Raw genomic sequence first — 72,089 nt, 5'->3', positions numbered from 1 at the left:
GACAGTTCCTCAGAGATGAGATAGGGACCTCACTGTGTGTCTTTTGAACATTTAAGACAAATGCAGTTTGAAGGTACTTTGGGCCTTAAGAATTCAAGTTAGTTTTGCTTGTATGTTCTGCTAAATTAAAGCATGGGTGAATTTGATGAGTTTTCCTCAGCATTTAAAACAAAAGGCTTGAAGCAAACTCTGGGCAGGCAGTAAGAATCAGGACATATCTGTGATCTTCATTTAGCCATATATCTATATCAGTAGAAAGTGTTTAAAATGGAAATTCTCTTCAGAGACAAATGAGCTCGCTTAAAGAGTCACCATGAGACAACTGCCCAAGGGGGAAAAAAAAAACAGCATTTTATCCTTTTTATCCTTATGTCTCTTAGTTCCAAACCCATGAGATAGCTGCTTCGAACCTTCCAGTGGAGTCACTAAAGGGGTGCCGTATTGATTGTCACTTAGTATGTCGCTTTTCTAAATGCTTAAAAACCTTCTGGAAAACTGAGAAGATGTTGTGTTATTAAAATGTGTTTTAAAAAGTAAGACAAAAGGGGCTGGAGAGATGGCTCAGAGGTTAAGAGCACTGGCTGCTCTTGCAGAGGTCCTGCGTTCAATTCCCAGCAACTACATGGTAGCTCACAATCATCTAACATGAGATCTGGTCCCCTTCCCTGGCCTGCAGGCATACATGAAGGCAGAACCATATATATATCTTTTCTAAAAAAGTAGGACAAAAAATGAAAATCAATACTAAAGCATGTTACCCAAATGGTGACCTACCACTGCAAGCATCATTCACCTCACCAGCCTGGTCCCATATGACTACACAAGCCCTATCGATAGTAAAATAGTACCCACCCCTATTGTTGTTTATTAGCAGCATGGATTGGACTAAAGTACATACATTCACACTTAATGGGATGGTCTTAGAAATGATGGACTCTGTCAGTTATGAGATCCCTCTGGTATTAATGAAGCCATACATACTATATGGTATACAAGATGGCCTTGTATAAGAAAAGTTGAAAATCACCATAAAATAACTCTGATTCATTAAAAATTAATTTAATGCATATAAAATAATTACTGTAGGCAAAGCAGTTAACTTTAATTCTTCACAACTATAATCAACTTTGTCATCATCAGTAGTTTGGAAGTGCGAAAATTTCAAATTGGAGAAGTTTAGATTCTACAAGGTCACAAAGCAAGTGGCAGGAAAATCAAGAGTCAAACTAGAACTTATTTAACTATTAAGTACTGGCTCTTACTGTCATCTCCCCTTACCTCAACTGATACATTAACTACAAAAACCAAACCTTGCCAGTCATTGTATCAAGTGTAAAGTATCTAAAAATAAATGTACAAATTGCTTCTCCAAATTTCACATCCATTTTAAATTACAGAGAGGGATCCTGGATAGTGTAACACAGCAGAATGTGGGTATTACAAACAGCTGAAAACAATAAAAATTTTTCTGTATGCACAACAAGCAATTCAAAATCATACACATACTCAATCTGATGGAGCTAGTCCAGCTTGTCCCAAGCCACTTCACTGTAGTCTTGTTTCTGAACACACATGGGCAATTTGTAATACACAGGATATCATTTCACACAATGTCACTAAACTCTGCCTGAGTACCCCAGCTCAGACTCAAGACTAGTGTATGTTATGAATTCCTGTAATTTCACTGTGTGTACAAGATTTTCTATTCTCAAAAAAGCACAATGTCTTAAAATTATGGAAAAGATACTTTTAATACTTTCCTACTATCACTCTTCAGCATGCAACAAATTAATATATCTTTTGGTTGATTATATTCAAATGCTTGATTTCTGAAGTTGCTATTTGATTTGCCTTGAGTTTCCAAAAGTATCATTCAATAAATGTGATTTTCGTAGGGCAGAATTTATCATAATTTCTAAAACAACCTTAAACACACTTCTGACATTTCATGTATTTGAATATTTAAAGAAGCATTCTCAGCATTAATGATTACAAAATCAAATTATTGATAAACATAGAAGATGACTTATTCTTCCAATATCAAATATTCAGCTAAAATTTAATTCTTTATAGAAAAATAAGCAAAACTATCTATCTAATTAATATGCAAATTTGTTTCCCTCCTTAATGATGACAAAAGCATATGCATATTAAATAATTGTTTAATAATAAATTCCTTTATAATTTTTTACCAGTATATATTTGATTTATATACCCATTGTCTCAGTTACTTTCCTGTTGTGACAACATACTTTAACTAAAACAACCTTAAAAAGGAAAGGTTTAGCCTGGTGGTGGTGGTGCACACCTTTAATCCCTTAATCCCAGCACTCCTGAGGCACAGGCAGAGGGAGTAGATTCTGTGGATTCGAGGGCAGCCTGGTCTACAAAGCTACAAAGAGAAACCCTGTCATGAAAAACAAAAACAAAACAAAACAAAAAATTGCAGGGTTTGTTTTATGTCACAGTTCAAGGGACAATCTATAGTCATGACAAGTTAATCAAACCACTTCGCAGAAGCTTGCAGCGGTTGCTCACATTGTGTATACAGTCATGAAAATGGAGCAATGCGCTGGGCGTTGGTGGCACATGACTTTAATCCCAGCACTCAGGAGGCAAAGCCAGGCAGATCTCTGTGAGTTCAAGGCCAGCCTGTTCTCCAGAGCATGTGCCAGGATAGGCTCCAAAGCTACACAGAGAAACCCTGTCTCGAAAAACCAAAAAAAAAAAAAAAGAGGAGCAATGGCTGTTCTTGCTCAGGCTCACTCTTCCTTTATATGCAGTTCAGACCCAAACTCAGGGAATGGTACTGCTGCCTTTACAGTGGGTCTCCCCACCTCAACCTAATCGAGACAATCCCTCAGGAACTAATCTAAGCAAGTCCTCAAAGGTGTGCCATATCGCAGGCATGTCTTCTCCATGGTGATTCTGGGTCTTACCTAGCTGATAATCAGTACTGAACACTGTACCTTAAAACCTTTTTTAGCAAAACAGTGTTACAAAAAGAAAAAGTTTAAGAAGTCCTGTCCTAGCTGATAAAATGAGCGCACGTGATACGAACAATACTGGAGGTATATGAAGTATTCACTACAGCCCAGGGCTGAGTCTGGTTAACTCTATTTGGACAGAATATATAAAAGTCTATCAAGTATAATGTGAAACACAAATATGTGAATAGCCAAGGGGCAGAGGCAAGCCAAGACAGATTTGTGAGTGAAGTGATGAGATATAAGAAAGTGCTATATATTCAATGAATTAAAGATTCATCAATAGATTACATTACCAGAACTGTAAATATCAAGAAAATCAATTATAAATGGAGACTGAAAAGACTGGAGAATCAAAGACCAGATAATCTTTCATGAGGAATTGCATTTTATTTAGTGGGTAATGAAAAACCATTGATAAATTGTAAAGAAAAGCAACGCCTAGCAATACTTGGAGAATGTCCTGGGAGATCATTTGGAGGGAAAGAAACCAAAGAAAGAGACAGGAAGGTCAATTGTCAGAATCAGTTTTGACAATCAGTTTTGACTTAATTTGAACAAAAAGGAAACTATAAGATTGTCTACAACTCACTTTTTCATATAAAGGAAGGCATGATAAGAAATAAAAAGCATATAGTTTAAAAGGATAACTTTTCAACTTTAAAAATCAGTGCCCTTCTCTCACAAACCTCAGCAATTGGTGGGCTTCTGAAAACCTCAGCTAGCATGGAAGCTGCGTAGCTCAGTTCAGATGGAACTCAAAATCAGACAAAAGAGAACCAACCACAAGGACAGATAAGACTGTGTGCTCTGATCGCCAGACTCTCCAAAATAGTAGAAGCTGTAGCCTTACCAAGGACTTTCCATGTGATTTCAGCAGTGCACACATGCTGGCCACTCTACTTGGAGTTCTTTCGTTCTAATGAAGGTATTATTTCATTTATGCCATTCTAACAGCAGTGCACACATGTTGGCCACTCTACAACACTTGGAGTTCTTTCGTTCTAATGAAGGTATTATTTCATTTATGCCATTCTAACAGTAAGATTGTGGCTACTGGGCTGTCATTATTCATTGTGTGGAGAAGTACAAATTACTTATTGATTAATTTGTGTCACAGTTTGCTTGCTGTTGCTGTGGTAAGACTTGAACAAAAACAACCAGAGGAAGAAATGATACGTTTGCTTACAGAATATAGTCCATTATCTAGAGACCCCAAGCCAGTAACTCAACACATGAGCTTGAAGCAGAACCCATGGAAGAAGGCTGCTTGCTAATGTGCTTCCTCCCTCTTGCTCAACTGACCACCTTTTACAGCTCTGGCCCACCAGCTTAGGGATGGTGCCACTCAAAGTGGGCTGGGCCCTCTTACAGCAATATAAACAATCAGAAAAATGTTCCCCAAATGTACACGCAGCCTATTCTCCTCACCTGAGGTTCTGTTCTTCCTTACTCCATCAAGTTGATACCAAAGCTTAGCAGTCATAATCAGTAATTGATTGAACAAAAAAGAGCCACAACTCAATAAAAAAAGATACATATAGTGTCCTGACATGCATCAGTTTCTCAGGATAAAAGACATAATCAATAACTTCATAGATTTGTGTCCTTGAGGGAAAGGATATTCTTTTAATGTGGGTGTATGTATGTGTAGGAAAGAGTTCATGGACATGGGAGTGCTCATAGAGGAAGAGATAAGAGAAGTATTTATTTATTATCTAGTCCATATTTATCTTTTAAATGATTTAACAGTGGTGAGATCAAATTACCCTTCGTTTCTCTGTGAAATCAGATAGTAACCAGCATACTTTAAACAGAAGTGATAGAGGCAAGCTGTTTGACTTTCTTCCCACATAACAGAACTCAAATGAGGTACTGTTGAGTAAGGCTCAATCTTGTGACTGAAAATTGTAGGAACCTGTTAAGAAACGAATGTGGTGAAAGAGCTAGTAGCTTCTGTGGGTTTGCAAGAATTTTAGATTTTTAAAGAATATTTTGAACTGACTGTTAAATGCAAGTATTATTTTAAAGTTAGTCATGTAGATAAATTACATTTTGAGGTAACAAAAGCTTGAGAATCATAATTTTCTTTTTTACCACTTCTAAATCCTCTCTATGTTCATGTTTCTTGTCTCTATGTGGTGAAAATACTATGGTTTCCAATTCACTGCTCAATGTGGGATGCTGAGAAGATCTTGACATGCCCAGTATGTAATATCCCCACTAGAAAAAGCAGCAAACTCTATAAATCAAAGTTCAGCCAGTCTTCCAATTATCTAGAGCTAAAATAGTAATGAATAAAATGTATAAATTATAGGCTAAATGTTACAATGTAGGCTAAATAATAAGCTATGTTGTGTTTGTGACCTTCCCATTTTGAACACCACAGATAACTAAGAATGTAAGCTACCAGAATTGCAATAGTATCTCATTAAGTGAAATTCATCAGTGACTGATGGTTTGATGTTTGGTATATATTTATTTATACATTTATTTATACATTCATTGGAACGTAATTATTCCATGCAGTATGAATTTCAAAAGACAGTTTCTTTTATATATGTGATATACTTGGATCATATTCTTACCCTCCTCTTTCTTTCTTTTTTTTTTTGCAGAGTTTTTATTTGAATTAGAAACAAGATTGTTTTACATATCAATCGTAGTTCCCTCTCCCTCTCCTCCTCCCCTATCACCCTCCCAACTAAAACCCTACCTATCACATATCCTTTCTGCTTCCCAGGGAGGGTGAGGACTTACATAGGGGTCATCAGAGTCTATCATATCCTTTGGGATAGGGCATAGGTCCACCCCCATGTGTCTTTGCTCAGGGAGTATCCCTCTGTGTGGAATGGGCTCCCAAAGTCCACACCTGTGCTCGGGATAAATACTGATCTATTACAGGAGGCCCCACAGATTTCCAAGGTCTCCTCATTGACACCCACATTCTTGGGGTCTGGATCAGTCCCATGCTGGTTTCCCAGCTATCAGTCTGGGCACCAAGAGCTCCCAGTTGTTCATGTCAGCTGTTTCTGTGTGATTCACCAGCCTGATCTGGACTCCTTTGCTCATCACTCTCCTCCTCTGCAACTGGATTCCAGTTCAGTTCAGTGATTAGTTGTGCGGGTCTGCTTCTACTTCCACCAGCTGCTGGATGAAGATTATAGGGTGGCATATAAGTGAGTCATCAATCTCATTATCACAGTAGGGCATTTAAGGTAGCCTCTCATCTGTTGCTAAGATTGTTAGGACATGTCATCTTTGTAGATCTCCAGACATTTGCCTAGTGCCTGATTTCTCTTTAAACCTAAAATGTCTCCCTCTACTATGGTATGTCCTTTCTTGTTTTCTTCTATTCTTCCCCCAACTCAACCTTTCTGCTCCCTCATGTCCTCCTCACCCCTCCCCTTCTCCCCTTCTCATTCTCCTAACTCCCTTCCCCCACCTTCCATGCTCCCAATTTTCTCAGGAAATCATGTCCCTTTCCCCTTCTCTGGAGGACCATATATGTCTCTGTTAGGGTCCTCCTTGTTTACTAACTTCTCTGGCAGTGTAGATTGTAGGTTGGTAATCCTTTACTTTATGTCTAAAAGCAACATAGGAGTGAGTACATACCATGTTTGTCTTTTTTGTGACTGGATTACCTCTCTCAGAATGGTTTCTCTAGTTCCATCCATTTTCCTGTAAATTTCAAGATTCCATTGTTTTTTTTTCCTGCTGAGTAGTACTCCATTGTGTAAATGTACAACATTTGCTCTATCCATTCTTCCATTGAGGGACATCTAGGATGATTCCACGTTCTGGCTACTTCAAATAGTGCTGCTATGAACATCGTTGAGTAGATGTTCTTGTTATATGCAAGTACTTCTTCCTCTTCATATCCCGAGTGTCCCTCTTTCTGTTAGTCTCTCTTTACCTTCATCCAACATGGAGTGCTTGTCATAATTTCATCCCTTTTTATTGTTTAATAAAACTCCATTGTGTATATATACAGCAGTTTGTTTAACTGTTCATTTGTCATTTTTTGGTAAGGCTCTTTTTAAAAAATATATAATAAATTTAATGCTGCTAATATAAGGAAATAGAATTCATCCATATGTTAAATTAGAGTTGGAAATCTGTCTGTCAAACATTTTTTTGATTCCGACCTTCAGGAATGGGGACGCAAAAACCTATGAACAGGGTAAGAGGATGAACAAGTGAAGCAGAGCCTCCTAGTGGTTATAATTGGAATAACAGAAATGTAAAAATAAACTACTGACTATGAGGACCCTTGCATCTACTAGGAAGCAGTTTGCAGAGACACACATAGACCTTCAGCACACAGGGGAATTTGGGGACATAGGGATAAATTCACAACACTACCTCCTTCAAGGATTAGCAGCCAGGGATCAAATTTATCTGCAGTGTCTTTTGAGGATATTCTGTCTCCAGTACACAGCTCACTCATATCCCATGTTCCCTTGAAATGTGTCGTCTTAGATTTGCTTTAGGTCCAACACAATGCACTTGAATTCACCTTACTTGACAGAGTTCTTGATGGTTGTTTATTTTTTTATTTTTTTGTGAAGCTAAACTAAATTTTTAACTGAAAATTACCAACCAAAATAACACTGATCATCCTACAGCAAAAGATACCAAGACCAAGACATTTTTTATTATTGTCCATATTGAGATAATGATGCCAATTCCCCCTTATATCTGTTAATGTAGCATATTGCAATCATAGGTTTTTTTTTTTAATTGGAACATGGCCCTCACTTGGTCATGAACAACATTAGATTTTAGATTTAGCATTAGTGTTTAGTATAGAACTGTCAAAGCTTCAGAGTTTTCTAAAACCTCATTTCTATTGAAAGTAATTATATTTACTCCAGTACATTTTTCTTTATATTTTTACAATATACATTCCTATCCCCTGACTTGATGTTGATGTAAATGAAAAACACATTTTGAAGTCCAATGAATGCAAGGTTCCCTGTGATGTGTAGCAGGGCACAGTCAATATACAGGGACCTTGAAAGTCAGAAAGTGGGTGGTAAGGCTGACAGAGGTTACATGAGTTTCTAGAAATACCATAGCAAAATGCCACAAACTGAGTGGTTTAAAATAACAGAAAGTCAAGGAGTTACCAGGTCTAAGGTATTTCTGAGACTCTAGATAAAATACTTTTTAAGATCTTCTAGCATCTAATGTTTACAACAATCCTTAAAGATTTTTTGGAATATAGAGATAAACTTCCACTGCATGATTATTTTTTCTCCAAGTATGCTCTTACTGTATTCTCTCTATGCCCCAGTCACCTCTTGTGAAAGAGACTCTATATATTGGATTAAAGATGCCTGGATATTCTTCTTATCATTTTGTTCAACCTCCAAAGACATTTTCCCAATTACTAGAATAGTAGGATCGTATGATATCTTCTGTGGCACTGTATGTCCCATTCTGGTGGTTCTATAATGCCCAATCTTAAGATTTTGTTTCGCATCAGCAAAAACATGAAGTAAGGGAAACATGTTCTTAGATTATACCATATATCAAAAATGTTTTTAAATTCTACTCACTTTTCAGAGAAGGTCTGGTACCCTTGTCTCTCCATCACAGTAGCTACCCAGAATCCATCATCCGTATATGTTGATTATGACTTATAAATGTGTGTGTGTGTGTGTGTGTGTCTGTGTGTGTGTGTGTGTGTGTGTGTTGTGGGCTATTTGTACACTGTGAAGTTGTATTTCAGTGATAGGTATAATAAAAAGCTGAGTGACCAATACTTAGGGATGAGTGGCAGACAGGACTTTTGGGCTGAGAGAGAATGCTTGGAAGAAGAATCACCAGCCAGACACAGAGGAAGCAGGATGAACAGTACAGAGTAAAGGTAACCAACCCAGGTAAAAGAATGTAGATTTGGAGATATGGGCTAATTTAAGTTATAAGAACTCCTGAAGAACAAGCCTATGCTAAGGCTGGGCTTTCATAATGAATAATAAATCTCCATGTCATTATTTGCAGTCTGGGGTCCCTAGAAAAAGAACTACTACATATGGTATCCACTGTGGGGTATGTATTTTCACATAGGACTCATGAAAGCGTAAAAATAAAAAGTTCTAAACATACAAACACAGAGTCAAATATGGCTTCCTAGTCCCTAGTTTCTCAGGGAGGCCACTGGTCATAGAGATGCAGCTCCTGATTGCTGCTTGTTGGCTTGAGCCAGCCAACTACATGTGCTGAGATAAGAACTGTGTTTAAGGCTTGGCTCATGTGGTCAGAGAAAGCAAAAGGTAGGCAGTAAAGCAGTCCAGACCAAGAAAACCTTTAAACAAATACAGTAAAAGATGGGTATAGACAGTCACAGAAAGAAAACAAATAGTTTAAAAATAATAGTCTTTAAGAGAAAATAAAGTAAAATAAAGAAAAGCCCTATAAAGATGGTAAATACACAGGTCATCTGGATCCTGTATGGTGCTTTGTTGAATTTGAATGTTTTGAATGCTGATGACCAAAGAGCAGCTGCTGAGAGAAATTGAATTATGAAAGGGATTGATGATTTAAACCACCCTATGTACTTTAGACATGTCTTGGTTTCAGAATGGATGTAATAAATTATGATGCATTAGGGAAGTGGTTATGCCTTTGTTTCCACAGGAAACAAAAAGTTATAGTTTTCTTCAAAATTAATGAAGATCAAATTTGATTGGTGAGACCTCCTGATATGAGTGAGGAAGCCAGGAAAAAGTACAGGACAAATGACATATATGCTGATCTTTTACATGGAAGAAGTTCTAATACTGAGACAGACATGATCAATCTTGTTGGCTACAGAATCCTCATGACTTACTATTATATGCCATCCTTTCAAATAGCATGGATAGAGATTTATATTAGAGTCTGGTTATGCAGTCTAGACTGACTTATAAAGTTGACAGGTGCCTATTATCTGCTCAAACAAAAAAACAGAAAATCATCTTTAGATGATTTATGCACAATGCACATTCCATACTTGTGTTAATGCAGATATATGTAGCATTAATAATAAAAACCCAGAGACAGATATTGGGGTTCAAGCTGAAGTTCAGAAAAGGAAAGCAGCCAACCACTAAAGGACTCTTATTTCTACCAAGGGGCAATTGTGTCCTCAGGATGACTTCAGACTGAATACACTGCACTCCTGTCTCCACCTGCCTTATATTCCTCTCTAGTGATGGGATTAAAGGAGTGCATCACCACTGCCCAGCTTCTACGGAAAACGAGTGTGGCTATTAGGATTAAAGGTGTCTGCCATCACTGCATGGCCTCTATGGCTGACTAGTGTGGTTAGCTTTGCACTCTGATTTTCACACAAGCTTTATTTGTGAGATCATAAACAAAATATCACCACAGATGCATGTGTTACCTTTAGAATTTTGTGTATTTTGAGAAAACAAGGACCACACAACAATAAAGACAAGCAGCCCAGGTTACCAGCCTCTTAAAATGCCTCTGTTACAGTTTCCTCAAAATTCTGCAACCAGAACAATGTCAAAGATGCTAACTGAGATGGTCCAGCCTCACAGACTATCCAGCCAAGATTTCAGATAAGCTCTATACTTTCCACTCACACAGAGGCTAAGCAAAAATAACACAACTAGTTCTCCCATGACTTGACCATCATCCCAGTTTTCTCATGGTCTCCTAAAGAAGCCATTATATCCCACATATCAGGACATATACAGAACAAGATGCCCACATTCTGAAGAGCTGAGGTGGATGGTTTTTAGTCATTCTGTAGTTTATGGATATTTGTCATCATTTAGGGGAATTAGTTACAAGTTGTTATTGGTAATGGTGAGGAAAACAGCTGAACAGAGAGATTAGATTCAGGGATCTCTTTCTTAGGGTAAAAAGGGTTATAGTATAGAGATGATAGGATGAAAGGGTGGATTGTTTCCATCTACTTTTGAACAATCTCTAGTCTCAAATATTTTATATTAGTATAGACTTTTGTATATTGATACAAATGTAGGGTTATTTTTATTATACTGTTTGTGTGTATCTATTCTTGTTTACACTATTGTACCTATGAAGCTCATCTAAAAATGTAATGTAAAGGTTTAGTTCTTGAAAACTGTTTAAGATAATAAAGACAGGTTAGTAGTTAGTCATCTATAATAATCAAATATATACCCATGTTATAAATGTTTCCAAGGTCAAACAGAGATATGTTTTAAATTGATAGATGATCTTCAAACACTTCAGAGATCTAAAGAATATGGCATTTAAAGTATTTAAGTAACACAAGGCTTTTCATGACAATGAGACACATCTGCTCCTGTCAGCACCAATTTACTTCAAAAGAGGATGACAGTCATCGAAGTACATCCATATTGAGTTTACTTTCATTTGTGGCAAAGTTAGCCACTGAGCAAAGAAATTGCCCTGGATTTGAGTGCTGACAGAATGCTACCCAAATTAGACAAGCAGGACACAAAAGAAGGCAACTGCCAAACTTTGCCAAAGCAAGATAGAATAGTCCTTCAAAATCCCTGCTTCACAAAAAAGTCTGTCAGACTGAGATGGATGTCCCAATGTTGTTGATGAAACTTGGGGTGACTGTCCTGGCATCCAGATAGCTCTGTTGTTTCTTAGTTTTGGAAGTTGATTGCTCTGCACTTCCTGTTTAAATGGATAATATTGCATCCTCCTTGGGTATCTGACAGGGTTAAAAATTATATATAGTTACAGTTTTCTATAGTTTTGATAAAAAGTGAAACAGATACAAAACATTGCACTCAATGATAGAATAGATAACAGATTATTTTCTCTGAATTTACCAAATACTAATGGACTGAACATTGCAAATGTATTGCTTACTTGATAATTGTTCTCATTGTATATAACTTTACTCTGTTAGAGTTAAAACCTTCCCATTTTATTTATACACAAAAGGAAATATTGTGTGATAGTTGTACATTGTGAAGATGTATTTCTGTGATAGGTATAACAAAATGCTGAATGTCCATTAGTCAGGAGAGATGGGGGGACTTCTGGGCAGAGAGAGAATGCTGAGAAGAAGAAAGCAGAGTCACCAGCAGACATTGAGGAAGCAGGATGGGCAGCATAGAGTGAAGGTAACCAAGCCCCCTAAAAGAATATAGCTTGAAAGATTTGGATTAATATAAGTTATACAAACAGTTAGCAACAAGCTTAAGCTAAGGCTGAGCTTTGGTAATTAATAATAAATCTCTGTGTCATTATTGTTGGTCTGGCAGTCCTGACAAGAAAGAACTACAACTACTATTACTGCTACTACACACACACACACACAGAGAGAGAGAGAGAGAGAGAGAGAGAGAGAAAGAGAGAGAGAAAGAGAGAGAGAGGTAGTCTCTTTTCTTCTCTCATTTATAGACAAACTCATAAAAATATTTTATGCATATAGGAAAATGTAAATTAAAAAGGAAACTTTAGAAGAGAGAAAGAATTGATCTCTACAATTAAGTAGCTTCAACTCATGTGAATATTCTCCCCAACACAAAGAAATTTGTTCAGAAAATTCACACTAATCTAAGGTATAAATGTTATTTTCATGCTACCGTGAAAGCAGAGTGAAAGGAATTGATCTATTTTATAGTTACAAAGCACATCTGGAGGAAAAATCATTATATCTGAATATTACAGTATAACCTGCAACCATTTTCCTTCTCAAGTGCATTGTCTCAAATGTAAAATCCCCATTGTATTCTTAACTAGCTACAGAGACTTGGCTGTGAAGAAACTCAGGTAAATGACTCTTGCTTGACTCTCTACCTCTTTAATTGTACTGTAGACTTCTATCAAATGCTGTTGAGGACATGTACCTAATTGATTAGTAATCTTGCTTAATCTTGAACAAACTTTAAAATGAAAATATTCTTTCACATATTATTTACCAAGCATATACCCTACTATTAATAAAGTATGGAAGATAATGTGCATTCTTTACAGCCCCTTTCAAAATCTTTTATTCCTTATTTTATTGAATATAAATATTAACAGAATAGATTCAACTTAAGATACAGTCATGTTAAGTTAGTATGTCAATATATTTCCCTTAAATATAACAACTATTGTAATATTCTTCTCTGTTTCAGATAACTATTAATTTGGATCCTTTCTTTTCCTTTTATTGAAAATATATTTTCTCACATATATATCCTGATTACAATTTCCCCTCTTTCTCCTCCCAGGTCCTACCTATCTCCCCTCCATCCATATCTATACCTTTTCTGTTTCCAATTAGAAAACAAGAAGGCTTCTAAGGGATAATGATAAGATAAAATAAAATATAGTAAGATAAAACAAAAACTAATATATCTGAATAGGGACAAAAGAAAAGAAAATGAGACCAAGAAAAGGCCAAGAAACAGATGAAGATAGACAGAACTACCAGTTCCCACATTCAGGAATCCATGAAAATACTAAACTGGAAGCCATAATATATACTCAAAGGACTGTAGTAAAATGGAGAGAAAAAAATTTAAATATACAAATAAGATTAAAAAAAAAAAAAACAAACAACTCTGACGCTGTAGGAAAAACTGTGGCCAGCCTACCCAAGCATCAGTCACCCTGCCCAGGTGCAGCCGAGGCCAGCCCTCATGAGCATGCACAGCTGGAACTTCCTCCCTGAACCAAGCCTTCCCCTGTGCCCACAGACTGATGACTAAGAAACACCTGACCCAGAGACACCAATGAGGAAAGGACAACACAGCAGAGTCAGCTTCCTGACCCAATGGGACCTTGGGAGGGGGGTATAAAGGAAGGTGTAATTTCCTTAATAAACAACTATGCAGCACGCTCTGTTACTCACTGACTCCCTGTGTCTGAGTACTGAGGCATTGGTGCTGCATCTTCTCACCCACTCCCCCAAGGGGTGTCTGAGCAGGATCACCGGCAACACTGACACAACATAATAAGTCAAGGACCCTCCAAAGGTAATAGTAAGTTTATTTTCTGTTGTCTACCTACTGCTGGGCATGTAGTAGTTTGTTTCCCCAGTGAGACTCCATTGGCAGAAACTAAATTTCCATTTTCATGTGTTTACTAATTACAGGTAGCTTTGGGTTAGGGATTGGGGACTGTGTCTATTTCTCCTTTCATCTCTAGGACCCCATGCTGCCTTAGAATCTGTAAGTTAATATGTGCTGTATTTAGAAGGCCTTCTTTTCTTGGTGTCTTCCATCCCCTCTGGCTCCTACACTCTTTCAGAATTCTTTTCCTTTGTGTTCACTGAACCAAGAAGGGAGAGATTTGAGGGAGACATCCTGTTTAAGGTTGAGTATCCCTGGATTTTAACTCTCTGCACAATGTCTGGCTGTGTGTCACTATATCTGTTTCCACCTGCTGTAGGAGGAAACTTTGATGATGTTGAACAAGGCACTGACCTATGATTACAGGATAATTTCATTAGGCATCATGTTATTGCTACATTCTTTTAGTATAACAGTAGTATTTTTTTTTACCCTAGTTCTCTGGGTTATCTAGTTTCACGTCCTTGGTCAATCAAACCGGGGTATGGATTCCATCTCATGGAGTGGACCTTAAATCAAATCAGATCTTGGCTGGCTAGTCCCACAAGTTTGTGCCACCATTACACTAGTATATCTTGCAGGAAGGAAACCATTGTAGACCAAAGGGTTAGTGACTGGGTTGGTGTTTCCATTTCTCCTTTGATAGTTTCAGAGTACTTGTGTTTGAAAGACACTAGCCAGTAAGGGTGAAAGCTCTATGTAAGCACCAGCTAGATGTCTCCATATTTAATGAGGGGTATATATATATATATATATATATATATATATATATTTGAGTATTAGTCCTTTATTCTAGTAAAATTATTTCCCCATTCTGCAGGGTACTGTTTTGTTCAAATATTTTAATGAGTCTGTCTCATTTATGGGTCTTTAATATGGTTGACATAAATCTAAATACTTAGCATTCTAATATCTTACCAGCTTAGCATTATTAAATATCAGATGCATAAATAACCATCATGCATAAACATAATGTTCAAAATAACTTTAAATTTTTACTGTTCCTTCTCTTGTCCTACTAAATTTCAAATCCAGCCTGTAGATTCTGTAGATTGAAATTAATTTTTATATTGGCCACTCAAAATTCATTTTTTCCTAAGAAGCTTAACTTCACTATATATATATATATATATATATATATATATATATATATATTATAAGTCTTTAATAACTTTAAATCAGAATTATTTGGTAGTACTAATGTACCATTTCTACATATTGAGTGATAAGATGTTAACAATCTATCCTTAACTATACAGCTAAATAGTCAAGACTATTACTCTGGCCAAATATGATTTAAAAACAGAGAGAGAATGATGAGCAACAGAATAATCATGTTAAGTCAAAATCACTGAAAATTGACATAATTTCTATCATGAATATAAGAAAAATCTGAATTATTCATTGGTTAAAAAACCATGTATTTTATGAATTCTCAACTACAAGGAACTAAAACCTCTGAGACTACAATAGAAATTTAAACATGAGAGACTGGCTGGTTTCTGTCAATAGAATATTTGTTGGGAAATGTTTGGTTTCAAATAATAGGAGGGTAATAAATCTGTAACGTCAGCGGTCTGTGAGGGCACTGCTATTAGAAGCCAAAAGAGGAGTAGACAGTTCATATGAATACTTAAGAAGAGAAGCAGAAGTAAAGCCAGAATTTAAGAGGAAACTACATTTAAGGATCAAAGGGAAATGTTTATGGGACATTCGAAGTTTTAAAACAGGGAGAGAGAAAGCATCATATAAAATGTTAACCGGAGTGAAAGGATGACAAGGACACTTAGCAAATAGGGAAATATAAAGAAATAGAGATCACTTAGCAGCATACCCCTTATTGTTTATACAATATCATTATTAGCAAAATGGAATTTCAGTGAACTGTAAAATGCCATGGGGTAGCAATTGGTTTATACCTCCTAAGGAGAACAAAATACCTGGATAGAGCAGAAGTGGAACAATAAAGAAGCTTCTAGATCAAGGGAGTCTGACGCATTGGTGAGATTTAATAAGTGCCAGTTGAGAAAAGGTTATTGAATTTTAGGAAGGCAGGTGGTGATATTAACAGAATGATTTCAGTAGCAGGGGGCGTTCACAAGCTGGATTTGCAAGGGATTAAAATGGAATTGAGTAGAAGCTGTGTCCCAGGTATAGGTCACATATTTCAGGGGTAGATAGGCAATAAGAAGACACAGGAAATACAATTGTCCCCAATACAGAACTTAAGGAGAAATCCAAAAGGCAAGAGTGGTCCTGGATAACAAATTGTTGGACATAACTTGAAAATGTGATCTCGAATGACAGCCACATATTTTATTGAGTAGCTTTGGTCTCCAGAATGTAGTTTCTGCACTCGAGCTGTGTAAAATCTATTTAGCGAAGAAAGCAAATGGTGACAGTTGTATACAAGCTTAGCAAATCATGTCTGGATTAGGGACAAGTGATTGGAGCAAAGACAACACAAAGGAGAGGAGCCTAACTCTGGCAAAGGTAACTGTCCGGTTCCAGCTCCAGCATGCTAGAGGTGGAGACCTGCCTGAATAGCAGGTAGAGATGAGTATGGTTGCGAAGCAGAGAGGAGAGTTTTTAACCAGTATGTGGGATAGAGAGGCAAATGAAAGGGTTGTATGAGTTTTATATGTAACACAAGGAAATGAAACCAGAAGACAACAGCTTTGCATTATTAAGCAATTTTGCTCAAGGTATGGTCCTGTCCATCATCATCTCAGGCCTGGTCTTACAAAGTGGGTTTATAAATTACTAATAAATTATTAATTTGTAGGTTGTGAGTTGTTATCTACCAAAGGGACTGATCAGGTTTCCACAAAACAGTATGCTCCAGAGTAAGGCCTCTCTCGAGCTCAAGGATATCATCTCAGGGTGGGCTTTCTCAAAGGTACTCCTGTTCTTGGAACTTGATGTAACTGCAGGTACAGGATAACAGCATCTTCTTGCTTCATGGGATGGGGTGGATAATGTGGGCAGATACTCCTTGAGTGTTTCACATGAATCAGAGACATCAGGCTTCCATCTTGGTTTTAGTTACTTGTGTATTCAAAGGAGGACCCAGCTGCAGAGTGCCTGTCCCAGGGGGATAGAAGGTTGAGTGCTGAAAGTTCTCCCAGAGGAGGTTTTCAAACCAAAGAAGATGGAAGGTAAAGGCAGAAATGTAACAATAAGTCTTTACTCTATCTACCCAAGCCCTGCCTTGGGGTGTGGGGTGATCCCACTCCTGACACCAGATTTTGAGGGAATTACCAATAGGATGCTACGCCTCCTTTCCTCCATTGTTATCACTAACGATAATGTACATCTAGTTAGGGATAGCTTCCTATTGTTTATGGTTGGATTGGAAGGAGGTGTTCAGGCTTGGACACCTCTTTCAGATGACTTTAGGGTTTAGTTAAAATAGAAATAGATAGGTGGTGACATAGCAGAATATTGTATCTCCTTGTATTTCACCTTTATGATTATTAGTTTTGGATATGTTAAGTTTTAATCCTCTTTTAAACTAAAAGGGGAATTGTAGAGGACATTGTAACAACACCTGCTCGGGGCTGGCTGCAGGTGTGCCTGACCATGCCTGCTGGAGGAAGATCTAAGAGTGAGCGGCAGGCACATAGAAGCCCCTTCTTCTTCCTTTTCATCATTGGCTTGCTCTACTTATTCCATGCCCTGCCAGCTGGCTAGGTTGCTCTGTAAGTAAGGCATTTCTCTAATAAATACCCTAATATCTTTACCTGACTCTGTGCTGGTAATTCCCTCATTATGGAAATGAGGTGAAAAATAGCATATGGGAGTTATGTCTCCAGTAAGAGGAGACTAAAGAGAAATGCAGTGGATGAGGTCAGTGTGGGCCTCCCTGGTGATTCTTCTGTAGCTGATGAACACTCAATACAGGATATTTGGTAATCAGGTTGCCTGGACACAAATCAAAAATTTATGGAAATTTTTAGCTGATCAAGAATTTGTTTTTTATCTCCCTTGGCAGAAAAAAAAATTCTCAGATTTTCCACAAAAGTTGGGAAGAGCTTTTAGACAATGAATTTTATATTAGTGACTATGTGTTTCTTGAACTTACTGTGGTTTAATCCCACTAATGAATTAAAACAATGTAAACTGATGACAGAGCTATCCTCCCAAAGACCCCAGAGCAGTGCCTTTTCTTGCTTTTCTAGTTTCCAGATACCATCCACATTCTTTCTCCATGGCCCTCTGTATAGACAAGTTATGATGGAGGGAATTGTCAGTTCTAATTCTGCCATGGATTTTTCTATGTTGGTGATGGGTAAGTGCATAAAATATATTCAGATCTGGAAGTGTAAAATTTAATGGGAAGCCCCTCAGCTTCCATTCTGAGTGCCAATCCAAGCTATATAGAAGCCCACAAAATTCTACAGACTTTGGGTCTCATTCCTTTTGGTGTGTGATTTTTTTATTTATTTGCAAATATTTTTAATAAGAAAGTTTAATACAATTTTTAAAAAAGGTAGAAAGAATGAAAGAAAAAACAGAAGATTGTGACACAATCTCTGGATTAACCAGTGAGAAGAATTCAGCAAAAGCCAAATACAGAGATATTGTAGCCATTATCTATGACAATGAAAGTGTTGAAAACACTGAAACCGAGCCAGTGCAACCAGACATGACAACCTGGGTTTTATCAATAGTATCCATATTGTGGAAGGAGAGGAAAGACTCCCACAAGTTGTCATCTGGGTTCCACAAGCATGAACACGAACACACACACACAGTGCATTTTTAAATGTGGCCAAGTAGCCCACTATTCTGAAATGGAAGTGCCATCCTAGTGGCATTTTACACATAGTGGTATTAATTCCAGTCATTTAGGAATCAATGTTTGAAGGCAAAAGACCTGCATTCATATGGGATGTTATCCATTACCCACTTCTCCAAGGGACATCATTATTTCTTGCATAAGTAATACAGAATACATACATTCAATATCAGTGCAATAATTGATAATTTTAATGTAAAGGAGATTTACAAACTTTAGAGCTTTGTACATGTTGATTGTAATGGCCTTGTATTGCTAGACTGGGGTTGTTTAGGTTGTGATGTATAAGGAGAAAGACTACTACTTTTGTTCTCCAATCTGTGCCTGAAGTATGACATAAAGGTTTTATAGAAGTAAGAGGATTAAATCAGGGACTATTTTGACATCTGTAATGGAAATAGAGGAAGGACAAGATGAAGATGTAGGCTTGGATGAAGAACTGTAAACTTCACAAAAAGCACTGCAATGAAACCTAACAAGGAAAAATAGCCCTAGGAATTAATGGTATATTTGTTGAAAATAGGAACAGAAATAAAGGTGAACCTAAGACATGAAACAGATATTTTGAAGTAAGGTTATCACACTGCAAAAATATAACTGAAGGGTATGAAGTATGAGTATGAAGATTTGAACATACACACGCATACATATCTATTTCTATAGCTATATATATATATATTATATATATTATATATATAGTTCTATGAACTATATATGAGACACTGTTCTATGAAGTGAAATTGAGAAAGAAAATAGATGATAGATTAGATATAGAGTTGTGTAATAGATTTAAAGTAGATATAGGTAGATAACAGATGATATATTCAACAAGTAGATGATAGGTAGAGAATAGATGGTATAATAGGGATAGATAGATAGATAGATAGATAGATAGATAGATAGATAGATAGATAGATCCTTTTGTTTCTTTGTTTCTTTGTAGCCATTGCTATAACCTCTCTGTGGATTTTCATGTTTCTAAATTTTTTTATTAAAACAAGTTTAACTGGAAGCCCTGTGTCTGCTTGCTCTTGTTGTTGAAGAATTATTTCTGTCAAGCATCATTTTATGAACCCTTTTCATATAGTAGAAACTGAACAAGCATACAAATTAATCAATCAGCTACAGTACATATTAGGATTTGTCTTACAGCAAGCTATTTTGTAGGGATTAATTTCTCCTCCATAAAGAAGTAGGAACCATTTCTACTCTTTTTCCATCACTAGTATTTTCCTATAATATGATGTTTAAACTCCTGGTCCTTATTGTTTCCTCAGTTGTGTTAAGACCACATAGTATCAAGAACACCCTTTATCTAATCATAAGAAAGTGATGAAATTTTTAACTTCCATAAAGGGCTACATGTTTTAATAAAAGTTATATAATTAAATTTGTATATCAGGTTCACCTGAGGAATGTTCTGAAATCTTATTATGTATAAGGCTGCTAGCATGGGAAGAAGGAAGGAAGGAAGAAGGAAGAAAGGAAAGATTTTTATAGAAATCATTTTTTTCTCTCCTATCTATAAAAGCTTTTACTGTTGCCACAGTATAACAGATAAAATTGCCTTTTTAAAATTGTATTTTTACAATTGCCTGCCACAAATTGTCACTGACACTGAATACACAATCTATATTTTTGCTTCCTCCAGCACTTTACTGAATTTATATTGTAATATGAGTTGAAAATTAGGCAGTGGCTTGGCTAGATAACTTGATAGACAGTTCTTCCCTTTGCTTCTACGAGGTTGGAATAACCTAAGACTAACAGTGGGAGAATTCACAAGAGATGCTTCTCTTTACAACATGATACAACATTTTCTTTCTATTTACCAGTGAGAGGCACCTAATGAAAACAACAGAGTGCCTGGCAGAATCAGAGATACTCCTTCCCATAGGAAATAAAAGAAAAACGCGAGATTGCTTGAATACATTTTCAGAAACATTAGTCTTTTCATTCCATTTCATTGGAAATAAACAAGGAGAGATCTTTGTGAGATGCAGTGGTGAAGAATGAACTCCAGTAGCAAGACCAAATCATTAGCAAATGGTCCAGTCAGTGGGAAAGCCAAAACTAGACAGTAGTGAAGGCATGGGGAGATAGGGGTTTTCATTATAGCTGCTGGAATAGGCTGGGGATAGGAATGTCAACAGGAACTCATGCAGATAAACTGGTGTGTTGCTAGACCACAAATGAAAGAACTACATAAAAAATTCCTCACTAGACTAGTTCTCCAGGCAGCTTCACTGTTTGCTCTCAAGTCTCAAGTTATGATCACTTACTCATCTGAGTTCTAAGCATACCATTGCAGATTCAGTGATCTCTTTAACTATGACCTGGCCCTCTCCAGGCTCTGCATTAGATTGAGTATAAAGTCTGAGCTTTATTGTTAAAGAATGCCTTGAAGAAAGGGATCCTGCTCCACACAGTTCATAACTTCTTCAGCTCCCTTGGCATCTCAGGACAACAGGCAAAGGACACAAAGTCTACTAGAGGCTTCATTTTTCTTCGATGCCTATTAATCTCAGAAGATCTCATGGATCAATTTTTTTCCTGGCCACTTGTGGTCAGAGATGATTTGAAAGGCAGGGTTTTTCCAATTTGATTCAAATTGTCATAATGTATCCAGAAAATTAGTGTCTAGACTAAAATGATGGTAATTGTTAAGGTCTTCAAAGTAGAAGTTTTTGAACTTGAGTTCATTCATGTGTAGTTTTCTATTGTTTCATTTAGAAATATTTTATTGTACAAATCTAAAACATGTAAAGGTTAACATTACATTTTCAAAACATTAACTTTTTAACTTTTACATTCCTACCATCCTTTTTCTATAATGATTGTGTGTGTGTGTGTGTGTGTGTGTGTGTGTGTGTGTCTGTGTGTCTGTGTGTCTGTGTGTGGATGTGATATGTATGCGTGGGGATATGCATGACCATATGTATGTGAACGTGTATATGTGTGCATGTACATATAGAAGCCATCTTGCCATCATAGACTGTTTTCCTTAGTTGCACTCTAGTTATTGAAGCAGGGTCTCATGTTTAGCTTGTTTCCCTACTCATCTTACCCCAGTGGTTTTTCCTTTCTGCTTCTCAAGCACTGTAATTACAGGTGGACAACTGTGCCTCTCTGGCCTTTGTGTGGGTATTGAAACCCCAAACTCCAGTCCTCACAATTGGAGAGCAAGGATTTTATATTCTTGCCTCAGTTTTGTTGTCTTAATGTGGTCCTTTTTAAATGAGTGTCTACAAACCTAAGATCAATCTCATTTATGAATGTAAGGCTTTGATTTTCAGAGAGCACACATTATTATATTTGTGTGTCAAAATAAATAACACTCATTTTACATACTTTCATTTTCCACTTTAAGTGAAATACTTTAAGTGAAATACACCAAAATGTATTATAGGCTATTGAGCATCAGAGTGTCTTGAAAACAAATATTTCAAAAAGATAAAAATCAAGAAATTGAGCATATTTTTCTATATACTCTGGACAGAATGAGCTGTTGTGATTTGAATGTAAAATGTTCTCGTGGGCTCATATGCCGAGACACCTGGACACAGCTGTTGGAGCTCTTTGGGATTTTTGTGGAACCTTTAGGAAATGCAGCCTCACTAAAAAAAAAAAAGTGTGTGTGTGTGTGTGTGTGTGTGTGTGTGTGTGTGTGTCCATATCATAAGGCCCATACTGAACAAAAAGGTGAGGCAGGATGAGCATGAGTGAGGGTCACTTCTAGGACCAATTACTTTCTGTAATAGAGAAGTGTTGAACTTCTGTTGACCTTTGATGTGAAGTAAGAGTTGAAAATATAAACAACTGTACAAAATAAAATCAGGGTCTATTTACTACAGAGTAGTCTAGTTCCTTGAATAATGCTACCTAACATTAAATGCTGCTTTTCCTTTACTGTACTTTGGCTTTATAACTACATTGGTATTAGTCCCCAAAGTAAGTGCCCATCATCCTTAAAACAGTGATGATGCTGAAGCAAATGAAAAAGACCAAAGTTCCACTCTGGCAATGATGTAAGCAAAAAGGGGAATAGACCATTTGTGCTTTCAGTAAAAGTTATGACTTTGAAATGAAACAAAAATCTTAGTAGGGGTCTTGTCTAGATCATTCATCTGGTTTATATCCACTTTTCATCATATATAAGCTGTTTAAGAACTGTGAGTTACAGAAAACTTATAATAAGCAAACATCAAATTTTGTTATCTCTGGTGAAATGCAATTGATTAATTCCAGTGGCTAGATGGCTGCATCTTCCTCAGAGCATTAGAGCACATTTGATGGGTATGAGGAAATAGTTCTTTAAAGTCAACTTTCAGTAAGTAGTAGCATCTTAATAATACCTCATTTTTTAAGTTAAATACATTTAAACTTATTTTACTAAGAGTTATACTTTTGCTTGAAATAAACAATGCTCTTTAACAAAAACAAAACTCTCAGAAGTGAAGTTTGAGGGAAAGATTGGAATTCATCTGCATTCAGAAAAGAACAAGAAAAAATAACTTTGGTAATATCTAAGATACATAAGAGAAAATCCACCTTTAAAAATATAAAAGAAAACAGAGTTACTGAGAGACTGTGGGTGAAGACACATAATACACAAGTTAGGGTCTATAATGCATAGCAAATGTTGGGAGAGTCTTTCATCCTGTTCGCTCTTACTGTATAACCTTTCTCCAATATCTAAACAATGTTTTATTATTCCTCTTTTCTGTAGTAGTATTCACCTTGGATAGTCTCAAAAACTCTAGCTCAATGTAGCAGCATAGGTCAGGGCTTGCAAACTTTTTCTACAAAGGTTCACATCATAAATATTTTATGTTTTTCAGGCCATATGGTCTCTGTCACAACTATTCAGCTTCCTTTTTGGAGCACAAAAGCAGCTACAGATAATATATAAATAAATGAGCATGGCTGTGCTCCATCAAAATGCCATGGACGTAGAAAGAGGACTTGGCTCATGAGGCATAGTCTGCCAGTCTTTAATATAGAACTATTAAACTGATGACTATGCAGAAGATTTTGCTCTATAATTATTTATTATGTATTCATGAGGGATCATAGAGAATTCTGTGCTTGTTATGGCTTTAATTATGAAATCATATTCATCCCAAAAATGTAACAAAGAATTACCAATAGTCAATGTAAAAATCTTTGACTCATAAAAAGTAATAGCCACAAATAAGTGACTATAATTAAGATATAGGGAAAGAACAGTGTTTCATGATATTTTGTGGAGACATGAGCAAGCATCTGTTCACTTCAAATTAAGGCACCAATGACATCCGCAGGAATGATTTTACCAATGTTTAGCTTAGCAACCCAGAATTCAGAGTTCCTTAAAGGGTTATTTACAGAATGATGGGCCACATGGGCTGCTGTGTCACTGGAAGGCCCACATTAGTGTGGGTGATATGACTCATGGAAGCCATTATTACCTGAGTTCCATGCCCAATCTTCAAGCAACTAAACCAAAGAGTGTTTTCTCCCCCAACAGTTGTTACTGATTTATATAACCTTGGTGAGAAGTCCCAGGAGTCTGTATGCTTCCTCTTGACCCGCCTATGCCCAATAAGTTCTCTTCTTTATGCAATAAGGCCATGCTTTGATTTAGAGGAAGTAGCTACATAACACTTGTTTTCTTTCTATAGGAAAACCAAAACTGCAGTAGACATGACTATTCTTCCAAAGAATAGAATAGTAGATATAATTTTAAGGCTATGAAGCTGAGATTTATGAGTTTGGTCCACATCTTGTCACAGATCTGAAGGTAGAATTAAGGACATATTTTCTCAGATTTATTTCTCATTATTTTGTAATTATGTGTAATGAGGGAATCTATGTGCACATGAATGTGGATTCCTGAGGATTAAGGAAGAGGTATTGGATCTTTTGAAGCTGAAGTTACAGGTGATCCACTAATTAAATGAACACTGGTGCTGCAAACAGAACCCAAATCCTTTGCAAAAGCAGTATGTGCTATTAAGCACTGAGCTGTCTCTTCAGTTCCCATATTTATCAAGTGTTTGTGTTACATTTTTGGTATAATACTTAAAACAATGCTGTTTTGTTTTATAATGACTTTCACATTTTTGAAATCATAATATAATTACATCATTTCCCTCCTCTTTTCTCCCTCCCACCTCTTTCATGAAATTTCTTAAAATTTGTGACCTTTTTTTCTTTAACTGATATACCCCAATACATAAATACAACCTGTTCAATCTGTACAATATGATTTATATGCACATATTCTTAGGGCTGACAATTTGAAAATGTAAAGTCAATTGAAGCTTAGTTTCCTTATGTGTTATATTTTGTTGTGTATCATTTGAAATAAGTTTTAGAATGAAGTTTAAAAATGAACATCTTTCATTTTGCTTATTGTCAAACATTTTCCAAATTAGCTATTCACTTTTGCTTTACCTAGCTGAGGAAAAAGCCACTTCTAATGTGAGGAAACAATGACACCTGCCTGCCATGGGGCCAGGGTCTATGAAATGGTTCCTATGCCTAAGTCTTTTAGAATTACTGAGGCATGAAAAAGTATGAACACAAGTACTCTTGTGAGCACCAAATTACACCACTTGAGTTTGTGCTCTACAGCATTGGAAAACTTGATTAAATTTCTCCCACTTTTCTACTTAACATGCACAGCTTTTTTTTTTTAACCACATGACTTTTTGTTGTTGTTGTTGTTGTTGTTGTTGTAGTAGTTTTGAGACAGGGTTTCTCTGTGGCTTTGGAGGCTGTCCTGGAACTAGCTCTTGTAGACCAGGCTGGTCTCGAACTCACAGAGATCTGCCTGCCTCTGCCTCCCAGTGCTGGGATTAAAGGCATGCGCTACCACCGCCCGGAACCACATGACATTTTTATTGATTCTCTGGGAGTTTCACATCATGCACCCAGATCACAATCCCTTCCCAGTCCTTCCGTGGTTGCCCCACCCCCATTCCTTGTGGCACCTCCTCCCCCTTGACCTTCCCCTGAAAAGATGTAAAAAAAAATCAAAATTTAAAAAAGGGGGAAAATACAAAATCCACTTTGTGCTGTCTATATACTCACTGATGAATCGTCAAATTCTTAGTGGCCTGTCCCTTCAACAGAACTGAGTCCTTCCCATCCCACACCTCTGTGGAGAGCTCTCCATACTTAATAGTTAATAGTTCTCTTTAGTGGCTTCCTATCTAAGCTTTCAATTTTCTTCAGGGGAAGGTGATAAGGGGGTAAGGGTTGTCACAGAAGCCTTCCATGTCTCTCTCCCTCTCAACTGCATCTGAAGTCATCGACATCACGGCGAAAGTGTCTCTTTACATACAGCAGGAACACAGATTCGGAGCTTCTACTTGGTTTCTGGAGACAACACAGACCACGAACTCATCTGCCTGCTTCAGCGGGACCGCTGATGTTGGCAAGACCCTCAAAGGCAGCAGGGGCCACAGACAGAGGTCAGCATAGCTTCAGGTGGCAGCGCAAGCCACTCACATCAATATCAATATGGTTCCCAGAGGCAGCATGCCCCACCGGCATAGAGGTGGCTTTAGGCTGCAGCAGAGACGAGGGCATCAGCATGGCCTTTGGTGGAAACTCAGGACCACAGACAGCAAGCATAGCTTTAATGACTGGAAAGTCCCTAGTTTTTAATAATCATATTCTTGAAGAACCTTAAGCTCATATTATGAAACTCAAAATAAACAATACCCTTATTGTTATTGCAAATGGGTTAAATATACGAGTTAATTACCAGAGGCTATAGAAGCTGAACTGTAGTTTATTATTTCCGCTTACTAGTAGGACATATTTGTTCCTAATGCCAGCTTTCCTTTTATGATTTTGGTAAATCCACAAGGTTTTCTTCAGAGAAGTCTTGCTTGCTTCTGTTAGGTTTATTGCTAGAAAATTTTATATTTTTATTGGTTTTTCAAAGGGTACTTTTTTCATTATAGTTCCTAACTGCCTATACTTAATATGCACACATAACAGCTTTTGCCTACTTATTTATAAGTGGCTTGTTTTTTCTATGAACTCACTGAAAATAATAACTCAAGGACACTATAATTCAAGGTTTCTAATCCTAGCAAGAATGTTTCCTGTTGCACCTAAATTTCCATTTCATTTCACTTCAAATTAGAATGGAAAGAGTAGGCCAGAAATTAACCACTGCTGTTTTACCTTTGACAATATCTGCAGGTCATCCCAGGCTGGTAAGATGGCACTTGCCACTAAGCCTGTTGTTCTGAGTTTCATCCTTGGTATACCATATGCTAAAAAGAGAGAATCAATTCCCACAAGTTTTCCTCCAATTTCAAAACATGCAGATACATAACACACATACATCTGCAAACAAACTAAGCAAATGCAATTTTGGAATATTTGTCTTCTCTTGAGAGATACACATAAAAGGTCTTATTATAAATTATAGTGCCCCAGTAACTAGAAAAATACGTTAAGTGAATCGTTACAAAACGTAGCTGTCATAATTCTGTGTCCTTAGCATCTATAGACAACTCCATTCCTAAACCTTGTATCTATGAAGTGAAGACAGTGTTCAAAATACAGTCAGTGGACTCCTAATAGTGCCTAAGTTATTGATACAAAAATACCTTTCATAAAAATTATTAAAGTGCTATTGTTCAGTAACTCTTCTGACATTTGCCCATGGTTTTCTACTATAGTCAATCTACTGGTGCTTCAGTTTAAATCAAAGCTCTGAGATGAAATGGCATAGTAGGCAAGTGATCCCTCATCAGCATAAATTTGCAGATTAAAAGAAGAGAAAAAGTAAAACAAAAGGTTCCACCTAAATTTTTCCTATTGAATCATAAAATATAAGTATTAAATCTCAATCCACGGCTATATTTTTTGACATTTTTTATCACAACACTTCATTCAGTTCCTTAGGGCACCTGCTCTTGAGAGTGGTCTGTTGGCTGACTGAAGAGAAAGCACTTTTGTAATAGTCTAACTACTGGGATAAATTAGACACCTTCTCCATAGGAATGTATTTCTTTATCAAAATTGACTCACAGGCTTATTGTTACTCAGATTTCAATATTTAGCTGATGATTTATTGAAAATGAATTCAGAGACTCTGATTTTAGGGAAAACAACTGGAAATATTTGTTTCCAAGCATACAACTATGTCAACCAGACTGCTACAAAATGACTTAGTTCAATTAATCTTAATGTTGTACTCCTTGATTTCATATCCTAGCTATGAATAGCTACATTACTTTTTATGAACCATATTCCTGGTTTGCATCCAAAGTTGCTTAGAGCTGTTTTGTCCAAAGAGAGACAATAAACCTAACTTAAATAAACTACATGGGTTACACAAAATCAGAATCTGCTTCCAAGTTACATAGACTTCTGATCTGCAAAGGGGCTGCTCTTAGCCAGGCCTGGGGGCACATGCCTATAATCCTTGTTACCCGGGATGCCGAGACAAGAGAATTCCGGGTCTAAAGTCTGCCTGATTATCGAATCAATTCAAGTCTAAAGTGATTGATCTAATTAGGTCCTGCCTCGAAATAAAAGTAAGAAAGAGTTGGGGCTCTGTATATTTCAGTAGAAAAGCACTTAAGCAGTGTGTATTAGGATCATTTCCTCATAAAACAAAACAAACAATGAAAACTCAAGTGTTATATTAATCTTTCTAAACCTTAGTATTTTAACTTTAAAATGTGATTAAGCTACCAAAAAATGACAGCTTTTCCTAGAAAGAAAATTCATACAAATATTAATTTATGGAATACATGATCACATTAGAAACATACTTTAGCCAAGTGCTAAATACAAAGTATATATGAAGACTTTCTGAAGAAACCATGATTATAATTTAACCATTTTTAATAATGTTCTGTATGTTTAGGCAAGTAACTCAATCTAAGCACTTATAATAAAGAATTTCTTGGTACTTCAAAGTCATTTAGCTGGAATGTTGAAATGGTCATGCCCAGGAATGTGATAAAATATTTTACCATTTACCTTCCTAACCTCAGAGGCCATTGTCTAGGTACATTTTTTTAAAAGCCTCATCATACACTGTCCAGAGCTTGAGGTGAAATTTCCTGGGATTTGTCATCTAACGACTCAAAGTCAGGTTCAATATTGCTGTTACTTTTATGTTTTTTGTGTATTAGACCTTTAGCAGACCCTGGCACCTTCCAGTAGACAGTACATAAATCCTATCATCTGGCATGAGTCTAATTTACAGGCAGAGAAAGGGGGAAATGATGTAGAAAACTGTTTTTAAAGAAGAAATTAGTTCTTTGAAAATCATGTTGAAATGAACACAAACATTCAGATATGTAAATCAGTTCACTGAGCTGGTTAAGACAAGAAAGGTGTCTCAGAGGATGTCCATGAGCACAGCCCCCTACCAACGGGATGAGCCTGCAAAAAGCAGAAGCTGTGAGTTGACCTTTGACAGGTTTCCCTATAGTCATCAGCCTTTGCAGTTTCCAGACACACTGCTTTGGTACACTGAGCTCAACAGCCATTCACATTTAAAACAGAGGATGGGAAGAATCCTTCTGAGACATTTTGGCTTCTAGGGAAGAGAAGAAACATAATCTCCAAAACTGGTGAAGCCTCTCGGTGAGCCACAAGCGATCAGCAGGCTGTGTTCACTGAGATAAGAACAATCATCAGTAACATTACTGGTGTTCCTGCCCCAGCAGGAACCTTTGATGACACCCAGGCACCTTTATGTGATTACTTAATTGTTGGTGTTCCCTCCCTGAGACAGGTCCTCACTGATGACACCCAAGCACCTTTAAGAGATGACATATTTGCTTGTGAAATCCACTTCAAATTATTCCTCATTTTAAACTGATTATATTAGCTACTATGTGTTCCTCTTAGCTTTTGTTGAATGTTTAGTCCACAAAACACTATTAGGACTAGCCTATAATACATTGAGCCCTGATATTTTCATGAAGTCCTCTAAATGGTGTATTTTGTTTTTATTTCCTTTTCCTACTGCTTATCTGAATACATACGAGTCTGAGTAACCAAGGGTTCTCTAAAATGAACGATGTGCTTCTTTGGATGAATGCCTTCAGTGTAAGGATTCTCTTTTATTGGGGATACATTAAGGTGAATTTCACATCTCTGACGCTCAGGCATTTAAAAAATAGACATAGAGAGAGAGAGACATTCTGAGGGAAAGTTAGACCTCCAAATTTATCTTATGCTGCAGTAGGCTTTTATGTCCTATTTTAAGAACTAGTGCTGGCTCTCTAGTTTAATGAGCAGTTTAATTTAAAGCTTAAAATTATTAAGTATTCCAATAGAGTCATAAATAATGCAGTTTATAATATTCTTATCAAGCACATGAAGATACATTTGTCTTCCATTAACGACATACTTTTTAAAGTAGCCTGACCTCTTCAGATATATAAGAGCATGCAATTAGGGCAATTTGTCACAGGCCTTTTACACGTTAATAAGATGTAATTAATTGTCTGTTTTGTCTAATTAACTTTTCAGACACTGGCAGCTCCTGTTCTTCTGCTGTAGTGCAAGGAAGCAAGAAGAACTTATTTGCAATTCTAATATTTGACCAAGACTTCTGACCATAAACTCTAATCCACACACATACATACACCCAAAAAAGTAGAATAGAAGGTGATGGAAAAATTAAACTAGGAAATACCACATTATAGTTTAACCTAAAAAGTAGGGAAAATGCTACATTAAGCATGATTCAGATTAGAATATAAATGACATGAGAAAAAGTAGAACCATACTTAAGACTTTCCATATAAAATACATTATCCATACATTCTTTATGTAAGCAATCTCATTAATTTGTTCCCCTTTGAGAGTCAACTATTCCAAGACAGTTTGTTAGGAGTTAGAGTTTCAGAAGAGCTATGATAAAGACCTTGTCCTTGGTGAGCTGCCATGACATCAATGGTTGAATTAATTGAGCCCTGAAGATTTCTGCACTAAATTCATAATCTTTTTAAGTTTTGAAATGAAGATGAGAACCAGTATCATTAGCATATTTGTTCAGTATGTGCTAATGTATTTAGTCATTCACATTGTAAAATTAGGACATTGGTTACACACATTTGAGAACTTTGAGAAATATTATGCTGTACATTATTTTCTTTATTAGTTCTTTGACTCAAAGTGTCACTAGCCCAAGGAGCCTCCAAATCCTTTTATAGGGCAGGTGGGACTGTATCTTCTGACCATCCTGCCTCCACCTCACAATGCTGAGATTGCAGATTTAAACCACCACACACATAAAAAATTACTTTATGCAGTATTTTTAGACATTTTTCAAATCTATGATTTTAATGAATAAAATAAATCTCATTATTTAACCATAATTTATTTAATATTGACTGTAAGGCAAATCATCCATGGCCCTTTAAAAAGTTCCAGATAGTATCAAATGCTGCCACTTGCATAGAGTGAAAGAAATTTTTCTTCATTGCTGGTGAGTCTACAAAATTGTAAAGCCACTTTGGAAGACAGTTGGCAGTGACTTAATTAGATAAACTTCATACAACCCACCTGTCACTTCCTGGTATACCAAAATGAGTTTGAAGCATGTTCATGCAAAACTCTACACATAAAATAGTACCAAGGCTGTAATTATAGATAGAGCCTCTCTATATGATTGCAATAGACTCTCAAGTGGAAGGTGGTTTTCCATTATAGCATATTTAGCTGATTACAAATTACAGGTCAAATAGTACAATATTTGGCATTCTTCATAGCTAAGATTATTTTGTTTGGTTGGTTGGCTTTTGTTTATTTGTGTCTAGTGTTCACCTTAGATTTGAGTTCTTGCACAATAGGCCAAGTGTAAGAATTTTTTGTACTATTATTTCTACTATTACTTTATGTGTGTGAATATTTTGCCTATACACACACACACACACACACACACACACACACACACACACACACATATATATATATATAATATATATATATATATATATATATATATTTATATCTGTGTACTATGTGCATGCATGATACTTGTGGAGGCCAGAAGAAGGGGTAGATCCTTTCAAACCGGAGTTACAGAAGGTTGTAAGCTGCCATGTAGGTGCTATTGACCCCTCTGAAAGAGTAGCCAGTGTTTTTAATTGATGAGCCATCTTTCCAGCCCCAAATTTAAAAAAAAAAATGTTTTTTTGAGACAGGATTTCTCTGTAGCTTTGGAAACAGTCCCAAAACTCCCTCTGTAGACCAGGCTGGCCTTGAACTCACAGAGATCCACCTGCCTCTGCCTCCTGAGTGCTGAGATTAAAGATGTGTGCCACCACTGCCCAAATCAAATTAAAAATTTTAAAACTATATCATATACAAAAATAGGATTTCTGCTTATAAATACCAGTCTAGGAAGGATTGTTTAATTACTTTAAAAATTCACATTTAATTAAGAAGGGTGTTTGCATGGTGGAATTTTAAAGATGTCTATCTAACATATTTAAGAACCATGAAGACAAATAATCAAAGAGAATCTTTAAATTACAGTGACTGTACGAACATCCCATGAGACCTCTGCTAACAAGTCCTAATCTATACTTTATTTGAAAACTATTAAAGTCTCCTATCATGATTGTAGCAAACATATTCTTCATTCTTTTTTATTTTTACTGTGATAAAATGAATGCCTTAGCAGATGACTCTTTGCAGTCTCATTGTCACATCTTCCAAGTTCTGATCCTACCTTTGTCTTCACCAGTGTGTGGCCAAGCACAAACTCCTCAAGCATGCAGGCCTCAGTTTCTTCATCAGAAAAGCATCTGTCTCACTGAGGAAGCAGGAGGATTAGCTGTGTCAATAAATGCAGAACACTTAGACAGCTCTTCTTTGGTGGCTAATGATCCCTAAGGAAGCATACCATTAAACTGGATTAACACTCTCTCTTCCCCAATATTCACCTGCATGCCAATCAATCGTTAGTCCCTTTAAATTCATGCTGAGTCTTATACTTTTATTTCAAGGTTTTATTTATACCAGTCATCCTTTTAATTTATATTGGAGCTACAATGACATAAATGAATAAACAAATGCACAAAGTACCTGTGTAAATATGTACAACACAGGCTGTGTAAGAAGTGACTTAAATCTTGTTTCAATTTGTTATTTAGTCACATTCCTAAATTCTGTATGAGTTTCAAAGATTATTTCTTGGTCATTTGTGGTTATGATGGATTACTGGAGCATGGATAATTTATAATGAATATAGAATTATTTGGTCACTGTACCGGAGGCCAGGGAATTCAGTATCAAAGAGTGGGAACAAGGTGGGTCAAAGCCTACTGGATAATGTCCCCATCTCACCAGTGATTGCAGAGCATCGGTGTGGTCAAATGAATGACCTCTCAATAACTCTTGTAATTATGTACTCTTTATATGGTATTTTTTTAAGTTTAAATTAGAAACAAGATTGTTTTACATGTCAATTCCAGTTCCCTCTGCCCCCACTGACCCCTGTCCCATCCCCTTTCTGCTCCCTTGGGAGGGTGAGGCCTTCGATTGGGGATCTTCAAAGTCTGTCATATCATTTGGAGCAGGGCCTAGGCCCTCCCCCATTTGTCTAGGCTAAGAGAGAGTATTCCTCTATGTGGATGGTCTCCCAAAGTCCATTTGTATACTAGGGATAAATACCGGTCCAATACCAGAGGCCCCATAGATTGCCCAGGCCTCCTAACTGACACGCGTGTTCAGAGGATCTGGATCAGTCCTATGCTGGTTTCCCAGCTATCAGTCTGGGGTCCATGAGCTCCCCCTTGTTCAAATCACCTGTCTCTGTGTGTTTCTCCAGCTTAGTCTTGACCCCCTTGCTCCTCTCTCTCTGCAACTGGATTCCAGGAGTTCAGCTCAGTGTTTAGCTGTGAGTGTCTGCTTCTGATTCTATCAGCTACTGCATGAATATTATTTCAAGTTTATTCTTCAAACATGTAATTGGATTCCCCATAAGTTTCCAATCTGATCTTTGTCATTAATCTATATTTGTAAGCTTTAAAAAAAGAAAAACCTATTAATTGTTTTTTTATTTTTGTCTTGATTCTACTTAGATTTCCTGAGTTCATCTCTCCTTTATTGGAGACCATATCTTTCAGTAAGTTTTTGTTTCTTTTTCTGTTAGAGCATGTATATTCATTTGCTGATCTAAATTAAGGAACTAGTTCTTATAACTGTAATTATTTCTGGCTTTTTTCTGAATTTTTGCAAAACACATTGTGCTTGTTAATTGCTTTTGTTTGTTTGTTGTATGTCTATTTGTTTGTCAACTTGATGCAAGGTCAAGTCATTTAAGAAGAGTGAAAGTCAATTGAGAAAATGCCTCCTTCAGATTGGCCTGTAGACAAGACTGTGCAGGCATTATTTTGAATGATGATTGATGCTGGGAAGACCCAGCCCACTGTTAGCTCTACCACCTGTGGCCAAGTGGTCCTTGGTCATACAGAAAGGCGGGTTGGACAAGCCATGAGTGAGCAAGCCAGTAAGCAGTGTTCCTCCATGTTTCTTCTTCAGTTCCTGCCTCTGGGTTCCTGCTTTGAGTTTCTGCCCTGACCTCCCTCAATAATGAACTCTAATAAGGAAAAGAGAATAAACCCTTTACTCCTCAAGTTTTCATGGTAACAATCAAACTAGAAAGCAGGTAATGTTTTTAAAAATTATTTCAAGGACTGGGGAATCTGGATTTATGCTCATTGTGAACTTTGCAGAATCAAAAATCACGTTGGAGAAAAATCTTTGGGCATGTCTGTGGAATGTCTTAGAGATTAGTTTAACAGAATTGATAAGATGCTCCTCCTCCACCAAGTGTGGGCAGCATCATTTTTAAGGCTGAAGTCCTAGACTGGATAAAACAGAAAATGTGGATAGAAGGAGAAACTAAATGAGCATGGACATTCATCACTCTGTGCTTCTTGATTGTGAATGCAATGTGACAAGCTGGTCATCTATTCCTGCCACTGTACCTTCTTTGCCTGCCAGCAAATCTTTTCTGCCACAGTGGAATCCTCTTGAACCACAAAAAGAGTAAATCCTTCATTCCTTAAACTGCTTTTGTCAGGTATTTTATTACAATAGAAATAAAACTAAGAGAAACAAATTGGTACCCAAATGTGGTGCCCTAGCTGTGATAAAGGTGGCTAAGGGTTTGGGACTTTTACAAGTGGTTTTAAGGGGGATTGTGGAAGAGTTCTGACTCAGACTCAGGAAGTGCTACAGCAGAGCTTAGTGGACCATGCTGCTAGGAGCTGAAAGAAATATGCTCAGTGGCATCCTAGCTTTTGGGATTTCAGAAGGGAACAGGGACTCTATTCAGAATTGGAGTAAGGGTCATTTATGCAATATTTTCACAAAGACACTGGCTTCCTTACCCTGTTATCTCAAGAATTTGGTGTATTAGTTACTTTCTTATTGTTGTGAAAAATATTTGACTGACACAATTTAAGGAAGGATGTGCTTGTTTTAGATTATAATTCAAATTGAAGTCTGTCTTGGAAGGGAAATCATGGCAGCAGGCAGGAAAAGAATAGTGACAGGAGTGAGAAGTGGCAGGAGAGACTAGCCATGCATGCCCACAGTCAACAATCAGAGGCAGAAGAACACTGGTGGCCAGTGCAATTTTTCTTTCATTCACTCCAGCAGTTAGGATGGGTCTTCCTAGTGAATTATCCTAACCTAAAAGAACATGTATTGAGGGACATGTCTCCTTGTTGATTACATATCCAGTAAAGTTGACGACCAGAATTAGCCATCACATTGACTGAGGCTGAAGACAGAAGTAGGGAATGAGTTTGCTTGGTGAAGAACAATTGAAGATAGTGTATCATTCTGGGTATTGTTTGCTCTTCTCATCGAAGTCTATGGTGAAAAGAGCAATCAGTCTGTGTGTCTTACCCTAAATCTGGGCAGCATTACTCTCTGAGCCCTGGTCCTGGATTGTGTAACAAAAAAAAAAAAAAAAAAAAAAAACAAGGATCCATGAGCTTCCTTCACTCTCTGCCTCCTGTTTGTGGATGCACTGTGACAAGCTGGCCTCTTAATATTGTTGTCATATTATCCCTTACACAAAGAAAGGATTTTTTTTTTTACTGTAAACCGAAATAAACCCTTCTCCCTTAAATCCTTTTGGTCAGGTATTTCATCACAACAATAGAAAAATAACTAATATTTTGTGTAGCTGAGTGGTAAACATCATGCACAAAGACATAGTTTTAATACTTAGCACCACAAGATGATGATATATTAAAATAATAATAATAATAAACCTCAGATTTTAATACTTGACAAGCAGAAGTTTTTTCTGGGTCTACTTTTTTGCCTATAAGCTGGATAGAGTAGATGATTTGCTTTCAGTATTTCTCGCTGCATAAATGGATGTTAGCAACATGCTGACGCTATCCCCTACACAGACCTACTGCTCTGGTTCGGACAGGTGTTTGACAAAGAAAAATGTGTTCTTCTTCCCATTGTACTCCTGATGGAACATGGAAGACTTGAGAATTAAGACCCAGTGGGAGAAAGAAGGTCCTTTATGGGGCTCTGGTATCTGTTGCCCCATTTTTGGCTGCTGGCCATCACCTCTGAGTGAGCAGCACTCTGTGTCACTGGATTGTCTCTCTGATGTGCTAATCCATTACATGCATGAGAGGAATGGAGAGAAATTTCCAAAGCTGTAGGCTAAAGCAAACTTTGTATCTTTTAAAGTTGATCACATGACTCCAAAATCACCTGCATCTCCTCCTTCAATGTTGGCTTCATCCACTGTGATTGAAACTTGTTTTAGCATGTGTATAGACTCTGTGGTCTCAAGAAACAGCTGAAAATTCCATTATTAAATACCACATCAAAGCATACTGGTATAATCATTATAAAAGTTTTTGTTTTGTTTTTATTATCTTTTCAAAGTAGACAACACATCAACTCCATAAGATTCCAGTAATGCTAGGCTTTGATGGCTAAAGCCAGATAATATTGACACTAGAGGGGGCCTCATCATCATCGAGGATTGTCTCTGAATTGTATATTTAACAGAAAAGTTGGCCAGGGAACTGAAACAATGGATGATGGTTCCACAGGGGAGACTGGAATCCAATGGAAGTTCACATAGAACAGAGATTTTTCTAAGATGTTTCTTGGACTCCTGCATCAGCATAGTGAACACACAAAGCACAAAAATTCACTGATTTAGAAGTTAGTTACCATCATACAAGAATACACAATTAGTAACTAAGTTAGTGCTCTTACACACACACACACACACACACACAAGAACCTTCTGTGTCCATGTAATAATGTTTTCAAAACCTTCCAAGTGAATGTCACTGCTTAGGAAGTGACAAGATGCCAGGCTAGCCACAGGAAGATGAGCATTCGGTGAGCCTGTTACAAAATCTGGCACTTTAGAATTAGACTCTTGCCTGAAATTCAGTACAATACTAAATTGACAAAGGAAGAAAAAGATGAGTATTTGTTGTTAGGTTCATACATAAGGCACATCACTTAAGGAGGTACTGAAGATCAGCTTCTTCCAGTAGCATAAAAAATGGAGTATCTTCTCATCATTAATTCAATGTGCATAAAAGGAGTTTATCTTTGTAAAACACATGAAATTCCATTTGCAAGTTCCACTCAACACCTTTTCCTTTTTTTCTACACCTTTAGCCATATATGGTTCAAAGTACCAGATTTCAAGGGAATGCCTGTTCTTTTGTGACATATTAGCTAGCTTCAAAAAGGCCCTATTTCTGTAAATAAAAAAAAAAAAATGGTAATTGACTGTTGTTAGAGAAAACTGTCTATTTGGCAGTAGTGACACAGCTGCCACCTGGAGGTCTGTTATCTAAATTACAGAATTGGGTCTGAAAATAGAACAGTTTTTAATTTTATTTATTAAGTTTTTAGATTCAGTCATTTAAAGGAAAAAAATCTGTCATAAACATCAATATAATTTTAAAGTAAAGTATATAAAGCACGATACACAGAAATGATTGAAAAATGGATCCGAAATGAAAAACATCCCAATTTTAAGGTTCCCAAGAATAAGAGATGACCACACTTGTTTCGCACCTGTTATGTAACAGGCATGGTCAAAACCTAAAAACACATGTTATTAGTGAGAGTGGCTCAGGCATTACTACTTTCACACACTCAGATAAGCATGGCAGGAAGACTCAGTAACATTTCTGGATTTTTTTACAAGCTAGTTTGAATGTTTTATTCTCTGCCTATAGTTTCCCATGCGGAACAACCAGACAGAAAAGTGACAGGAAAAGGTGTCATTCTAAGTAGACACTAGATTCACAGGGTTTGTGAAGGCTTGATCGTTCTAATCTTATCCTGTGTGTTCAGACGTAATCATTTACACCCTTCAGCAGTCCTCTAGGGAAATGAATCACTCCATCCAATGCCATGTCTAAAACTGATTCAGAAGATTCAGGACCCCTAATTACAGTGTTGAAAGCAAACACTTCTCAATGAGTACACAAATTAGATTTCTCCCCCAGGCTTTCGTAAGGACTCCCAAATTACGTAATTGCTCATTGACTATTTCAAATAAGTTTGAAAAACTCTGAAATAAAGGTCTGCAATGTCCTGCAATTAATACCAAAATGTCAATTGACAAGACAGATTGTCTGATTAGTACAACAGTTTATGTGGGGACTGTGCAACATGCATCATTATAATCTCACCTTTCCCCAGAATATATAATTAATCTTCTCATGTCTTAGCTTTCTAAACATTGGGATACACCACCCGTGGGAAGACCCTATCTGAAAAGCATAATCTACTGGCTCTGGGGAGATGGCTCTGTGGTTAAAGATGAGTACTGCCCTTCGAGAGGATCCATGTCAGGCAGCTCACAAACAGCAGTAATGCCAACTTCAGGGAACCCAGACACTTTTGGGCTCTGTGAGTGAGCACCTTCATTCACTTGTGCCTGCCTACACAGTATGTCAGTACTGAATATTTATTCACAAAATTGAAGTGAAAAGTACCTGTTTAGTGAAGTCATAGTTCATAAATGTCTTGATGCGAAAGATTATCATGAATTAATACTAAACATGATCTCTGAATGATCTGGTCACTTGCCCCACATAGCTACTTCCTTGAAGAAATGAATTTATTCTTACTTCAGTCTGTGAAATAACTTTATGTACACATTTTTTGATGGTGATGAAAATAAATAGAAAGACAGACAGACAGACTTTTTAACAAAAGTATTTATAGAAAATGTAAAGTTTCCAGAGAAAGAGCATATAATTTTGAGTACAGGATTTATGTTTGCTTGTATGAAATTCTGTAGTGAAAAAACTACTAGGGTGAAGGCTCTGTCTGGTTTTGGAACAGCTAAATGATCTTATATAAATCTTCCCGTGCTGTATTGCATATAGACTGACAGGGACAGAATAAAAACCAAAGCAAATATGAGGTAAAAATGATTTTTTATTACTTTAGGTATTTCTAGATGTCAGATAAAAATGAGAACATTGCTAAAAATTTTACAGAGTGACAGCTCTGCCTTATGGATAAAATTCTACAGTTTGATGTATGAGGCAGAAAATGTGAAAAATATTGAGAAGTGCTGCCCTGACATGATGATGGAAGGGAGCTGGGTGAGTGTGAGCACCATAGAAGTGTAGTGGAGCAAAGTCAAACTAGAGAAGGATATAGTCCTTTTTGAATCCTGCCGACTACAGAAGCACAAACTACAAACTGTTCACTTTTGTTTCACCTTTTTAATGAACTTTTAGACATGCTCCTTTATTGATTTCCTTGAAGAATAGCTTCTCAGCTCTTTCCATTGCATATTTGTTTTCCAGATACAAAATAAATCTGAAAAGTTCTTTAACAATGGAGATTTGTTTTGAAACAAATCTGCTGTTTTGAAAAGATGACTAATATTTTATACTCCTGTTCTTGCTCCATTTAGGCATTTCTAAGTATACCTCAGCCCACATGGGAACATACACTGTATGATCATGTAGTGAAGTTAGCCATTGAGGAATGATATAATTTAAGTACCCTGTCTCCTTCCCTCTAAGGGAACTTACCTGCAGTTCAAACTATTGAAGTCCTTGCTCCCAAGATTTTGCTCTTGCACTGAATTAGATGAGCAGTGGGGCCTGAGGCCTTTGGTTTATACTGTTTAGACTCCTGGACAAGTCTGGATTCATAAATCTTTCTATGTCTGAAAAAAATGACCTCCTTGGCTCCCTACAAAACATCTTTTCCTTCAAATAAATTATGTTCTTCTTAACTTATCTAAAACTATTTCTGAAGTAGAATACTTAATGGCTGAGCTGTGTCATAGAGTAAAACTGGTCTAGGAAGATGGCAAGGAGAGTGAGTTTAATCTCTAGAACCCCATGAAAAGCCAAGAACATGTGAGGGCTAACTGCATGGTCCAACCAGCAAGCAGAGCTAGGGAATTCCTAAAGCAAGCTGGTCAGTTAGAATAGCTATTTGGTGAGCTCTGTGGTCAACTGAGCTCATGATGACTGATAACTCAGGCATGAGACTCCATGACTAAGGCAACAAACAACCAAGGAAGACACCTGGCATCAACCTTGGGACTCCACATCACCATATGCCCACATAGGAGTATCCATGCGTACAGATGACCATGACACATGCAGATGGCATGCACACATACACAAATACATCATATAGACGTATGGTAAGCTTCATGACATATGGGTATATTTGGACATGGCAAGTAAATCCTGAATCCTCTAGTAAGATAAGTTCTGTTCTTCCACACACAGAGATGAGATACCACACTACTCTCACAGAAACACAGTCATCACCACATCATATTTCTGTTTTAAAAATCCTTCTTGGTAGAATTATTTGTATTCCCACAAATACAATCAGCTGCTAAGTTTTTCTTTTTTAACTAAAAATATTCAAATACACAAACAGTTCTTCTAATACACCCCCTACTTCTATTTCTTCCTCTCATCAGTCCTCCTTTGTTCCTTTTTCACTTCAACTTTCATGTCATATATACATACATGTTTTTAAGTATGTGCATAAAATTTAGAATGACAAATGGGATAAAACACAGTGTTTGTCCTTCCAAGACAGGTTTAATTCGCTGAATATGAAAACCTCCAGCTACAACTTTTTTGTAAAGCAACATAACTTCATCTTTATGTTTAAGAAAAATTTACACACACACACACACACACACACACACACACACACACACACACAAATGCATGTGTGTGTGTGTGTGTGTGTGTGTGTGTGTGTGTGTGTGTGTGTACCACAAAAATACCATATTTTCTGTAACCATTCTACCATTTGTTTTGGATACCTAGTTTACATCTATAAATTAGCTATTGAGAATATTGCTGTAATAGATGATATGCAAGTGTCCCTCGGATGTGTTGATTTCATTAAAAATCAGATTCTCTATGGACTGATGAAAAGACAAATAAATGCTATTCAATCATGTGTGTGTGTGTGTGTGTGTGTGTGTGTGTGTGTGTGTGTCTGTAGCAATCAACCTTTGTGCATTAATTTTGAATTAAATAATACATAATATATCTTTCTGACATAATGTAATTATTCTATGTGAATAGAATAATTACTAACATTATGCCAAACTTTTCCATCAGAATATAGCCTATATATATATATATTTCTGTCATTAATTTAATTATTAACATTAACATTATTTCAAACTTTTTCAGCAGAATATGGTCTACAAATCAAACTTATATTTCACATTAGTTGTGGGCTAAATGTATATTTGTCTAAGATATTACTAAACATTAGTATGGTATGGGAGTGAACTTGGGAGTTCACCATGCTAAGCACAAAGTCTACCACTGAGTGACTGCCCCAGCCTCACTTGTGCATTTGATCTTGAGACATGGACAAAGTTGATCTTAAACTTTCTCTGTGGCCCAGATAGAACACATAATCACCCTGCCTCTGTTTCCATTTATGTCTTAGCCTGGCATAATATTGACAAGCATTCTGTTAAAACAATTGATGCCTATTCACTAAGTGTTTATTTAACTTCATTGTATCCCACCTCATTTAAATCCCAGAATCTCCCAGTGAACATAAGCCAAGTGCTAAGTGGGAAGCTCACATTGAAAAATATGTGCTGTCCTTGTTGGATTTGGTGGCATAAACCTGCAGTATCTGCTACTTGAACTGCTGCTCCTGATGAGGCATTAGGATTGCAACTTCAAAAAGAATTCAAGGCCATTTGAAAAGACATATCCAGTCCATGATCCAAGACTTAAGAGGTAAAAAGAGTCCTGAGAGCATTACACAATGGTGGGGCACTTTCTAGAATGCACAAAGCCCAGGATTCATCCCTAGTACAGATAAGGGAAAAAAATAATTCTTTGGTATGTTCTCTGTGAACATTCTTCCCAGCCTTCTGAATTCTATACATCGAACATAAGGATTTTGTCAGGAAAATGGCAGTTTTAAAGTATAAATAGGACACACTTTACAGGTAATATTGGCTAGAATTATGAAGTCTAATTGAATTTCTTCATAAGGTGTTTGCATCAGGAAATTACTGGAAATATTTTTAAATAGCTACTGTAAACAAATGTGCATTACAAAGAATATTTACAATATAGCTGATGCAATGGCTCAGCAGGTAAGATTATGAGCTGTACAAGCTATATGACCTGAGTTCCATTCCGGAATTCTACATAGTAGGAGAGAACTGACTACAGAAAGTTGTTACCTGACCTGCACATAGCAAAGGCAGACACACGTACTTGTGCACATGCACATACATACACACAGGTACTCTCTCTTACACACACACACACACACACACACACACACACACACACACACGAATAATTTAGTTTTAAAAATTAACTCTAGTATACCTTATACATCCCTGACATTTTCTCACAGACTACAGGGTACTATAAGATTTGCTTGAAATAGATTTTGGCTTATTATTTTTAAAATACCTATGGAAAATGCCATACATCGATAATTTGCTAGTGTTAAGGCTGTAAATTGTTAATGGAAGTAGCTTTTGAGTCTCCTTAACCTTCAGTGACATTTTTTGATTTTTGTTGTCTAAATGGTTCTCCTGCTTAATATGTGTGAATGTTTCCTCAGATCCCCTCTGACACGATCTCAGTTCAACATTAGCTGATCACACATTTTCTTCCCACTGGATGTAAGATGAATAAGGAGTTCTGAATGCATCAATGTGCAAAAGACAGTATATTTTCATGGAAAATAATCACAAACAACAAACTTAGAGTAAAATTATGCATGAATGTTGCTTTTATTCAAATATAATTTTTAAGCTCAATTGTCAGTATTTTCTCAAACATGACACAACACTGCAATGGGACAATCTCTAAGTTAAGACTTGTAAACTTCAACTTTATAGAAGTACTTTTAGAAAATTCTGTGACGTGGGATGTCTTTCTGTATGTTTTGAATATGTGTTGCTCTGATTGGTTGATGAAAAATAAAGCTGCGTTGGCCTAGGACAAGGCAGGATAGAGCCAGACAGGAAATCCAAGCAGAGATACAGGAGTTGAAAGGTAGCATCTGGGAGACATCAGCAGTCATCAAGGAACAACATGCAAGAGCACCACCTGTAAAACCACAGGCCATGCGACAATACACAGATTAATAGAAATGGGTTAATTTAAATATAGGAGCTAGCTAGTATTAAGCCTGAGCCATTGGCCAAATATTTATAATTAATATATAATTCTCTGAGTGATTATTTAGGAATGGGTATGGGGCTGAGCAGGACAAAAAAAAGCCTTTGGTTACAGTTCTGATGTATTGCTTACCAAAGTTTATGTTATTGTACCTAGAATAATTCTATCTGTTGCCAATGGTTTAGAACATAACCTCTGGCTTCTTTTGGCACATGGCAGTTAAAAGAGCAATCTTTCTGTATTTATATGACAGAGGAGACACAATACATTATGCACAAATAACAGTGTGCAAAATATAATCCATCCACACCCATATTCAAAGGGCGTTTCCTAAAATTCCTGTCAGTGCTGATTTTTTAATCACGCTGTTTATGCTTTAAATGCATTTATATCCCCTCTTGTTGCAATTATTCCCCTTATCACATCCTTCCCTCTAGTAAACAACTACCTTTGGGATGAGATATTTTTGTTAAAATGCTACTTATACTGACCTTCCTGAAAGTTATAAAGGTTTATGTGGGATAGGTTGTATTAGATCCACTTTTCTCCTTGCTTTTGATCAATAAAATTAAGAAAGCTCTCCCCAAGAATTTTGATAATCCTTTGTATCTATTGGATCTAGTATTATTGCCAATACAATGTTTTTTTATTTGGTTAAACCAGGAATAGTTGCTGGAATACAAAGATAGTTCTCAAAGTGCCCTGTATAATTCATAATATGACTAATAATATAGCAAACATATTAGCAGACATTAATCAAAAGATGGGTAAATTGAAGATCACAATTTTACAAAATAGAACTACTATAGTTGTTACTCAAATATAATCTTAGTTTTCAACAATTTCCTGGGATATCTTGCTTTAATATGTAAGATTTTTCCCATACTACTGGTAGTCAAATTAATGATTTGCATAGAGAGACACACAAATTCTCTCAAGGAACTTTTGAATGGGCATTATGGCTAAATTGTCTTTCTCCTTTCCTTGGTCCTCTGTTATCTATTATAATTCTCTTACGCTTGACTATGTTAATTAGATTAGCCATAAAGTCAAGGAATTCATTCATGGCCACTATTACAGACACTACCTCTTCCTTAAAAAATTAGAAATGGGGAGATGCTGAAGGATGTGAAGTCCATGTGCTTACAGAAAGAATTAGAGAAACCAGAATTATTAAACAGGCTTTTTGCTTCAATGAAAGAAGTTGACACCTGTTTACCAGGAAGGATGGAGTGGACACTGTTTATTATTAACCTGGTAATCTTTTGCTATTCTGTGGATCCAGCCCTCACTCTAATCCTTCAGACTCATGAGCACCATTACTGACTCAATAGAAGCTATCTATGGTAAAGAAACCACACATACTCTACAAAAGACATGTACTTTATAAGGGACTTACAATGTAGTCATGCCTTTGGCTTTATTGTGATAATTATCCTGAGAAAACTTTTCCCAAAGTTTTATTGTCTTAAAATGTGTAAAATAAATAAATAAGCCACTTGGTGTCAGAACCCAGAAGTTAGAGCCAGCCTGGCTAAGTAAGGCTGAACCAAGATTCCTTCTTATTTCATGAGGATGATTTCCCTCCCAACCATGATACCTACAGGGATCCCACCTCAAAGATTTATTCCTAAATTTTCTGTTACTTCTGCTAACTATAATATATAACACAATATAATTTCTTTTTGCAGAAGGATGGGTCAGAAGTTACCAAGCATTGAGTTGGTCTTATACATACTGGATTTGAACTCATGCTGTCTGTATTCTAGGCAAGTTTTGGATTTGCAATCCTCTAACCTCAGCCTCCCAGAGACCTGGGATTACATATGTGCATCACCAGGCACAGCACAACTATTATGCTATATTGATGTTTTATTCTGTAACTTTGTTCAATTTACCAATTATAACAAGTTCTTGTAGTGTCTTTAAGATTAGAGGTAAATGACCATGTAGTCTTAGTTACAGTGTCTATTGCTGTGAAGAGACACCATGATCATGGCAACTCTTATAAAGGAAAACATTTAATGGGCCTGTCTTAGAGTATAGAAGTTTAGTCCCTTTTGTTATGGCAGGAATCATAGCAATATACAAGCAGATATAGTACTGGAGAATTAGCTGAGAGCTCTAACCCAGGATCAGCAGACAGCAGGAAGAGAGAGTGACACTGGGCCTGACTTGCCCATCTAAAACCTAAAATCCCACCCATACTTCCTCCATCAAGGATACATCCACTCCAACAAGTCCACATCTCCCAATGGTGTCAACTCTATGAGCCTATGTGGGCCATTTTCTTTCAAGCTACCACTCATGCCATTTACAGAAACAATCTTAGTTCACTTCTAATTAATAAATTGCTTTTGCTTTTTCTAAGATCTGATCTTTACATATAGCCTAGGTATATCTCAAACACACTATGTTTGAAATGATCTTGAATTTCTGAGTCTCCTGCCTTCATCTCCTAAATTCTGGAATTAAAGACTGATAGCTGGGAAAACAGCACAGGATTGATCCAAACCCCAGGAATGTGGATGTCAGTGAGGAGACCTCGGAAATCCATGGGACCTCCTTACCAAATCAGTACTTATCCCTAGCATAGGTGTGGACTTTGGGAGCTCACACCATATAGAGGGATACTCCCTGAGCCAAGACACATGGGGGTGGGCCTAGGCCCTATCCCAAAGGATATGACAGACTCTGAAGACGCCCTATGGAAGGCCTTACCCTCCCTGGGGAGCAAAAGGGTATGTGAAAGGTAGAGATTTAGTTGGGGGGTGGTAGGGGAGAAGGTCAGGGAGAGGGAACTGGGATTGACATGTAAAACAATCTTGTTTCTAATTCAAATAAAAATGGAAAAAATATGCACCATCACAACCCTTACTCTGTTGACAGCAGAGATCATTGCTGTGTGATAACACACATCTGGTTAGTACCTGCTTTATTTAAAAATGATCCATTTTGAAAGGTAGAAAATCAGTAACAAGTGAAACTATAGAAATAACAGAATGTATTAAAATGGTTGCTCACAGACCATCAGCATATCATTTTATAAAGTAAAACAAATAGATGGACTCTAAAATGGGAAACAGTGATCCCTGCCTCCTAGCACCCAGGTTCCTCTCTGTGTGGAATAAATTTATTCAGGCTCTTCTAAAAGAAATAATACACTGAAAATAGTAGTACACTATTATTTTATTAGACAACACTGTGACTCTTAGGTGTTTGCATTTACTCATTTTGTATCCTTCACCTGAAAAAAACTAAGTACCTATTTAAGAAGCAATACTGTAGGAAGGCACAAAACAATGGACAGGGAACTCCAGAAGATTGAACTTGTAAATGGGACCCTGCTCTCAGTTAGAACCTTCATAATAGAGGCAGCACCAGTCAAGAAATGGACTGGACCTCAAGAGCAACTGCAACTACAGACACTGAGATAAATTGCAAGAACACCTTGACTTGCTGAGTTGTAGGATAATAACTTTTTAAACAGTTGAACATTAACAAACAGTAGAAGAAGATGACGCATCTCTGGACGTTATAGGCTATGGTTTTGATTCTCAAAAGCATTTCTCCTTCCCACAACACAAGTATCCTATAGTGCCACAGATTATTTAAATGACCTAAACTCAAATGACATTTAAATCCACTAGAACAGTACTCAAATAGGTAGCCTAAGTCAGAAGCAGCCTTTAAAAGCAAATGTGAAAGGGTTCAAAATATTGAATGGAAATTCAATATTTATTTCTTTATTATTGGTTTATTTTGGAAATTAGAATACAGTTTGACCAGGTGATTTGTTTCCATGCAAACTACTAGAAACACCGATCAGCTAGTTTTCTTAGGTCTAAACTATATTATGGTAATATATGCTGTGGCTATTGCAAGGATTTGTTATATTATTCCTTTTGTTTAATGCATGGATTTTTCTTTTCTTTGAATTTACATAGTATATGTTAGAATGGATTAATATGTCCTTGGGATTGTAATTATCATAGTTTAATAGAAAATTAGCTGAGCTTAATATAGTGTTATACTTTATACCAAATAATGTTATCTGATAATGCTATCTGCAGACAAAAATGCAAGCCTAATGTCTCTAGGAAAGGATAGAATTACAAATGCTTTAATGCATTCAGCCTTCACTTGCACATCGACTTCATTTTGTCTTTTAATTACTCTGTGTCTCAGCCAGTTTATAAGACATGTCAAAGTCTTTGTGTGATTCCCCTTGAAGATGCCTTTAAGGTTATTCTGCTCACTGTTCTGAATCCAATTCTCCAAGACAGGAAAATTAGAAATAAAGAGATAGTTCAGTTTTATATGCATATAAAATGGAGAGATTAAATCTAAAAATAAGACACTATAGGATAGTGTTGACAACAGAAACTCTTGGACAGAGGGATCAAGGGAATCTTGTCTAGCTTAGAACAAGAGGACCAGAGAGAATAAAAAATTTGTTACCTCTTCCCAAAGTGTCATTTCACAGTGTCCTTGGCTGAAATTGTAGAGTTTGGATCCAAAAGAAAAAAACAAGTTAGGAAGTATAATTAAACTTTGTTGATAAAAGGTAGTGTCAGAGAAAAATGAGCTGGAGTAGAACCTACTCAAACATTCCAACTCTATAAGAATAATATGATTAAGAGACAAGATGAAGAGCCACATGGATAACTTCAATGTTCACTGCTGGAAATGGGGAAGTGTCACCAAGAAATCTGTGAAGGAATACTGAGAACTGACAGACCTGGCTACTACCCCAATGACAGAGGAATTTGGAAACTACAGAAGTATAGTCTACCATTGACAATTTCTGGCTCTCAGATGAGGTTGCAAAGAGCAGGCAATAGCATCCAGGTGAGGATGGAAAACAGCATCCAACCAGGGGTGAGAAACAGCATCCATCTAGGGATGGGAAACAACATGCATGCAAGGATGGGAAACTGATGGGAGATTTCCTTCTGTATATATGTCTCTTTATAGGTTGATGAATAAAACACTGATTGTCCAATAGCCAAGAAGAAAGTACAGACAGGACTTCCAGACTAGGAGAATACTGGGGAGAGGAAGTAGAGAGGAAACCACAAGAGAGATAGCATGTAGCTACCAGGATATAAGACACTGGGCATTCCCAGGTAAGATAAGGCCATGTAGAAATATATAGGTCAATAATTATTAGTCAATAGTTAAAAGAGAGGCTGTGATCTCCACCCTCTGCTTGAGGTGAGTTCCAACCACAGGCCCACTTACAGAAACAACCCTCCCTCTCCCCACCATCCATAAAATTTTTATGATGCCCAAACCCTCCTTCTATGGTTTTCTAACATCCTGCTTAAACTAACACCTGGCTCTTGGCCTCTTCTCCCTCTCCCCTTTACCCCACACTACTGACTATATGAGCTAGCCTGGAAAAAATAAAATTTGTCACTTGATCAGAATCCTGTCTTGTGGTCATTCTCTCTGCATCTCTTATCCCCATTCATCTCCCTGGATATCTTGCCTTAGGTTGCTGTCTCACGGGTTGGTACAACTATATGTACCTACTTGAAGAACAGATTTGAAGACAATAGTATAAGAACACACTCAACAACAGACAGACCAATATATGACACCACCAGAATCTATGGATTCCACAACAGCAAGACCTGAACATCCCAACGCAGATGAACCAGAAAAGAAAGACTTTAAAAACAACTTTATGATGATATTGGAGACCATCAAAGTGGAAACAAGAAAATCCCTTAAAGAAATGGAAGAAAAAACAAACAAAAATACAGAAAATGTAGGAAAAGACAAATCAAAAAAATTCAAGAAATAAACAAATCCCCTAAAGAATGCAAAGAAAGCCAAGAAAAACAACCAAACAAGTGAAGGAAACAATTCAAACAGTTCAAGGCTTGAAAGCTGAAATAAAAGCAATAAAGAAAACACAGAATTAAGGGATTCTGGAAATAAAAAAGCTGGCTAAACAATCAAGAACTACCGATGTAACCATAACCAATAGACTACAAGAGACAGAAGAGAGAATCTCAGGTATTGAAGACTCACTAGAGGAAATACAGTCCTTGACCAAAGAAAATCTCAAGTCCCTAAAACAAAATTCCAGGAAATATGGGACACCATGAAAAGGGCAACCTAAGAATAATAGACACAGGAGATGATGAAGAAATACAGCTCAAAGTTACAGAAAACATATTCAACAAAATCATACAAGAAAACTTCCCCAATAAAAAGAAGGATAAGCCTATGAAAGTACAAGAAGCTTACAGAACACCAAATAGACTGGACCACAAAAAGAAGTCCCCTTGCCATAGAATAATCAAAACACCAAACTTACAGAATAAAGAAAAGAATATTAAGAGTAGCAAAAGAAAAAAAAGGCAAGGGACATATAAAGGAAGAACTATCTGAATTACAAACAACTTTTCAATGGAAATTTTGAAAGCCAGAAGGCCCTGGAGAGATGTTCTACAAATGCTAAGGAAACATGGATGCCAGTCTAGACTACAGCACCCTGAAAAGTTTTCAATCCCTATAGATGGAGAAAACAAGATATTTCATAACAAAACCAGATTTAAACTATACATATCCACAAATCTAGCCCTACAGAAAGTACTGGAAGAAAAACTCATACCCAAGGAAGATAATTACAATCACAAAAACATAGGCGATAGATAATCCCAATTTACCAAACACAAAAAGAAAAAGGGGGGATATCCATGCAAAATACCACCACCAACAACAAATCCAAAACAAACAAGAATCAACAATCAATGGTCATCAATATCTCTCAATGTCAATGGTATTAACTTGCCTATAAAAAGACACAGACTAAAAGAATGGATATAAAGACAGAATCCAACCTTCTGCTGCATACAAGAAATACATCTCAAATTCAAAGACAGACATGACCTTGGAGTAAAGGACTGGGAAAAGATTTTCCAATTAAAGGGACCCAAGAAACAAGCTGGTATAGCAATCCTAATATCTAACAAATTAGACTTCAAATTAAAAACAATCAAAAGAGATGAAGATCACTTGATATTCATCACAGGAAAATTCTATCATGATGAAGTCATAATTCTGAACATCTACGCCCCAAATACCAAGGCACCCATATTTGTAAAAGAAACATTACTAAAGCTCAAATCACACATAAAGCCTCACACACTTATAGTGGGAGACTTCAACACCCCACTCTCACCACTAGACAGGACCACCAGATAGAAAGTTAACAAGGAAACAAAGCAACTAACAGAAATTATGACACAATTGGGATTCACAGAAATCCATAGAACATTCCATCTAAACACAAAAAGATACCTTTGTCTCAGCACCACAGGGAAATTCTCTAAAATTTGACCACATATTTGGCAACGTATCAAACCTCAACAGATAAAAAATTAGAAAAGGCCTCTGAATCCTATCTAATCACAATGGTTTAAAGTTAGAATTCAACAACACAAATAGCAGAAACCCTACAAACTCATGGAAATTGAACAACGCACAACTGCACCATTCCTAAGTAAAGGAAGAAAACAAAAGAACTTAAAGACTTCTTAGAATTCAACAGGAAAGAATGAATGCACAACATACCCAAACTTATAGAACACTTTGAAAGCAGTGCTAAGAGGAAAGTTCATAGAACTAAGTGCCCACATGAAGAAACTTGAGAACAGTCACACTAGAGAATTAACAGCACAAGTGAAAGCTCTAGAACAAAAAGGAGCAAACTTATCCAGAGGAGTGGATGCCAGGAAATAATCATATTGAGGGCTGAAATCAATAAAGTAGAAACAAAGAAAACAATACAAAGAATCAACAAAACAAAAAGTTGGTTCTTCGAGAATATCAACAACATAGACAAGCCTTTATCCAAACTAATAAGCAGAGTGAGAACATGAAAATCAACAAAATCAGAAATGAAAAGGGGAACATAACAACAGACACTGAGGAAATGCAGAGAATCATCAGGTCATACTTTGAAAACCTGTACTCCACAAAATTCAAGATTTAAAGAAAATGGGCAATTTTCTGGAAAGATATCACTTACCAAAATTAAATCAAGAACATATAATCAATTTAAATAAACATATAACCCATAACGAAATAGAAGCAATCATCAAAAGTCTCCCTACCAAAATAAATCCCAGGGCCAGATGGTTTCAGTGCAGAATTCTACCAGAAATTCAGAGAAGAGTTAATACCAGTACTCCTCAAATTGATCCACACAATAGAAGCAGAAGGAACATTGTCAAACTCTTTCTACAACGCTACAATTACCTTGGTACCCAAGCCACACAAAGACACAAGAAAGAGAACTACAAACCAATATCCCTCATGAACACTGACTCAAAACTACTTATGGAAATTTTCAGGGATCCACAGGGAAGTGAATCCAACTAAGATTCTAGGCAGTAGTGGAGAGGCTGCCTTTGATGTCCTTCCCCCATAATGAGATTGATGACTACCTTGGTTGCCATACTAGAGCCTTCATCCAGTAGCTGATCAAAGAAGAAGCAGGCACCCACAGCTAAGCACTGAGCCATACTCCTAGAATCCAGTTGTAGAGAAGGAGAAGGGATGAGCAAAGGAGACAAGACCATGCTTGGTAAACCCAAAGAAACAGTTGACCTGACCTAGTGAGGACACAGAGATCCTAGATGTAAAGCTGGGGAACCAGCCTGGGAAGTAACAAACCCTCTTAAAATGAGTGCCAGCTAGGAGGCCTAGGAAGTCTATGGGACCTCTAACAGTGGAGCCAGTGTTATTACTAGTGCACAAATGGACTTTGGGAGCCCATTCACTATGGAGGGGTACTATTGCAGCCAGATACATGAAGGAGGGCCTAGGCCCTCCCCCCAAATGATGTGTTATACTTTGATGATCCCCCATGGAAGGCCTCACTATCCTTGGGGAGTGGCTTAGGGGTGGGTTGGGGGCATTGGTGGGGAGCATGGGAGGATGAGAGGGCAAGGGAATGAGAGGATTGATGTGTAATATGATATTGTTTCTAAAATAAAAAAATTCTTAATATAAATTTGTCACAGGAGAGGCTCAAAAGGCACAGACAGATTAATTTCTACAAAACTTGAAAGGTTGTGAGTAAATGAGAACTAAAGGGAAATTGAGGCAAAAAAGGAACTTTAAATATTATAGATGGGAAGAATGAAAAAATGAGAACTCACATCTTCCTTTTTACAGTCATGTGTACTTGTAAAATAGGTATTTTCTGACTAAAAGGAACTTTCAAATTGAAAATCCTCTAGTCTGTAAAGTACCATGTAATATTAGACTGTCAGTGAACATCCTTATCATAATTGTCTGTGGCTGAAGAAGAATTCAGAATGTCGCAGAAATAATTTTTAAATATGTCTGTTAGTGCACTGTGAACTGCAGTCACTTGCAAAGTCAGGCTCCATAGTGAAGGTACTGCAGACCTTCTGACTTCTACTGATAGGGAGATTGGGTGTTGTAAGTAGAGACAAAATTATCTTGTGTCATCTTAATGTGCTGCCATTCTCCTGTTAGGCAAACTCAAAAGGTATAGCTAATATCAGCAAATATTTAGCTTCTACTGGATATCAGTCAAAAAGGCTGCAAGATAAGATACAAAGATTTCCCCACCATGCTGTGCCCTTCTTATGTTATACTCCTGCCAACAATACATTCTTTTTGTTTGGTAGGGTAATTCTGTTTTTTCTTCTTGTTTTTTTTTTTTTTTTTGATTTTTCAGAGGGATATGACTGCACTGTGCTGATTGGAAATCACTAAATTTATAATATAAACAATAACCTTGCAAGTAGTCTGAAAGATGATTGTGACTTCCTTTTATGAAAGACTCAAATTGAGCTCAAAACTAAAAATACATGGTTTCAGGTTTAAGAAAAATTTCAGAGATCACAAGTAGAAAGGTAGAAATGAAGTCTGCACTCTAGCTGATTTTGATTTTCAATGTGTGATGCTTTTTATTTGCAAATTCTTTACAATGGAAATAAATTTTCAGGACAAACATCATCACAAAACTGAGAGTTCAGATCCCCAAGGAAAGCCAAGGAGTAACAAAAATGGAAAAATGGAAAATTTCAGTGTACATGATGATTTGCAAGCATCTGGCACAACAGTAAGTGAGGGATAAAACATAAAACAATAAGAGTTTGATATTTGCATATACTGTGTAGAGTAAAGGGTCATGGGTTTTAGCGTGGTCTATGGCAGGTCCCAATGTGTCCCCACCAGCTCCTTCTTGTTTCCAGATGTATCATTTCCAGAGTGTTCCAAAATAAATCAATAAAAATATAAATAAATAAGCTCAATGGTCACTAAGCCTCCAGGCATTTTGGATCAAAACCCAAGAAGATATCATCTTGCTCATTAGGAAAGGCCAAAACTATTAGAAACAAGTGTTGGTAAAGGTGTGAAGGAGAGGAAAACCTTCATGTTAGATGTAGACTAAGCTAATACAGTCATCATGGCAAACAGGAGAAATGTCTCCGCAATTTACCAGACTTATAACTGCAATATGATAATATCTGTGAGTGTGAGTGTGTGTGCGTGTGCGTGTGTATGTGTGTGTGCTTGTATGTAGACGGGTTATCTGTATTCTCACATTTGTTGCATCACTGGTATTGAAAGAATCCAAGATTCAGATCCAATCTACTTGCCTAGTAAAGATAGCTGAATAGAGGTGTGATGTTTACAAACACAGTGTTGCTATCCATACTTGAAAATGAGAAAGAATCTCTGTTTTGACAGCGCAGATGACCTAAAGGCCACACATTTTGAAGAGTAGGCCAGACACAGAAAGAGAACTACTACCCAACCTGGTAAAATCTTATCCTTCTCAAGAATTCTGATGCTTTTGATGACTGTTAGTCTTGCCAGCTCAAAGCAAAACAGATTTCAGGAACAGGTGTTTTAGGGTTTATCTATGTGAAGATAGGAAAGTGTAAAGTATATGAAGGTCTGGGAATGTAGTTACAAAGGTCTGAGGATGGAAAGTCCTAACACGGTGGATAAATGCAAGTTATGAAGGTCTGAGAATGGAAGGTATAAAGGTCTGAGAATGGAAGGTCGAAGATGGTAATGTAAGGTACATGAATTAAAGTTATGAAGGTCTGAGGATAAAAAGGCTTAAGTGATGATAAAGTGAGTTGAGACATTAAAAAGAATGAAATATGTTCCTGATTTCTCTATTTCTCATGCTGCTGTTAATAGTCAGTAAAGTTCTACAATACCACTATATGATCATAACTACTGGGCCAAGATTAAGATGCTTTTCATTGTCCAAAAAAAAAATCTGTCAATTTTAAAATGTTAGTTCTTTCAGCCAAGGTACTTCTAACATGAATATGCTGCTAATGTGTCTAATACTTATGTTTCCATAAACTCTAAGGATTCTTGTAAGTTCCAAGAAGCTGAATTGGATCCAAACAAACAGATCAGATTCACTCCAAATAAATATTATTCAATCTTTCCCTGGTCCCAGGACTCCCTTCCCTCATGTTGGGACCCCTTTAGGAAACCCTCCCTCATCTCACAATCTTCCCCTCAAGTGCCAGGACCTAAGAAATTATTTTTTTCTAAACTTAACCTTGTCTTCTGCTCTGCCAACATCTTGCCAGGTCTAAGAGGCTCCTAAGGGAGTTCCATACAGCCTGGACTGTGATGAAACAACCAGCTACCCCAGGACGTGGCAGCACCCCAACCTTCTCAGGTCCCCCAAAGATGGTCAAAGCCCCCCCACGACAGCAGAAAGCAGTCTTGAGAATTTGACATACTTATTCCTTAATCTGCCATGTCTAACAACCCATCTTTTTAAAAAAATAATAAGTAAAGGTAGGATTGAAAGGTTCAGGCATTATGCTGGCCTGCCCCTGTTACCTGGCAGAATCCACTCAGGGGGAATCCTGGGAGGCCCAGGGTTCTATGGGAAATAAGTCTGCACACAGGTGCAAAGGACCCCTTTAAAAGACAGACCCCTGCCCATTTATGCTCTCTCTATTTTCTCTACTCCTCTCTCTACTTCCTCCTCCTCTACTCTTCTCTCTCTTTCTCTCTTTCTGGCGACCAGCCATGGTGGTCAGCCATTAACCCTGTTTCTCTTCTTTCTTACTCTCTCTACTCTGCCGGGCCTATAATAAACTGGTTAATATGTCTAATAGTCTCATGTCTCATCTTGCACTGCCTTTTCTTTATATCTAATTTAAACAAAAGTCTAACAAGATCTTCAGTTGATCAACCTAAGCAAATTATTTCAGTTCAAATAATAGCAAAATTCATAGAGTAGATAGATTAAACCACAGGTATTTCTTTCAAACTGTGTCATAGATGGAAGTCTCATATCAGGGTGCCAGCAAGGGTGAGTTCTGGTGAGAGCCCTCTCCATGACTTCAAGACAGTCATCCTTTCTTTGTGTGCACATGTTGTTGAGAGAAAGAACTCCTCTGAAGTCTTCTGACAAGTTAAGAAGTCCTGGGGACCCCTACCCTCATGGCCTCACATAATCTCAAGGATCACTCTAAGTTCAACCTTTTAAAACATCACTTTGAGGGTTAGGATTTCAACATAAGATTTTTGTGGGAAGGAACATAAATAGTGCTCAGTGTAGGTACACACACACACAATACATAGATAGATAGATAGATAGATAGATAGATAGATAGATATGGATATGGATATGGATATAGATATAGATATAGATATGTCTGTATATATATGAATGTTTTGAATAATAATACATATATTTTATGTATACATATATGAGAGTCATGTGTTTATTTGGCTTTATAAAGTTCAGCCTAAACATTTATAAGTACATAAATGAACAAAACTGGATGGCAGTAATAGACACAAGTTGAGAGTCCCTGGAAATTCACAAGAAACAATCTGGAGGCTTCAGAGTGTTGTGGGCATCTCCTCACCTGCACAAAGATGAAGTGTAATTGACACAACTTCTTGTAAGGAGTGAAAGAATCTAGAAAATGTTGAATAAGCTTTACAACCCACAGAATATGTGATAGATGTAATCTGCTTAGCTGGTATCACTGTATCTGGTACAATTGTTGACATAGTTAGAATCTGCAGTCAATTTGACACAAACAGTGAGTCACTTGGGAAGAGGGAAACTCAAGTGAAAAATCACCCAGTTTAGACTGATTTGTGAGCATGTCTGTGTAGCATTGCTAAATGGTAATTCGTTTGGGTTGGCCCAGCCCATTGTGGGTGGTACCAACCCCTAAGTAGAGAGCCTGCATAATAATGTAGAAAATGCAAGAAAATGCAACCATGTTCATTGCAGCATTTTTTTTATTTTAATTTTAGAAGCATTCTTATTTACATATCAATTCCCCCATTCCCTTGTCTTCCCATCCTCCCATGCCCCCCCCAAACCCCCACCCCACCCCACACACACTCCTCAGGGATAGTAAGGTCCTCCACGGGAGGGGGGACAATCAAAGTCTGTCACATCATTTGGGGGAAGACCCAGGTCCTTCTCCCCATATCTGGGCTGCAATAGTATCCTTCCACAGGAAATGGGCTCCCAAAGTCTAGGGATAAACACTGGCTCCACTGTTAGAGGTCACATAGACTGTCTTGGACTCCTGAACCCACATTCAGAGGCCTTGGTTCATTCCAATGCTGGTTCCCCAGGTCTTAGACTGGTGTCTCTGTGCTCTCACTAGGTCAGGTCAACAGTTTCTGTGGGTTTTTCCAGCACCCTATTGGTTCCTTTATTCATCCCTCCTCCCTTTCCACAACTGGATTCCAGGAGTATGGCTCAGTGCTTATCTGTGTGTGCCTGTTTCTGCTTCCGTAAGCTACCAAATGAAGGCTCTAGGAATGGCAACCAAGGTAGTCATCAATCTCATTATGGAGGAAGGGCATCAGTGGCAGCCTCTCCACCACTGCCTAGATTCATTGTTGGGGTCATCCCTGTGGGTCCCCTAACATTTCCCTTGTGCCAGACTTCTCTCTAAAGCTATACTGGCTCTTTCTATCAAGGCATTTCTTTCTTGCTCTCCTCTATCCCTCCCCTGTCTCAGTCCTCCTGTTCTCCTCCACCCTCCCCTTTCCCCTTCTCCCCTTCCCACCTCCCTCACCCCCACCCATGTTCCCAATTTGCTCTGGGGTTCTTGTCTCCCTCCCCTTCTTCAGGGGACCATGTGCTCTTCTCTTGGGGTCCTCCTTGTTTCCTAGTTTCTCTGGTGGTGTAGATTGTAGGCTAGCAGTCTTTTGCTCTATGTCTAATATCCATATATGAGTGAGTACATACCTTGCCTGTCTTTCTGTTATTGGGTTACCTCACTCAGGATGTTTTTTTCTTCCAGTTTCATCCATTTGCCTGCAAATTTCAAGATTTAATTGTTTTTTTCCACTGAGTAATACTCCATGTCGTTCATTACAGCTTTATTCAGAATAGCTAGAAGCTGGAAACAATCTAGATGTCCCTCAATGGAGACTAGATAAAGAAAATGTAGTACATTTATGCAATGTAGTATCACTCAGCTGTTAAAAAATTGACATCATGAAATTTGAAGGCAAATGGATAAAAGTAGAAAAAATAACCCCAACTGACATCACCCAGACCCAGAAATACAAATATTATATGTACTCACTTATAAGTAGGTATTAGCTGTTAAGTAAAGGATAATCATGCTACAATCCACAGACCCAGAGAGGCTAAGTAACACAAGGGCTCAAGGTAGGACACATGGGTTTCCCTGGGAAGGGGAAATCAAATAGATTTTGTGGGTGGACTGAGAGTGGGTAGATATGGGAACAAGAGAGGTTAAGCAGTGGTTGGGGAGAAGGGAGAGAAAGGACTAGGAGAGATGACTGGAACTGGGGGATATTTGGAGATTATGGGACTATGCAGAAACTCAATGCAAGGGAAATTCCCTAGAATCTAAGAGAGTGACCTTAGAGAAGTCTCCTAGTAGTGGGGATACAGAGCCCTAACAGTTCATGTTCCATGTAAGGTAGCTGGACTGGGCCATCAACCCAGCCATAAAGCCTTCAACCTACAATCTGTCCTGCCTGCAATATGGAGCTAGTGCAATGGTGGAACAGAACTTGTGGGAGTGGCCAACCCATGACTGGTCCAACTTGAGGCCATGAAATTAGAAAGAGCCCATGCCCAATACTGCCTCTATGGCCAAGAACCAGAAGCTGGAAAGCCCAGAGACCCAGGATAGATAGAACCAAACAGGACTGGGAAAACAAAATCATAGTGGATAGCCTAATTGTCACCAGAGAAATAGCATCCATCAACTGATGGGAGCAGATGTAGAGACCCAGAGTCAGACAAGAAGCAGAGCCATGGAAACCTGACATGAATTATAAGAGCCAGAGGGGACAAGAGTACCATGAGAATATGGCCCATAGAATCAGCTAAGCAGGCTTCATAGGGTCACAGAGACTGAAGCAACAAACACAGACCCTGTATGGGTCTGAGCTAGGTCCTCTGCATGTACCTTATGGTTGTGTAGCTTGGTGTTCTTTTGGGACACCCAACCATGGGACACTTTTCATCCTACTGAGTTGCTACATCCAGCTGTGAGTTTGTGCCCAGCCTGCCCCCCCCTTTTTTTCTGTTTTTATTTTTTTGTAGGGAAATGGAGGAAAGAGGAAGAAGTGATCTGGGGGACAGGGGAGATGAGGGAACAACTGAGAGGAGAGAGGAAGCAGAAACTGTTAGCCAAACAGAATGTATGTGAGAAGAATAAAAGTTAAAAAAAGAGAGAAAAGGGGGAGAAAGAAAGAGAGGGAGGGGAGGAGTAAGGGAGGAAGGAAAGAAGGAAGGAAGGAGGAAGGAAGGAAGGAAGGAAGGAAGGAAGGAAGGAAGGAAGGAAGGAAGGAAGGAAGGAAGGAAGGAAGGAAAGACATCATGCCACATGGGGGCAAGCCATAAGCCGTGCCACTGCCTGGTTTGTGTCTTCAGGTTCCTGCCTTGAGCTCCTGCCCCAGCTTTGCTGGATGATGAACTATAAGTAGTAAATTAAAATTAACCCTTTCCTCCCCCAAATAGTTTTTGGTCATAGTGTTTCTCCCAGCATAAAAAAAAAAAAAAAAAGGAAGAAAAAAAGAAAAAAGTACACTTGAACAACTACTCTGGAGCTATCTTCTGTCTGCTGCTTTTGATCACAATGAACTTCAGATGCTCACTTTAGCAACCATCTAAGGAGCCACTTGCCTTAAACTCCATGTGTACATTACTTTTCACAGTATTCAGCAGAGACAGGTATTTCTGAGAGTTTCACTAGAATGTTTTATTTCTGATACAAAATTACAAACATTAAAACAGCAATCAAATTCTAGTTTCTTTACAACAATCTGGTAGCCAAATTTAATTTTTTCCCATTTTTTAAAATTTGAATTAGAGCCGGGCGTTGGTGGTGCACGCCTTTAATCCCAGCACTCGGGAGGCATAGGCAGGCGGATCTCTGTGAGTTCGAGACCAGCCTGGTCTCCAGAGCGAGTGCCAGGATAGGCTCCAAAGCTACACAGAGAAACCCTGTCTTGAAAAACCAAAATAAATAAATAAATAAATAAATAAATAAATAAATAAATAAATAAAATTTGAATTAGAAACGATTGTTTTATATGTCAATCCCAGTTCCCTCTCCCTCCCCTACTCCCCTACCACCCCCAACTAAAACTCTACCTATCACATAACCTTTCTGCTCCCCAGGGAGGGTGAGGATTTCCATAGGGGGTCTTCAGGGTCTGTCATATCCTTTGGGATAGGGCTTAGGCCCACCCCTGTGTGTTGTGGCTCAGGGAGTATTCCTCTATGTGGAATGGGCTCCCAAAGTGCACACCTATGCTTGGGATAAGTACTGATCTACTACAGGAGGCCCCATGAATTTCTGAGGTCTCCTCACTGACACCCACGTTCCTGGGGTCTGTCTCCAAATTTAAATTTTAATGACTTTTTAGTCTCTCTCTCTCTCTCTCTCTCTCTCTCCTCTCTCTCTCTCTCTCTCTCTCTCTGTGTGTGTGTGTGTGTGTGTGTGTTGTGTGTGTGTGTGTGTGTGTGTGTGTGCCTATGAGTGTTTTGTAAGTGGAGTGGGAGTGAGTGGGAGTTAGTACATATGTATGTATGTGAGTGTGTGTAGGAGTATGTTTGTGCAATGGCCTAAAAAGGGCATGTGGTCTTCCGGAGATGAAATCACAGGCCACTGTAAGCCACCTTACATGGGAACTGGGAGCTGGACTGCAGCCCTTTGGAAGAGCACCAAGTACTCTTAGCTGTGGATATATCTCTCCAAATTTGGTTTTAATTGTGCTTACATCTTGCTCTTCCTTGTACATAATTATATTTACCTGACTTAACATTTCCTCCATTTTTGTCAAAGTGCTTTTTCTATAGAGTTCCGAGTGAATCCTCATGCTCTATTAGAGACTTGCGTTGTTAACACACACTTGACTCAAGTCTGTCCCAGATATTGGTCCTGTACCTTTGTCGTTTCAAATACTGGCTTCCCCTCTTTCTCTTTAGAATTCAGACATTGTTGTTGATGAGATATGTGTGCTCTCGTACAGCTTCATCAGCAAAGGTCCACATTTTAATATCATTTAAGTTTATGAAAGGAAGAGCTACTGAAGCCCATTCATGATAATTTCTTTTTACAGTATAAGAATCTGAATTGGACTTTATATTAAATACAGTTGTTAAAAACTGCAGATTTGTGAGGCAAATGAAAGCCATAAGTTTAGCCTGGAGCAGAGCTGCCAGGCAAGCCAGGGGAAAGTGGCTCCTATGGACATTTGCCTTTAGGCAAAGTCTTTTGTTAGAGCTCCTGAACTAGCAGCTGAATAGCCCACAGGCTCTGAGAGCCACTGCAAAAGAGACCAAGGTTTGACTGCTTAACCCATCTTCTCTACAACTTCCCTCTTGAATTGGGTGAGCTAAAATAAAGTTATAGCCTTGAGAAAGAAAAATGTTCGCATTCTACCACTTTCAACTTTAGAAACTCCAAACCAGCACCAACTTGTTGCAAAGGTTTTCATTGGAAGTGAAGGGGGAAAATCAATACTCTGGTTCCTGTGATCCTCCATGATTGTAGTAACATTGCATTCACTTGCCTCATGATGAATAAAACCATCATTGCAGCAGGGCAGGCCAGAGATCTTGTGAATCAAATTATGACATAAATGCAAAAAATGAATTTTAACCTTGTTTCACATTTCATTTGTCCTAGAGAACATAGAAAATCTGAAACATGTTCATGATTCCTGTCTTCCCAGAAAAGAACAGAATGTGGCATCACACTGCTGAGGAGAATAGTAAGACTGGACTAAATAGTAAGACTGGACTGAAGCTCATACAAGGACATCCTGTGCTTTTAGCGTTGTATTTGTTATCTAAGGTGTGTTTTGGTTGCTCTGCATTCCAGTTGTAGAAAACACTGCTAAAAAGGGATAGAAACAATAATTAACAGATATAATTTACAATAAAATACAATACAATTCTGATGCAGTGGCTAAAGGGAAATAAAGAGGCCAATAGTATAAAACCTGCTGAATCCATTTACTGTTGCTTATGTGTATATATTTCAGAGCTGACCGCTAGGTATTGAATAACCAACTAGGGAGATCATCCCCAGGGAAGACTAATTCTCCCTCTCTTAGCCTTCATATAGTTGCCTGTAGCTCTTTATCTAGGTGCGAATCCCCATGAAATTTCCTCTTCCACCTTAGTAGGTCTAAAGGGGCTGTCATTGTTCAGGTCTTCTTTTAGGCAGCCATACTATTGAGGTATCATGGTTGTAGCTTTCCTATTGTTTCTAGGAGACACAATCTCATGAAAGACTTCATGGTCCTCTCATTCTTACAGTCTTTTCATCTTCTCTCTATTGATATTCCCTGAGCCTTAGGGGCAAGGATTGTGTTGCAGATGTATTTCCTGGAGCTGGGTATAGCAAAATTGGTTGATCCCCGAATTTTGATGAGTTACAGTTTTCCGTGAAACTCTCAGTGTGTTGCAAAAATGAAACCACTTTGATGAGGGGTGAAAGCTACACTTACCTGTGTGTATAAGGGCAAGTGCTAGATTACAAGTTAAGGAAATATGCTGGCTGAGTAAAGTGGTAATCTAGAGGTAGATCTCCTCTAAGATATGCAACATTATTAGCCTTGTGTTCTTGACTAGATTTCTAATACTGGACACAATTTCTTTCTTGTTGAGCTGGCCTCAAATCCAATTAGACGGCTATTTATTCTTGCCAAGTTATGAATACCACCATTGGACCTTTAGAGATATCTTTCCTTGGCCGTCATTGTTGTAGATTCTAGGCAACAAGACTGGGTAGGACTGTTGATCTCTTCCTCTCTCGGCATCTTGCATAGCAATTTCTGGTACTATAAAAACTAGACACCAGGGAGGAAGCTTCCAGATCAGATCCAGCACACATTTGAGTCATGTGTCTGGTGATGTCATCAGTAGTACTTACCTTCAACTTCTGGGAGACAACCAAGAGCAAGAGCAATAGCCTATGTTGCTTTCAGTGTCTCTTGGACATCCAGTCACTGAAAAGGTTTCTCATGTCTGATACTAGTTTTTTGTTCCTCATATGTAACTTCATATATGTAGTCCTTCTGCATCCTATTTCTCTGTAGCTCAAGTCAGTGTGTGTGTGTGTGTGTGTGTGTGTGTGTGTGTGTGTGTGTGTGGTGTGCATGTGTAATTTTACGTAAAATTAAATAATATTCCTTAAGGCATCTTTGTCATTGATTGTCTCATCCTCTCCCTCTGTATTGACCTCCCTTCCCCTTTCCATTTTTTCCATTCTTCCCATTCATATCACCTGTATCTTGTTATTCTCCTTTCTTGGCCCCCTCATGGTCAAAGAATGAATTTAATTAATGAAGAATAAGTATAAGGAGGACCAAGCAGGCAGAGATGGAGACACACACACCTGGCCAGAGCCATTTGCCCTGGGCAGGGAAGAGAAACCACAGCACACCTGAGGCCACCTAGGTAGTCAAGTGCCATTATAGTGACCAAATATATTGTGGGGTATGGGAGAGAAGGGAAGAGGCAGAATGGTTCATTTCCTATGGAGAGAGACAAATCTGAAGAGGTAAAGGTGGCGAGGAATGGGCTCATGTGGGAGGCCTACTTACCAGGGCCTGTGTTAATGTCCATGGTCCCTTTTGCCACCAAAGGTCACACAGATGCCTAGATTTCTCAGCTGCCACCTATAGCCATATTAGGAACCAAGGGACTTGCTGCAGCCAGGACCATGAAGATCTGAGTGGCCTGCACTGCCACCTATGGTTATTGGGTCAACCAGGCCCAACCAAGCTGCTGCCAAGGGCCACATCTGGGTCCATGGCCCTCCTGCAGCCAGGGCCTGTGTTGATGCCCGTGGCTCTGGTAACTACCTGGGGTCTAGAACAACACCTAAGGCTGTGTTGGTGCCTGAGGGTCATGCTGCAACCAGCACCATGTTAACATCTGCCCAAGCTGGGGGGCAGTGAGCCCACAGGAAAACTAGCCTACCCGCCCCCCTGAGAGCTCCCACTTTGAGAAAGCTGGTCCCACCCCTCACCTGAGTGAGCAGAGGTCCCAGCAGCCTATTCAGAACAATCCAGCTACTACCCAGACACACATACAGGGCACTGGGTGGGCACTCCCTAACATCGTCACATTCTATGACCTGTTGGAGTGCTTAAAGGGACTGATCCTGTAGAAACATAGATGCAGGATCTCCATGACTACAGGATATCTGAGAGTAGTTTCAGTGAGGGTCCAGTATTGATGGTGTACCAGAAGCCAGAGTCCTTGAACCTGACCAACAACACATTACACAATGAACATTTGCAAGCAAAGCTGTGTGGGCAAATATAATGGATGATACACAGCAGCTCCTACTACTGCTAAGACAAATGATGAGGTAATAGAGAGACAGAAAAGGAGGAGGGAAACAGTTTGGTGGAGTTCTTGGTTTTTAGATTATTTGCCTTTTATTTTATTTATTTTTAACTTTTATCTTAAGTTTATTTTTTTTCCATTTTCCTTTTGTGTAAGGATACTACAAGTTTGAAGGGCAGATACAGGGACTGGGAAGTAATTGGGTTAGGGTGCATGATGTGAAATTCCCAAAGAATCAATTAAAAGATATGTTAATAATAAAAATAAGTATAAGAAGAAAATAAAATTCTCTAGCAAATATCAGTTTTAGAGTATTCAAGACTACATAACCAATGCTAACCAATTTTAAGTACTATTTTAATCATTACACTTGCAATTGATGAATTTTGAAATGAGAATTTTACATTCCATTCAATAAAATTAAATCTTTGTTTCTATATAAATGAGGGAAGTTGAATATTCTGCATCCAAAGTAAATGTCTACCAATGCATTGACTTGATGTTTTTACTTCAGTGATTATTGGCAAGTGTTCAGCACCCTCAGAGAAAATAGCACATATTATGACCTGAGGTAAAAAAGAGTAAGCATTAGGAAAAGGAAGAAATCAAACGATATATATTTTGTGATAAATCCTTCCTATTTTGTGCATACAATTAAAATAAAAAGTCAGCATCCTTAGAAACAGATACAGAGGCCTTAACTCCTTGAAACACAACATTAAGCCTGCTCTGGCTGGATTCCATAGTTGCTAGCTCCATGAGTAGGCTGCCTTCATAGGATTCTGTTGTACAAATTCACTCTGGTTTTAATGCTCTGTTGTCATGTTTCATTTTAAATGGTTTTTTAACACCTCACTCATTTTCACTGGGTACCACAAACCTTGAAGGGAATCCCATCTCCAGGATCAGTATGTGCTGTGGAGAGCCAGCTAGAGGGCATAGAATCTTCTAAAACCTGCTTAAGTGGTCCATGAAGCATCACTGAGTAGCCACAAAATCCCACCTAGCTTAAGGAGAGGGGAATTAGTCTAAGTTTCTAGAGAGTGGGGATATTTTTATAGTCATTATTTGACACACATTTTGAAAATATTCAAATATATAGTGCATTAATTACCATAACTAAGTCTATTCCTCACAACTCAAGCAATGGTAAGAAATACTGCATACAGCAGAAAGTAGGAAAGGTAGAGGCTTTGCAGCCAGATAACTTGATTTGAATCCAGTTGTTGCTGAGATCAGTGCTGTGATAATTTTCATAGCTGAATTCCTTAACTGTGAAACGATATTAAATATAGAAATTACCTGTCATGATTATTCATGAAAGAATTAAACATTTGTGCATTTAAGACTATAACCCATTAGTATTTTATTATCTGATTAAGTTAACAAAATCTTAGAGTGAAGATATAATGAAAAAAATTAGACATATATTATTGCTTTGCAGTCCCAATAGCATGAACGCCATTCTTGGATTCATAATGATAATTACATTAGCATTACAGAGAAGAGTGTATTAGTTTGCCAGAACTGCTACAAATTCTATGGCTTACCCAGCACACATTTATTTTCATGTTCTGGAGGCAAAAGTCTGAATTACAGTCAGCAGGGTGGCTCCTTCTGTGGGCTCTGAGGGATGGATCTTTTCCACCCTCTCTCCTTGGCTTACAAATGGCTGAATTTTCCCAGGGGCATTATATTGTCTTTTTTCTATGTGCATTTGCGTCCAGAATTTTTCTTTTTAAAAGGAAGCAGTCCTTTAGAAAGAAGGCACACCTGAATGACCTCACTTTAACTTAATCATCTCTAAAAAAAATCCCAACTGCAGTTCTCTTTTTACCTCAGTAGATTTCCATCAAACTACATGAGGTCTCTGCTGCCCACCCACAAAGCAAGCCTATATTCCTAAACTGAGGTCCCAATGAGGCCAAACTCCAAGGACCCTCCTCCAGGCTAGCAGTATATTCTGGGGGATGCTGAGCAGGTGGGGTTTTGGGGAGGCATGGCCCACCTTGAGAAATGGAGCTGGCCACCACCCCCAAGTGCTCATGGGAAGTATCAACCCCAGGCTGGTTGTTGTTACAAATCTCTTTCAAATGTATTCTTTTGATGACAAAAATGAAGGAGCTTTGTAAATTCTTTTTAATTAAGAATCATGTTGATTCAGCCTCAGGAATTTCTTCAGCCTATGGGCCCTTAGCCTGCGACAGGTACCTGAGGAGCTACAGGTTAGGCCAAGAATATCCAGAGGTGTACTGAGTACCTTGGCAAATGCAACAGTGGTAGTTGGGATTTCTCAGGCTGGGAAAGACTCCCTCCACGATGGCAGTGGTGATGGAGGTGGGACCTTCTAGGGAGGTATGCAATTATTTGGAACAGAGATCATTTGCAGCTGTCTGTGAAAGCTACTGGACCTCTAATTGCTACTTCTTCAGGACCATTCTTCCTCTAGTCATGCAGGCTATTCCACCCATGCACAACTTCTTGTGCAGTGCCTCTGGGGTCAGACACATCTCAATTTTGTCTGGCTTGTGCCTTGGAACCTCCCCCACAGTTAGCAGAAGTCATCTGCCAGTACTCAACAGTTTTTTTTCCACAGACAGTGTGAGCAGCTTACTATACACAACAGCTTCCCTTTTTATCTCCCCTTCCCAGAGTTAATTTTTTCCATGCTTTTGTTAAAAGAGAAATTTAGAAGATACAGGCACAAATTAAACAGATTTTATTTTCTGTCTGATGGTAATAGGTCTTGAGGAGAAAAATTAAGCAAAAGTGGATAAAGGTGAGGAAGACGCTGAGACAAGATGATATTTGAGGGAAGTAAATAACAAAGGGGTGAGGAAGACGCTGAGACAAGATGATATTTGAGGGAAGTAAATAACAAAGGGGTAAGAGAAACAATGAGTATGTCAATGACAACAGCATGAAATCTATGAGAAATGTCCATGGGGAGAGCTTGTGGTTTATCCTGAGGTAGGAAATAATTATTAGGTCAAGGGCAACAGCATAGCATCTGTAAGAGAAATATCCATGAAGAGTTTGTAATCTATACTGAGATAGCATTATCGTTAGTATCCTAGAGGATGTCCTTGTGCAAGTGGTGGGTAGATAAGAATGAAAATGATGAGAACATAAAGCCAACAGCAAGGAAATAATGTGACTTGTAAACCACCATGTATGATTTCTCATGTCCCTGTTGAAAACAGAACCTCAGAATTCAGAACAAAGAAAGGTGTAAGGAGAGAAGTGGAGAAGGTTAGGAAGGTCTAAACATAAACTGAGAGTGTGGTAAAAGTAATGGATAAGAGGCTATAAAGATAATTTTCTGAGAGTGCAGTAACAATAACATAGGCAGGGTGGTTAGGTATGGAGTGTTAGCAATGGCTAGATCCTCAGACAAACAGGATTTTTCTTAATTTTAAATTTCAATGTTTTGATAACTTCAAATTTGAATACTCATTTCCAGCTCTGCCTCTTTGTCCTCTAACTGATTCTGTGTCCTCCAACTCCTTCTTAAGCTCATGGTCTCTTCTGTGGTTCCTTTCCTCTACACACACACACACGCACACACACACACACACACACACTGAGCCCATATAGTGCTGATCTTATGTACAGGTGTTTAGGAATGATCACTTACTTGGGTTTGAGTAATCTATCAGTGGCTCCTTCCTTTAGAAGACTGCTTTTCCTTTTCTCAGTGGCCATTGATTGACTGTAGCTCTTCATCTAGGGGTGGGGACTTGTGGAATCTCTCCTATCTGTAATTTTGAACATAATGTTTCATAACATCTATCAACTTGACTCATTCGGTAGAGTTTGGGCATCCTTTTTATCAAGTTTGTCATATCTATGACTCTGTCTTGTAACAAACCTTTACAGTATTCTGTAATTTTGGATTGTGTGCTTTCTTTCATAGAATTTTATGTTAAGACTCATTCAGCCAAAACTCATGAACCTTTCTATTATCTCACACTTGCCACTGCTCTTTAGGCAAATGTTTCTTTTCATTTCTTGCTATAGGAATTAGAACATTATTTGGTTAAAGCAAACTGAATCCAAATGAAGCAGAAACAAGCAAAATAAACAGTAGATGCTAATAGACAAATATATCAGGAAGTTTCTAATATGCATCCCATGTTTCTAATAGATTCAGTAGGCTTTGGAGGCCAACATCAGGGAACGATCAAGTTATCAATTTCACATTATCAACACCAGTAAAACATTGCATATGTTTTGATCCAAATAAAGAAAATTAGTCATAGTCACCATTAAGGATACAAAAAATATGAATTCCAAACTTTCATAGTTGGAATTCAGCATTTAATTTGCAAATACTGGTAAATAAATGTAAAATTCTCCAGGCAAACAAAGACATGAAAAAGAATGATGTATATGGGTAATTGAGAATCTGTTCTATCCATGAAACCAGATTTCTGCAGCTGAGAACTGACTTTTCATTATACTTATTGGACATCAGATAGATGACACGGAAACAATATATTCTCAACAAAGTAGCTGCAGTAAGTAGCCTTGCAAGTTTCATGTCCAGGTCACAGGCTTATCTGTGCCCTGGCATTCTCAAAGCAGTTTGTGACACATTAAACTCTATGAAAGTTAGAAACTTTCCCAGATTTGATTAAGCTGCAGAGAACACAAAGCTTGGAAAAATATAATTTGATTTGATTTTATCAATCATTTTTGAATTGTATGCTTGCTTACATTCAGTTTTCAACACAAATATCAAAGATAATTTCATTCCAACAAGAAAAAATTTTTGACTCACTATTAAGAAGAACCTTGTAATTTATTTGCCCATTTAGGAAGCCAAGAATGTACTATGTGAGCAACAATAAAAATTGTTACATCACATCCAGCTTCATTTGAGCTTGGTTTATGATTCAGGGAAACACATAAAGTAGCAAGGCAAGGATGTGATTTGCCTTATGCTCAATGGAGTCTATGTTTGGCACATCTGTGTTATATTTAATAAAACAGTATATATTTAGTTCTATCCAATAGCTACAATTCTAGTATTTTCAGTGTGTTCATTGTAACTCAAATTAACATACTGGAGAATATATATTTGAAACAAGTTTTGATTCTGCATGACACTAACTAATTATTTCACTGTTTGTAATACTTGGATTTGTTGAGATCACAACCATAATTAACAAGATTATGCCATAAATACAGTGTAGAGGCTACCAATAAAAGCATGCTGACAGTTAAACAGAGTACCACTGAGTTAGTTTCAGAACAGAAGGATAAAGGAACATTATCCATGACAGCCCAAGTAAATTTTAATTTTGTTATATTTACTAACATTTTCATCTCCAATTGAGAAAATATGTATTGTTTCTTAGCTTAGTTTCTACCAAATGTTATAGATTCTTATATAATTTTCAACTTGTTCATCTATTATTTTTGTCCTGTTAGCAACAACCTCCTTTTCAGTGACTCTTCCTGTCAATGTTACAGATGATGCTCTAGGTTACCTGACAAGACAGATAAAGACTACTGACTTTTCCAAACATCATGAAACATATCTGGTTTCTAGGCTATCAACGTATTAATCATGCAATTTTTGTGAATGGAAAAGGAGGAAATATACAAAGTAGTCTTCCATATCTTGTATTTTGCATGTGTATAATTTTTGACACTTGTAGCTTGTCTATAAAGCTATGCTCAAATATTTCGATAATTCAAAATATCATCACTTCATATATATTTTAAAATTTGAGAGTGAAAACATTGCTCAAGCAAAACCTAGTTTATAAATCTGAGAGTAGTAGCTCACATCTATAATTACAGCACTCAGGAGGTATGAGAACTATAGCCATAAGTTTGAGACAAGTATAGGTTAGAGTGGATTCCTCTTTAAACTGGGCTAGAATAAGATTCTGCCTCAAAAGCAAATAAGTGAATATTAATGAGCACCACATTTCAGGGATGAAGTTTTTAGTATTTTTGTGTGGATATATTCAATATATAGAAACATTAAATTACATTTTCAGATTTAATTCTAAGAATTAAATATTCTTTTCAATATTTCTTATAGCTTAAAAGACAAAAAGGTAACCTAAAATTAGGTTGGAACTATATTTAATAAAATGCTTTAATATCTTGGTAACAAAGTAATTTCTTAGACTTATAGCTAGAATAAGTTCTTTGTCACTTTTTCCACACAATTCTTAACAAGATTGTACATTGGCCAAGATGACCTTTGGCTTCACCCTGCTGATTGTCAGTGTTATCTGAATCATTTCTATAATGAAGAAAAATTACAATAGTTAAAATTTTCCTTTATTATACTTCAGTTTACTTTAATTAATAACGATTTAGCTACTAATTTAAAACCCAGTCAGCTCCATAATAATTAAGATGCCCATGGATGCTGTATAACTATCTTGCTATAGCCAATCTTTTGTTTCATAATGATTCATCTTCAAATTTTTTGTTTTCCTCTCAGAGAAGCCATCTCCATTGCAGCAATAAATTCTAACCTCCAAAAGCAGTCATTCCCAAGACAACACTGTATTTCTTCCACGATGTAAATGTCACATGCTATAGCATCTAGGGTCAGGCGTTCTAAAAACACAGAAATACCAGCTATATATCATTTTAATATGCTTATTGAAAATTCAACATTATATGAAATAGAAATTACTTTTATGGAAATAGAAAGCTTTGATGAAGAATTGAGCTCAATTTGAATGATGAAAAGTAGCAATAACAAGACTGAAGCTATGGCTTAGAAGGACCTGAGTTTAGAGGCCAATCACCCATATAAAAGTGAAGTACACTGGGATAGGTTTGTAACCCAGCACTGTGTGAAAAGACAAGTGCATCCTGGGAGCTTGTTGGCAATCCTATCAGCCTGAAACTGCAAGCTCCAGGTCCAGTAAGACATTCTGTCTCACAAAACAAGATAGAGAACAATAGAGGAAGATACTCTTGTCTGGCCTTTATATTAGACACACACACACACACACACACACACACACACACACACACACACACACACACACGGTCACAAATATCAAAGGATAAAGAAAGAAAGGAAGGAAGGAATAAAATAATACCAATATCTAATATGCTAATATTCTTCAATACAAGTCATAAGAATATGACTCTCTAAGTCTGAGGAGTCATACTCTAGACTGAAATGAAGATTTTATGTACAATCTTTAAGGCTTGACCAAAAGAAATTACACGGATTTAACTGACAGGTTCATGAAGAAAGCTGCTATCCCTACACCAGACTGTTGCCAATACACTGCTGTTTTCTTGAAGGAGATGTTCTAGCAAGGAACTCCAGGCCCTTGGACCAAGCATACTCATGGCTATTCCTCATACTAACCTCCAACTGGAGGCTGATATCAGGAAATACCACTGAAATGCATTTCTAGAGCCCCAGCCAAGGCTTTTGCATATCTAAGCTACTTTTCTCAGTTCTGGTTCATTACTTACCACTCTTGTTCCTCCCTGTTTCCCCCCTTCAACATCCTGGAATCTGTAAATGAGCAAAGAGGCAAGTACTGGGGCCCCTGGCCACTAAGACAGTCCCCTCTGCCTAAACATGTGTCCTGTCTGCAGCAGGACTGGTGTTTCAGAGGAAACAAACCACAGTGAACCAATGCTTATTTCCATGCCTTGCAACCCTGTAACAGCAGGTCAATAAAGCCCTGAGTC

At 37.6% G+C, this 72,089-nt stretch overlaps 1 long non-coding RNA gene across 4 annotated transcripts; it reads left to right on the top strand.

Moving 5' to 3' along the window:
- The first annotated feature begins 13,736 nt into the window (after nt 1-13,736).
- Nucleotides 13,737-63,149, top strand: LOC107979891. 4 transcript variants are annotated; one of them, XR_003481062.2, is made up of 5 exons: nt 13,737-13,939; nt 34,365-34,491; nt 41,909-42,112; nt 53,523-53,639; nt 61,723-63,149. It is a non-coding gene; the product is annotated as an uncharacterized LOC107979891 (long non-coding RNA). The 4 variants fall into 4 exon arrangements; XR_004772137.1 differs by lacking the exon at nt 61,723-63,149 and adding an exon at nt 54,272-54,342; XR_003481061.2 differs by lacking the exon at nt 53,523-53,639 and having other exon boundaries at nt 13,740-13,939.
- Nucleotides 63,150-72,089: the final 8,940 nt, after the last annotated feature.

This window comes from Cricetulus griseus (genome assembly GCF_003668045.3).
Source record: "Cricetulus griseus strain 17A/GY chromosome 1 unlocalized genomic scaffold, alternate assembly CriGri-PICRH-1.0 chr1_0, whole genome shotgun sequence".
NCBI classification, from domain to species: domain Eukaryota; kingdom Metazoa; phylum Chordata; class Mammalia; order Rodentia; family Cricetidae; genus Cricetulus; species Cricetulus griseus.
The sequence above is the reverse complement of the archived record's forward strand: the minus strand, read 5'-3'. Positions and strand labels throughout refer to the sequence as shown.